We start from the raw sequence: 72089 nt of genomic DNA on the forward strand, positions 1-72089 counted from the left end.
CTCAGGAGACTGAAAAGATTTGGCACGGGTCCTCAAAAAGTTATACAGCTGCACCATCGAGAGCATCCTGACTAGTTGCATCACTGCCTGGTAAGGCAATTGCTCGGCATCTGACCACAAGGCGCTACAGAGGGTAGTGCGTACGTCCCAGTACATCAATGGGGCCAAGCTTCCTGCCATCCAGGACCTCTATACCAGGCAGTGTCAGAGGAAGGCCCTAAAAATTGTCAAAGACTCCAGCCACCCTAGTCAGAGGCAGTTCGCTCTGCTACGGCACGGCAAGCAGTACCGGAGTACCAAGTCTAGGTCCAAAATGCTCCTTAATAGCTTTACCCCCCCCCCCCCCCTCCACCCCAGCAATAAGACTGCTGAACAGTTAATCAAATGGCTTTTTTGTTCCACTGCTGCTACTTGCTGTTTATTATCTATTCATAGTCACTTTACCCCTTACTTAAAATGTACATATTACCTACTAACCCGTAACCCCACACAACCCGTACCCCCTGTATATAGCATCATGTTATTTTTTTTTACTTTCGTTTATTTAGTAAATATTTTCTTAACTCTTATTTAGTAAGCATTTCACAGTAAGATCTACACTGGTTGTTTTCGGCGCATGTGACTCATAACATTTTATTTTATTTTATTTGTTAAGCACATATTTATTCCTGTGCTTATTTAAGGTTGAATACTTATTGAAACAAGACATTTCAGATTTTCCTTTTTATTCTAAAAACATAATTCAACTTTGAAATGATGGGGTAATGTTGTGGCGAAATCTGCACGGAGCCTTCACCGTGCACTGCCACTTTAAGAGCGCATGAGCAGTAAGGAAGGAGAAAATAAAGAGAGCTCGTTCAGCTCTTTGGGGAGGAGCTCTTTGGTGGCGCGACAGTTTGATTGTGTGTGCTGTGCTGCAGAAGTTTTGTTTGTTTTCAGCGTGTGTAGTTTATAGAGTATTTAACTCAATCATCGGTGTAATCGCTCTAGGTCGTGGTTGTTTTCGTTTGGGACCACGCCCGTTATGGATCGCATGGATTAGTAGCAACATTGTTGCGAAGCTTTAACATACAAACCATCGGACAGTCAGACAGTACACCTGCACGCCTGAAGACCACAGCTAAGATCTCTCTTTTTCTCTTCCCTCTATCGTTCCAGTGCTTTACCCTGCAACAGACTCTATTTTTCCAATGCATTTCCTATTGAAGTTCATTAGAGCTGGACTATTATTGCCCTGCCAGAAGTATTTGGACATTTTAGTTATTGCTGGCAAGTTGTGTATTGTTATGTGAACTGTATTGAGGTGTACTAATGACATGTGGCTGAGAAGACTGTGGACATTTTTAAGGCCTTTGTTGTGTCGACACCCCCCACATTCATACCCTTTGCACTCATCCACTAGAAAATAATACAGATTATTGCAAATCCTATGTTGATGACTGGGTTCGTTCTTGTATGAAGTTGCTGTTGAATTGCTATGCCATTATTAGTATTAGTATTATTGTATGAGGTATTCTTGTTTGGGTTACCCCTGTGCTGTGATGTGGGTTTTATATGGTGTGTATTATTTTTTCTCTCCACTGGCTATCTGGTAAACAGGCTACACTCTAGGCAGTCTCTTCTGCTGATGTGTGTGGGTCTGGTAGTGGTTCTCTCTAGTCTACTCTTTTCCTTTCGGCATGGTTAATACCTGCCTGGCGCCCGAACAAAATCTTTCTTTACCCCTCTCTAATAAATACCGCTACAGAATTGGCGCCCGAACAGGGACTTGAAGAGAAACACCCATGACACCATCCACACAAGGTTGAATCATGTCTTTTGTTGGAACCCCATACTGTGTCAATGTGGACACACCTGATGGTAATCATGTTCGGGATTCTTTCATTGTGGAAGGACTTGATGAACTAATGGAGTTGGATAGCACTGACTCTAATCCCCAGGTTTCTGGCTCACCTATAACATCTCCACCATTACCCTCCCCTCAAACCCTTCCGGTTACCCTGTCCAGAGAGACTGGGAGAGGTGTCTCTGTGATCACTGGACAACTGGAACATCAATGGACACACACCAATCATAGTTTGACAATGCAGGAGAACGACATTCGCAAACTCAGTGAATGTGTGGAGGCTCATCAGACAGATGTGCAGCGGAGGTTGGATTACCTTCCCTGTCAAATGGAGGAAAACCAACAACAAATTGTTCAGAGACAGAAATATTTACAAGATTCTCTGAATCAGGATATTCAAGGAAAACTGCACCGGTTCAAAACACAAATGGAAACTAACCATCATCAAGTCATAATCTTTCTTGAGGAGGAACAAAAACAGAGAGCAGAAGAGTCAGCCTCTGTTGTGAAGGGAGTGTGTTCTTATCTGAAGGAAGTTATGGAGGACATGAAGAACTCTCTCACAGGGGAACTACGATTTTTGATTGAACAGACTCAAAAGGACACCGTTAATGAGATGGAAAAAGCACAGAAGGCCACAGACCTTCAACTGGAAGGGCTGCACCAGGAGGTAATGCAGTGCTTTTCCCTTCTGGACACATCTTCTGCACCTCCCTCAGGTTAGGTTTTACCTCTGCCACTGGCTTGGCCAGTAAGGTAATAGGAACAGGTAGTACTACAAAAACCCCTCTGAAGATACTGTTAAACAACAGAACTCCCGCTGCCACTGTCATGCCTCCTCTAGAGCGCTCCCTCCCTATCAAACTCCTTTTTCCCACTTTTGGCAGCCCAGAAGATGATGTTGATCCACTGTTTTTCTTATCTAAGTGTAATGATTTCCTTTCTATCCGGCCCCTTACTGACTTGGAGGTTCTTGCCACCCTCCGCAGTGTTCTCCATGGTACAGCAAGAGACTGGTGGGAGATAGCCCGTGAACATGTGTCAACCTGGGAGGAGTTTCAAAAAATATTCCTCTTAGCCTTCCTCTCAGAGGACTATGGGGATGAACTGGCGGAACGTGTTCGTAACAGAGTCCAGGGTGAAGCAGAGCCAATACGGGACTTTGCCTTCTCCTATCGAGTTCTATGTAGGAGATGGAAGGCTGACATTACTGAGCAGGAGATGGTCAAACTCCTTCTTAACATGGTTCCCCGCCTTGCTAGTCAACTTCGAGAACGTGTGCAAAATGTGGATGATCTGGTGCGTCTTGGGACTCAGTTTGAGAAGGACTGGAAGCACCACCTCCAAACTAAAAACCCCGTTCCCTCATCCCAGTATACCCATAACTCTCTTGGGGCTAAACCGTCTCAGATATTGGTACCCAAGATCCAGGACAAATGTCCAGTTGTGTGTTGGAGGTGTAAAGTTCAACATCCTCCAGATTCTTGCCCGCTCTATGTCCAGCGTCAGGATTCAGGAAAAGGTCAGAAAGGACCGAAGACTGAAAGTCTAGACAGGCGTGGTGGCTTGCATACAATTGGGTCAGCCTTAATGCCCACCATGAAGCCTTTAGACAGCACAGCTAGCGGTCTTATTCCTATTCCGCAACAACTATTGGTTCCTCTGACTGTTAGGAACTGGAGAGGGAAGGCCACAATCGACACAGGGGCATCTTACACCCTGATGCAAGAGGCCCTGTGGCAGAACATGGCATTACCTCATGAGGAGCTACGAACATGGGAGGAGGGACCATTGTACTTGGCCAATGGAGAACCTACCACTCCCTTGGGCTGGATTAGTATAATAATAAAGCTGCATGGTGAGACTATTAACCTTCCTGTGGCTATTCTTGCAGATTCAAGCCTTGCATTTGCTGTAGTCCTTGGCCTAGACTTCCTGTTCTTCATTGGACTGACCATCTCGATGTCCGAACCCTCCTATCGGCTGCACTCTGACTATTCTCAGCCTCATCCATTTCAACCTGGTAATGCACTGATTTCAGGTTGGAGCCTGCTACATTATGCAGAGTCCGGACAAGGTCAAGTCAGAGACAGAGAAAATATAAAGAGACAAAGACAAAAACATGTTCCACCAGTGAAGTCTGAGAACCCAACTATCACCCTGATTACCGCCTTCTATCCGAGAGCAAAAGCAAACCTGATGCTGATTTCTACATCAAACAAGCAGTGGAACAGGCATGTCTGTCGGATGATGAAAGGTGGCAGCTATCCCAGATGTTGGACGTGAACAGTGAGGTCTGTACTCTTACACTCGGCCGCACAACCGTCTTCAAACACAAAATCTATACCCGGCATGAGGTCCCCATTAAGCAGCGTCCCTACAGGCTGTCCCCCGCCAAACTGGCAATTCTCAATGAACAGCTCAAAAGCATGTTGGAGAATGGAATTGTGGAACCTTCTTTTTCCGGATGGGCTTCTCCGGTTGTTCTGATTCCTAAGAAAGATGGTGGATATCGATTCTGTGTGGACTACAGGAAGCCGAATGCCATAACAGAAAGCGATGCCTACCCTCTACCAAACATAAATGACATACTGGAATCTCTGGCAGGAGCATCCATCTTTAGTAATCTGGATCTGAACAGTGGCTATTGGCAGGTGTCAATGGATCACGCTAGTCAGGACAAGACTGCCTTTGTCACCCCTGCTGGTTTGTACTCCTTCAAAGTCATGCCTTTTGGTTTGAAGAATGCTCCAGCAACCTTCAAAAGGTTGATGGAGACTGTCCTGGGAGATCTGAGGGGTAGAAATTGTCTTGTTTATCTGGATGACATCATAATCTACTCCTCTGTTGCGGATCATCTGCAAGACATTCAGTCCGTCTTCGACAGACTAAAGGCTGCAGGTTTGACCTTGAACTTGAAGAAGTGTCGTTTCTGTCTGCCAGAACTCAAGTTCCTTGGTCATGTGGTTAATGCTGAAGGTATCCATGCAGATCCAGCCAAAGTTGCAGCCGTGCAGGAATTCCCAATTCCCACATCCCTCAAGGCTGTTCAGCGGTTTCTGGGTATGGCTGGATGGTACCACAGGTTTGTGCCTGACTTTTCAAAGGTAGCCGAACCCCTCAACCACCTTAAGAAGAAAGGTGTGAAATTCCAATGGACCCCTGCATGCCAAGGTGCATTTGAAGCACTCAAAAACACAGTCTAATTACTCCTCCAGTGCTTGGACATCCTAACCTGAATGCTCATTTCATTGTGTACACGGATGCAAGTCAAACAGGACTTGGAGCAGTCTTGGCTCAACAAACAGGACTTGGAACAGAAGAAGTTCTTGCCTATGCAAGTCGCACCCTTAATTCAGCCGAGAGGAATTATTCAACGACTGAAAGGGAGTGCCTCGCTGTGGTCTGGGCTTTGGAGAAATGGAGCTACTACTTGGAGGCAAAGATCTTCACCGTTGTCACAGACCATGCTGCTCTGCAGTGGGTTCTGGCATCAGGCAAGACCAACAGCCGTCTTATTCGCTGGTCTATCAGACTGCAGAAGTTTGACTTCATCATTGAGTACCGCAAAGGAAAACTGAACGTTGTACCAGATGCCCTTTCTCGGATTACAGAGACTGCCAATGTTTGTCCTCCCTTGTGCAGTACTTATACTACCGCTAAATGTCTGGATGATTCCTTTCCTCTGGATGATGAGAGTGTATGGAGAGCACAGCAGAAGGATGCTGCCATCATGGCGATCCACAAGAGTGTCTGAAGAAGACTCCAAGAGTCGCTTCAGTGATAAGTATAGCATAATTCAGGATAAAGTGTATCGAAAAACTCCAAGAGGAGATGGAATACACAGCACCCATTATCGCGTCTTCATTCCCTCTACATTGTGTGACCAGATAATCCAAGCTTATCATGCCAATCCCATGAGTGGCCATCTTGGAGTTTTTAAAACTTATCGAAGACTACAAGAGGTGGTTTACTGGCCAGGCATGTGGGTTGATACCCGGAAGTTTGTACAGCAGTGTGAAGTCTGCCAGAAATACAAACCAGACATTGGCAGACCTGCCGGGAAAATGCAGCAGACCGTGATGAACCATCCAAATGAAATGTTGGGAATTGACCTCATGGGACCTTTTCCTCCCAGCCGGGGGACACGGAATGAATTTTTATTGGTGGTAGTGGACTACTACACACACTGGGTGGAGTAGTTTCCCCTCCGCAAAGCCACTGCATCAGCCATTGCTCTAATTCTGCGAAGGGAGGTTTTTACCAGATTCGGAATTCCCAACCAAATCCTCTCTGACCGAGGTCCGCAGTTCATATCAGGAATATACAAAGAGCTCTGTACCTACTGGGGTGTAATTGCCAAGCTGACCACAGCCTACCATCCTCAGACCAACCTGACCGAGAGGGTAAACCGAACCCTGAAGGGGATGATTGCTTCATTCGTGGGGGATCAGCACACAAGGTGGGATCAGCATCTTCCAGAATTTCGCTTTGCACTGAACTCTGCCGTGCAGGAGACTTCTGGGGTCACTCCCGCCGAACTCCACCTGGGAAGACCACTAAAAGGTCCGATGGACAGGGTCTTGCAAAGTTTGAATGTTTCACCTGACTGCCCAGCGTTTGATGCCGTACAACACCACCACACCTTGCTAGCCAGAGTGGAGGCCAGCAAAACCAAAGCCAAACAACGACAGCTGAGAAACTATGACAAACATAGACGAGACGTGCGTTTTCCACCCCAGTCTCGTGTCTGGGTACGTTCACATCATCTGTCAAAGGCATCTAAGAAGTTCACTGCCAAGCTAGCTTCAAGATGGAAAGGTCCATACCGTGTAGTGCAGCAGTTGGGACCAGTGAACTACTTGGTCTGTTTGGAGGACACTGGGGAAGATGTCAGGACAGTGCATGTTGTTGACCTAAAGCCCTGTTACCCTACGGCAGAAGAGCTGGATCGCAGGCAAAAGCAACACCTGCAGGACCTCTTCGTGGAGGACTCTGATGAGGAGGACTTCCCTGGTTTTGTGTAGCAGGAACATGAACCTGTCAAAGCCTGCATCCTCTCTGTTTCTACAGGCATTGTTTTTTCATGGGGGGAGGAGTGTGGCGAAATCTGCACGGAGCCTTCACCGTGCACTGCCACTTTAAGAGCGCATGAGCAGTAAGGAAGGAGAAAATAAAGAGAGCTCGTTCAGCTCTTTGGGGAGGAGCTCTTTGGTGGCGCGACAGTTTGATTGTGTGTGCTGTGCTGCAGAAGTTTTGTTTGTTTTCAGCGTGTGTAGTTTATAGAGTATTTAACTCAATCATCGGTGTAATCGCTCTAGGTCGTGGTTGTTTTCGTTTGGGACCACGCCCGTTATGGATCGCATGGATTAGTAGCAACATTGTTGCGAAGCTTTAACATACAAACCATCGGACAGTCAGACAGTACACCTGCACGCCTGAAGACCACAGCTAAGATCTCTCTTTTTCTCTTCCCTCTATCGTTCCAGTGCTTTACCCTGCAACAGACTCTATTTTTCCAATGCATTTCCTATTGAAGTTCATTAGAGCTGGACTATTATTGCCCTGCCAGAAGTATTTGGACATTTTAGTTAAAAGGGAGGTTGCTGGCAAGTTGTGTATTGTTATGTGAACTGTATTGAGGTGTACTAATGACATGTGGCTGAGAAGACTGTGGACATTTTTAAGGCCTTTGTTGTGTCGATGAACACCCCCCACATTCATACCCTTTGCACTCATCCACTAGAAAATAATACAGATTATTGCAAATCCTATGTTGATGACTGGGTTCGTTCTTGTATGAAGTTGCTGTTGAATTGCTATGCCATTATTAGTATTAGTATTATTGTATGAGGTATTCTTGTTTGGGTTACCCCTGTGCTGTGATGTGGGTTTTATATGGTGTGTATTATTTTTTCTCTCCACTGGCTATCTGGTAAACAGGCTACACTCTAGGCAGTCTCTTCTGCTGATGTGTGTGGGTCTGGTAGTGGTTCTCTCTAGTCTACTCTTTTCCTTTCGGCATGGTTAATACCTGCCTGGCGCCCGAACAAAATCTTTCTTTACCCCTCTCTAATAAATACCGCTACAATGTGTGTAGGCCAGTTACAAAAAAAACTCTCAATGCAATCAAATTTTAGATTCAGGATGTAACCCAACAACATGTGGAAAAAGTCCAGGGGTATGAATACTTTCTGAAGGCACTGTTGATGGGAGGGCATACAGGCTGTCGACTATTAATGTGTAATTTGTCTAAATGAGTAATGGAAACACTTCAAACACTACATTTTTATTCGACACTAGGTTTTTGCAAAATAGTGTTTGAGCACTGCACAAGTTAATGGAAACCACTAATGATTGAAATGGCACCCACCCTGTATTCAAGAGCATGTGTCTCAAACAACAGTGGGCACAACACACACACCTCAGATGATGTAAAGTAGGGTCTAAGCTACAACATGTTTACTCATTATTTTTTCTTTATCTTAAAAAGGTTAATAAATACCAGTATTGTTATAATCCCCCCCCCCCCCCCCAATGTATTCATTATAAAATAATGACAATCCTGTTTGTAAGCTTTTAAATTACATCAAATGTTCTTTTCCAGTGATGAAGACATATGTCATGGTATGGTATGCAACATGGATACACTGTGCACCTTTATCTCCTGAATGTTTTGGCATTCAGGTCTAAAAAGTCCCTTCCTGACCACTTCTTCCATGGGCAAACATGTATGGTAAGTTTTGTTTACATCAGAAAAGGTATGTTGTCAAAAAGTGATTGAATTACCCTAAAGTTAATCCTGCGCTTCCTCCAATGCATATAAGTGTTCTGTGGGTTATTACACACAGACGTGAGCTGAGGAGAAATGTAGTTAGCTGAGGCAAGCGAGTGATAATGTTAGTTTGCCAACTTAAATGCCAAAGTAGTTAGCTAGCTAAAGTCAGCTGGCTATAGTTAATAACTTCTGTGTGTAATCATTTGGGCTATAGAAAACATACAAGCAACTATAATTTGCATCTATCAACTATAATTACAGCACAATTTTGAATACAGGTTGCACTCCAAAATTCCCAGTAAGGAAACAAGTTTGTTGCGTGGAGTGCATGCGGACAGTCTCCAGAGAAGGTAGTGATCACACAGGGAGAAGATCTGTTTGCGAGAGTCACCCACAAAGTTTTTTTATATTTTTTATACAGATCTACACGATTCACGTAGATGAATATCCCCAAAGAGTGACGAGTTTGCAATCCCTGAAAGCTATTCAGTCCTCAGTATTGCCATTTGGCAATTCTTACTGCTCTGATCACTACTGCTTTGTGGATCTCAAGGGATGATTTCAAATGAAAATATATTACCCATATAGTGCACTACTTTTGACCTGAGCTATGGGGCTGGGATCAGAACATTTGCACTGAGTGGGCATTTATAGGGTTTAATATGAGACACAACAGTGGTGAATCTTACTGTGTTGCTTTGACAATGTCCCAGCTGCTGCTGTCATCCATATGCGACCGTTTCTTGGGCTGCTGAGTGGGGTCTATCATCTGGTCAGCTCGTGGGCCAAATTGGCCATGGAAAGCAGGCATGAACCCGTGCGCCAAACCACCGCCGTGACCCCCGAATCCATGCACCGCAGGCCCATGCGAGTGACCCCCGTGGCCTTGGCAACCGTCATGGTTGTGAACCTGTCAAATACACAAAAAGAGAGAATGGGTACATTATCAACTATAGATGGAAATTCTCGATTTTGGTAAGTTTGCCTGACTTGCAAATAGATGGTACTATTTGACATTAAGGGTTGGCCTACTGCCTGAGGCATTTGAACTGAGCAGTCATGCAAGTTGAGCGTGCTCGGAGGTTGACCCATTGGGCAGGTGATAAAAAAAAAGACAAAATCATGAAAACAACCAAACTGCAAAGAATTCCAGTAGCCTGATCTTTCTGGTTTCTCCCCATTGTTTAAGTAAAAGACAGACAGACAATTTATGGCATTTAGGCAATTCTATGGTAATGGAATTGCACTGAGACTCAAATGTATGCCAAACAAAAAAAACATTGATTTCAAAGTTTAACAAACCATAAAAACTCCATGTACAAGGACTACTTTGAACAACTTACACTGAAGATTTAAAAAAAAAAACATTTACTGCAAGAACTGTGCAGCTGCAAAGTGTGCTAACAGAATTTTGGTAAAATCTCCCTCAGTTTTTTTTATTTATCTGTCCACGTTTTCCAAACATTCAGTTAAATCCACCGAATTAAGATGCAACAATGTTTGCAGAATGAAATGGGGCACCAGCTATGATTAATCTATTATTTTGGTTAACTACAGTAAGTGAAGTGGATTTACACCCAGTAACGGAATTGCGATAATAGAATTTAATCATGGGTCCCTGATCTGTACTCCACAGAAATGCATAATTATGGATATGAATGTCATTCTCTTCATGGTAATGTATCCTAAATAGGTTTACAAAAGGTATAAATATGCAATATCCTCCTTTGCATATGTGGGTATTATTCTACACACTGGCAATTATGTTAATGAGCTTTGCCCCCAAACAAGACCAAATAGGTTGGTCCAGCCAAATCTGAACCAATTATAGATGTTTATTTTTCACACGTTTGGACATCAAAGTACAGCACAGTTTAGCGCGCAGTACAGTAAAGCACAGTATAGTTCAGTAGTAGAGTATAGTACATTAATTTACTCAACTCATGTGCTCTACTGTGTACTATAGTATACTTTTCTTTAAAAAGGTGACTACGGGTCCTACTGGCAGCCAGTAAAAAGGCTGTCACTAGGAAATGGCTACAAAAAGACCCTCCCACAGTGACACAATGGATAGACATTGTAGAAGATATACACCACATGGAGCGTATGACCTTTGCTTTAAGAACTCAGCAGGAGAGGTCAAGAATACTGGGAAAAATGGGTTTCGTACTTGGAAAAGGTTGAATTCAAAGTTGTCAATGTAACGAATATGATGATATGATGATGAATGTATGAAGTGCACTGTAACTGCCAGATCTTTTTTTGTTGTTCTTTTATTTGATTTTATTTTGTTCTTTGTGTTCCTACAATAAAAAATAAGTATAAAAAAATACATTTAAAAAAGGTGACTAAGAAGCACTCATCATTTCAAATATAACATGTCATATTATACAGCATATAAACACTAAATAGGTCAGGAACCAGATAGGTAGCCTAAGAATTACTAAGGCTATATTTTATGGCCTATTTACATTATTTCAAGGCTATAGCCTACAGAGTGTGACACACTAGGCTGGCAGGAACATGATATTTTGGTAGGCAATTTATTTTTGTAATCATTTACTTATTAAACTTGCATTTGGAATTTCTTGTAAAAAATAATTCTTACATAATCATAATATGTTGTAGACAAAATAATGAAAAGGGCTTTGTGGTAGCTTCAATAATGACACAGACTTGAAGTTGAACAAGTCATTGCATGAATATATTTTTTTAATGCACGACTTGGCCTTAACTCGACCCATTCTTCCTGGGACTCGACTTGAGAGACGGACCTAGTGACTGGAAAAATAATTACAATGGCTGGGTATAATTTGTGTTTGCGTTCCAACAGGAATTTGTTGCCAACAAACAATGGTTGCCAACAAACAATGCATAAAAGGTTGTATAGCGGGATAATAAAATACCAGGTAGGGAGTGGGCTATTTAATTAAGTTTTTCACCCACCATGTTTACTCTGAAAGATGTCTGTCCTCACTCTGGTAGCCTATGGACAAACATGAACTTCTTTGGGATCAGTGTCCACAGGATGGTTAAGCTAACGTAGGCTAATGTGATTAGCATGTTGTAGTAAGTAACAAGAACATTTCCCAGGACATAGACATATCTGATATAGGCAGAAAGCTTAAATTCTTGTTAATCTAACTGCACTGACCAATTTACAGTAGCTATTACAGCGAAAGAATACCATGCTATTGTTTTAGGAGAGTGCACAATTTTGAACATGAACATGAAAAATGCAACAAATATAATGGTTCATTGGATCAGCCTAAAAAAATGTGTACATGCACTGCTGCCATCTAGTGGTCAAAACCTAAACGGCACCCAGCCTGGAATAATACATTATGGCCTTTCCTTGCATTTCAAAGATGGTACAAAAAAAACAACAGTTGTTTTTTCTTTGGATGATCCTTCACCAGATCTATTGTGTTATATTCTCCAACATTTCCACAAACTTTAAAGTGTTTCCTTTCAAATGGTACCAAGAAAATGCATATCATTGCTTCATGGCCTGAGATACCCAAATCTAACTGCCTGTATGTCATTTTAGGTGATTATTATTATTATTTTTTTTTAATGGGCGGATCCTTAAGAGGTTTTTACCAGCTACGTGGTGAGTTGATGCCTATTCGGCAGCTAGTTAACTAGGTGAATTGATCATGCTACTCTGTACTATATGCGTTGTTTGTTGGCAACCTTGTACTTTCCTACGTTTTTAGAAAAGATTCCCGTTTGAACGTTACACAAATTTTACCCATCCGTGACTTGATCCCATATCTGGGAAACAGCCACCAGTTGATAGACCTAGTTAAGCTAGTTACTGCAGCTTTGTTAGAAAGTTAACTACCTAATACAGTTTCCCAGTTCTACGATACACACATACCTAATCAACCTAGCTACAGTCGCTTTACTGAATAACGTCAGCTGCATAGACGATGACAGTTGTCTGAAATGTTGTTGGTAATCTAACATTACATACCTACTGATCAGTGCTAGTTTAGTTATTAGCTATCCATCTGCCTTGACATGCTTGACTGCTACCTCTTCTCAATGGCATTTCCCCAAACTTGCTGCCAATTCATGAAGCGTCCAACCTTAGGCTAACTAGCTACCTAGCTAGATATGATGGCTATTTTAGCACCGCTCTAATTAGAAAGCAAGTATTCCCTTCCTCTTCAATCAAGAATCACTGTAAAGTTAAACTTACGCCGTTATCTCCCTTCCAATCCATTGTACAGACAGAAATGTGACGAGAGGACAACGAAAATCGTTTAATTTTGCGCGAACTCCCTTCGGCCTCAACTTCCTTCTTCTTCTTCTTCCTCAGTGATTTTATATGGCGGTTGGCAACCAACTAAGGTGCATTACCTCCGCCAACTGGACTGGAGTGTGGCCAAGAGACAGTGAAGGTCATTCTTAGTTTAGTGGTGTAGTCATTGTGCGTTTCAATTGATATTGTTAATTCTGTCTATCTACTCCGATTTTAGAGCACTCTCAAACAGAGTAACTGATGAATTTACAATATGCCCGGTGGCAAAAAAAATACCTTTATTAAATTGTTGCCAGCAGCACAGTTAGTCACCAATGTTATGGATAACATGAAAACAGCCTAACCAGCTCTACTAGGTCGAGTAAAATAGTCAAGAGTGGGGGTGTTCTCTCATTTGTGTTTGTAAGTAACTAGCCAACGTTAGCCAGTTAGCTTGAGTGCTTGACTACAGTTGAACGCTTGCCAGAGCGTCCAGTGTACGCTCTGAATGCTCCGAGAGCGAAACGCTCTGAATTTATGAACCTATGAATCAACAATCTGACTGACAACGCTCTGGATTTACGAACGCCCAGAGCGCACTCTGGCACTCCAGATTGAATTTACGAACACACCCGAAATCGTAAAAAGTCTAGCTAGTAATTTGTTATGCTAGCAAAACGTTGCATAGCACCAGCATCAACTTCCGGTATACAAGCAAAGCTCTATAACTCTCAACTGGAATGATTGTGAGAGTGGATCGTTTACAGTATACTAAAATGAACGTATATAGTATATAGTCATTATGTAGTATGCAGTATGTTAATGAGTATTCGAACACAGTTTGAAACACAAGGCTAAATGGTATTTTGAAAGTGGTGGGGAAACATCCGGCTGGCTGGGAGGTGTGATCTTTGGATACAGTGGAACATGTTCTATTTCAGTGCCAAAAATATGTTAGAGAAAGGGAGCGATTGTTAGTAAATTTGAGGGGTATTGGGGTTGAAGAGCCAGGACTAAGTGAACTTTTGGGGGAATCTTCAGGGGATGTAGTACTTAATTATGTATTTAGGGAGATGAGATTATTGGGTAGGATTTTGACCTTAAGAATTATGTGAATAATCAAGTCAATAAACATTGGGTAGTTAGATAGCAGATAGTTAATATACTGCCTGGCAAGTTTGATGTATTAGTAACCAACTAATACCGGTACATACTGCTGTAATGCTATGCGGTTCGTAAGGATAGCGTAGCTAACAAATTGTCAGCCATTACTTTATTACATTGCTCAACATTTTCTTAACATTTGTCATAATTTGTATACGCTCTCGTTGGACTTCGACTCTATATTTTACACCATTTTGTCAAATTGGAAAACATTGTGGAGCCACACCCATTTTCAGAAGAATTGCATATTTATTTTGTATTTATTAGTACTTTTATTTAACTAGGCAAGCCAGTTAAGAACAAATTCTTATTTACAATGACGGGCTACATCGGCCAAACCCGGACGACGCTGGGCCAATTGTGCACCGCCCTATGGGGCTCCCAATCACGGCCGAATGTGATACAGCCTGGATGTAGTGATACAGCCTGGATGTAGTGATACAGCCTGGATGTAGTGATACAGCCTGGATGTAGTGATACAGCCTGGATGTAGTGATACAGCCTGGATGTAGTGATACAGCCTGGATGTAGTGATACAGCCTTTCAGTGCTCCCAGTGGTGCTATCTACATATCAGCAGCCTCCAAGGCCCAGGCCCAACCCCAGTAATTAGGGGGGTTGGGAAACACGCTATTTGTTCATAGATTGGCATTAGGAGGAGCAGGGACATTTTAGGGGGTCCATTTTGTGTGCTCTGATAGGGGCTCCACCTCTCCCAGTTGCTGCCATGATCACTCATGGTCCAGTTACCACTAAAATGCAATCTGCATAAACTAAGAGGCATCTGGATTCAATTCTCAAATCTAAGGATAAAAAAAATATTCAAAACACCACAACACTGATAGACTGGCTGGATATAATTACTGTTGGTTGACCAGGCAGAATTAAACAGAAAACCTCAAAGCCAAACAATAGAAGACGATTACTGTTTGAGATTTAATATGTGACTGGAGAGTTAATGAAGGGTGGGACACGGCTATTGTTCTGAACCGCAATACGATGCTTATCTTCAATGTCCACTGTAGAACTTCTTCTACACCTGCATTGCTTGCTGTTTGGGGTTTTAGGGTGGGTTTCTATACAGCACTTATATATCAGCTGATGTATGAAGGGCTATATAAATACATTTATTTTGATTTGATTTAGAACTGTAAACAGAAGCCAGCTTGTCCAATTCTTCTCAACTTTTTATTCCTGTTTGCTCCTTTAAAATACTTTGAGCTAATTCCTTAATAAGAATATGATACAAGGCAATGAAGGCACATACTATACTGAACAAAAACATGTAAGGTGTTGGTCCCATGTTTCATGAGCTGAAATAAAATATCATTGAATTCTTCCATACGCACACAAAGCTTATTTCTCTAACATGTTGTGCACAGATTGGTTTACATCCCTGTTAGTGAGAATTTCTCCTTTGCCAAGATAATTAATCCGCCTGACAGGTGTGGCATATCAAGAAGTTGATTAAACAGCATGATCATTACACAGGTGCCCCTTGTGCTGGGGACACTAAAATGTGCAGTTCTGTCACACAACACAATGCCACAGATGTCTCAAGGTTTGAGGGTGGGTGCAATTGGCATGCTGACTGCAGGAATATCCACCAGAGCTGTTGCCAGATAATTTAATGTTCAGTTCTATACCATAAGCCGCCTCCAATATCATCTTAGAGAATTTGGCAGTACCCCCAGCAGGCCTCACAACCGCAGACCATGGGTAACCACGCCAGTGTAGCGTGGTTCATTCTGTGTTGTGTACTTTTAATTAGGACGCTGACACAACTGGAGGTCTGCTAGTTGAATTATTTTTATTTGCCCTGCACACGAAGAGACAACACACAATGTTAGCTCTTGGCGCAGTCATAACTCTCAGGCATCTTGCTAGCCGAAGGTCAGGCAAAAGAGCGCGTCAAAAGGAAATAACAGGTGCTGCGTGCACACATTCAATGCACAACAGCACACCATACAATAAGTAAAATGATACAGAACATAATTCGGACAAAATAAAATACATAACTGCACACGAAGAGACAACACACAATGTCAGCCCTTGGCGCAGTCATAGCTCTCAGGCACCTGCGAAAGCACATGGACACTCACTCAAACACTGTCCCAAGCACTCACAAGTTACAATAGATACCCTAGTTAGCGAGCTTGGTGAAACTTGTTAACATAAATCTTTATCTTGTCCACATTGTAACAAACTTATGGTTGCATAACAGTACATTGTGTAACATTACCACGGTTTTATATTGAACAATTTTGGAGCCAATGACCACATACCTTGCTAGCCGAAGGTCCAGCAAAGAGACCAATAAGGGGGTACGAAAATACAGATGACCTGCGATGGGCCAAACCAAAATATACTAAACTTTTACAATCACATGTATGTACAATATTGATATGAAAAAGTGTTTGAACAACAAATAATAACATTAGCTATGCAGCTGTAATTCAATTTTTAAAAACATACTGAATTATTATTATCAAATTATTAACATCCCCTCTTGACCTGGCCTATTTGAATTGGTCCTTGTGTGCGACTTGGTGCATAATCTAAGGGAAAAATCTCACACTGCTACACCAGCCTAGGACCTCCACATACTGCTTCTTCACCTATGGGATCGTCTGAGACCAGCTACCCGGACAGCTGATGAAACTGTGTTTGCATAACCAAAGAATTTCAAATCAAATTGTATTGGTCACTTACACGTGTTTAGCAGATGTTATTGCGGGTGTAGTGAAATGTTTGTGCTTCTAGTTCCGACAGTGCAGCAATATCAAACAAGTAATATCTAACAATTTCACAACATATATACCCAATACATACAAATCTAAGTAAGGAATGGAATTAAGAATAAATATATGGATGTCAGAGCGTCATGGACTAAGAAACAGTACAATAGTATAGAATACAGTATATACACATGAGTAATGCAAGAAATGTAAACATTATTAAAGTGACATTATTAAAGTGACTAGTGTCCCATTTATTAAAGTGGCCATTGATTTCAAGTCTGTGTATGTAGGCAGTGCAGTTGTCGTACGAGGTAGTGATACAGCCCGACAGGATGCTCTCAATTGTGCATCTGTAAACGTTTGTGAGGGTTTTAGGTGACAAGCCACATTTCTTCAGCCTCCTGAGGCGCTGTTGCACCTTCTTCACCACACTGTCTGTGTAGGTGGACCGTTTCAGTTTGTCAGTGATGAACTTAAAACTTTCCACCGTCTCTACTGCTGTCCTGTTGATGTGGATAGGGAGGTGCTCCCTCTGCTGTTTCCTGAAGTCCACAATCATCTCCTTTGTTTTGTTGACATTGAGTGGGAGGTTATTTTCCTGACACCACACTCCCAGAACCCTCACCTCCTCCCTGTAGGCTGTCTCCCTGTCTCATCGTTGTTGGTAATCAAGCCTACTACTGTTGTGTCATCTGAAAACTTGATGATTGAGTTGGAGGCGTGCTTGGCCATGCAGTCATGGGTGAACAGGGAGTACAGGAGGGAGCTGAGTACGCACCCTTGTGGGGCCCCAGTGTTGAGGATCGGCAAATTGGAGGTGTTGTTTCCTACCTTCACCACCTGGGGGTGGCCCGTCAGGAAGTCCAGGGCCCAATTGCACAGGGCGGGGTTCAGACCCAGAACCTCGAGCTTAATGATGAGCTTGGGAGGTAAAATGGTGTTGAATGCTGAGCTATAGTCAATGAACATCATTCTTGCATAGGTATTCCTTTTGTCCAGATGGGATAGGGCAGTGGGATGGCGATTGCATCGTGTTCGGACCTATTGGGGCGGAAAGCAAATTGAAGTGGGTCTATGGTGACAGGTAAGATGAAGGTGATATGATCTTTGACTAGTCTTTCAAAGCACTTCATGATGACAGAGGTGAGTGCTACGGGGTGATAGTCCTTTAGTTGAGTTACCTTTGCATTATTGGGTACAGGAACAATGTTTGCCATCTTGAAGCTGTTGGGGACAACAGACTGGGATTAAGGAGAGATTGAATATGTCCATAAACACACCAGCCAGCTGGTCTGCGCATGCTCTGAGGATGCCGTCTGGGCCAGAAGCCTTGCGAGGTTTGACACGTTTAAAGGTCTTACTCATGTCCGTTACGGAGAAAGAGAGCCCATTTCTGCACAAACTCTCAGAAACCGTTTCAAGGAAGCCCATCTTTGTGCTCGTCATCCACACCAGGGGTCTTGACCTAACTCACCTTCGATGGCCACTGGTACACTGGAGAAGTGTGCTCTTCACGGATGAATCCCGGTTTCAACTGTATCGGCAGATGCCGTCATGTGGATGAGCGGTTTGCTGACGTCAACGTTGTAAACACAGTGCCCCATGGTGGCGGTGGGGTTATGGTATGGTCAGGCATAAACTACAGACAGCAAACACAATATGATTTTATTGATGGCAATTTCAATGCACAGAGATACCGTGACGTGATTCTGAGGCCCATTGTCCTGCCATTCATCCACCACCTCATGCATCACCTCATGTTTCAGCATGGTAATGCACAGCCCCATGTCGCAAGGGTCTGTACACAATTCCTGGAAGCTGAAAATGTCCCAGTTCTTCCATGGCCTGCATACTCAACAGACATGTCACCCATTGAGCATTTTCAGGATGCTCTGGATTGACGTGTTCCAGTTCCCGCCAATATCCAGCATCTTCGCGCAGCCATTGAAGAGGAGTGAGACAGCATTCCACAGACCACAATCAATAGCCTGACCAACTTTATGCAAAGGAAATGTCGCGCTGCATGAAACAAAAGATGCAAATGGTGGTCACAACATATACTGACTGGTTTTCTGATCCATGCCCATACCTTTTTTTAAAATATATATCTGTGACAAACAGATAAATACATATATTCGAAGTCATGTGAAATCTATAGATTAGAGCATAATGGATTTATTTCAAATGACTACCAAATGACTACCAATTTCAAATGACTACCTTATATGAACTGTAACTCAAATTGTTTAATGTTGCCTTTATATTTGTGTTCAGTGTAAATACTGCACTCTGACTAACAAAACTCATTTGCTAGATTCATAATAGTGTTGTTAGACAAAGCAATGAAAGTGAACTTCAAAATGTGATGTAGTCTTATTGGAATTTGCAGCTGTTGTTGGTAAGTAATGAATCTGCTAGCTTCTGACATGACTTACTGCATCTACAGTGCATTCTGAAAGTATTCAGACCACTTGACTTTTTTCACATTTTGTTACGTTACAGCTGTAAGAATATTTTCAGATAAATACACAACTCAGAGGACTTAAGGTCAAGAGGGAATTAATGATCAATGGAAATAGTTGTTTCATTGTAATGGGGAACTGAAGATTAATGGGTCAGGGACACGGGAGGAATTCTAGTCTGGGACTCAAAGCTACATGTGGCATGTTCTCATTGGTCTGAGTTGTCTATACATTAAGCCTGAAACGGGATACTTATTATTTGGCCATTGGCCCAGGTTTACTGCAAGGAATTCTAATAGGTCAACCATAGGCTAGGCTTGGGTATACAGTGGGGCAAAAAAGTATTTAGTCAGCCACCAATCGTGCAAGTTCTCCCACTTAAAAAGATGAGAGGCCTGTATTTTTCATCATAGGTACACTTCAACCATGACAGACAAAATGAGAAAAAAAATCCAGAAAATCACATTGTAGGATTTTTAATTAATTTATTTGCAAATTATGGTGGAAAATAAGTATTTGGTCACCTACAAACAAGCAAGATTTCTGGCTCTCACAGACCTGTAACTTCTTCTTTAAGAGGCTCCTCTGTCCTCCACTCGTTACCTGTATTAACGGCACCTGTTTGAACTTGTTATCAGTATAAAAGACACCTGTCCACAACCTCAAACAGTCACACTCCAAACTCCACTATGGCCAAGACCAAAGAGCTGTCAAAGGACACCAGAAACAAAATTGTAGACCTGCACCAGGCTGGGAAGACTGAATCTGCAATAGGTAAGCAGCTTGGTTTGAAGAAATCAACTGTGGGAGCAATTATTAGGAAATGGAAGACATACAAGACCACTGATAATCTCCCTCGATCTGGGGCTCCACGCAAGATCTCACCCCGTGGGGTCAAAATGATCACAAGAACGGTGAGCAAAAATCCCAGAACCACACGGGGGGACCTAGTGAATGACCTGCAGAGAGCTGGGACCAAAGTAACAAAGCCTACCATCAGCAACACACTATGCCGCCATGGACTCAAATCCTGCAGTGCCAGACGTGTCCCCCTGTTTAAGCCAGTACATGTCCAGGCCCATCTGAAGTTTGCTAGCCTGTTGAGACTCTAGGGGCAGTATTTTCATTTTTGGAAAAAAAACGTTCCCGTTTTAAGCAGGATATTTTGTCAGGACAAGATGCTAGAATATGCATATAATTGACAGCTTTGGATAGAAAACACTCTAACGTTTCCAAAACTGTAAAGATATTATCTGTGAGTATAAAAGAACTGATGTTGCAGGCGAAAGCCTGAGAAAAATCCAATCCGGAAGTGCCCCAGGTTTTGAAAACGCTGCGTGCCAATAAGTCCCCATTGACCTGTGAATGTGCTATGAACCAGCTTACACTTTCTACGTATTCCCCAAGGTGTCTACAGCATTGTGACGTAGTTTTATGCATTTATGTTGAAGAATGCCCGTAGGGGGCTACATTGCGCAAGTGGTCACATGATGCTCCCGGAGAGAAAATCTCGCATAAAGTACAGAGGTAGCCATTATTCCAATCGCTTCTACTGAGAAACCAATTGTCCCGGTGGATATATTATCGAATAGATATTTGAAAAACACCTTTAGGATTGATTCTAAACAACGTTTGCCATGTTTCTGTCGATATTATGGAGCTAATTTGGAATATTTTTCGGTGTTGTCGTGACCGCAATTTCCGGTCGATTTCCCAGCCAAACGTGAAGAACAAACGGAGCTATTTCGCATACAAAAATAATATTTTGGGAAAAAATGAACTTTGGCTATCTACCTGGGAGTCTCGTGAGTGAAAACATCCGAAGTTCATCAAAGGTAAACGATTTAATTTGATTGCTTTTCTGATTTTCGTGACAAGGTTGCCTGCTGCTAGCAAGGCATAATGCTATGCTAGGCTATCGATAAACGTACACAAATGCTTGTCTAGCTTTGTCTGTAAAGCATATTTTGAAAATCTGAGATGACAGGGTGATTAACAAAAGGCTAAGCTGTGTTCCAATATATTTCACTTGTGATTTTCATGAATGGGAATATTTTCTAGGAAGATTTATGTCCGTTGCGTTATGCTAATTAGTGTCAGATGATGACAACGGTCCCGTTCACGGGATGGGGTGTCACTAGAGGCAAGAGAGCATTTGGATGATCCAGAAGAAGATTGGGAGAATGTCATATGGTCAGATGAAACCAAAATATAACTTTTTGGTAAAAACTCAACTCGTCGTGTTTGGAGGACAAAGAATGCTGAGTTGCATCCAAAGAACCCCATACCTACTGTGAAGCATGGGGGTGGAAATATCATGCTTTGGAGCTGTTTTTCTGCAAAGGGACCAGGACGACTGATCCGTGTAAAGGAAAGAATGAATTGGGCCATGTATTGTGAGATTTTGAGTGAAAACCTCCTTCCATCAGAAAGGGCATTGAAGATGAAACGTGGCTGGGTCTTTCAGCATGACAATGATCCCAAACACACCGCCCGGGCAACGAAGGAGTGGCTTCGTAAGAAGCATTTCAAGGTCCTGGAGTGGCCTAGCCAGTCTCCAGATCTCAACCCCATAGAAAATCTTTGGGGGGAGTTGAAAGTCCGTGTTGCCCAGCAACAGCCCCAAAACATCACTGCTCTAGAGGAGATCTGCATGAAGGAATGGGCCAAAATACCAGCAACAGTGTGTGAAAACCTTGTGAAGACTTACAGAAAACATTTGACCTCTGTCATTGCCAACAAAAGGTATATAACAAAGTATTGAGATAAACTTTTGTTATTGACCAAATACTTATTTTCCACCATAATTTTCAAATAAATTCATAAAAATCCTACAATGTGATTTTCTAGATTTTTTTTCTCATTTTGTCTGTCATAGTTGAAGTGTACCTATGATGAAAATTACAGGCCTCTCTCATCTTTTTAAGTGGGAGAACTTGCATAATTGGTGGCTGACTAAATACTTTTTTTGCCCCACTGTAGACCGGCACCCCTTGTCTTACCAGAGGCCGCTGTTCTATCCTACCAAAAAAGCATAAAACCCGCCAGATCTATGTTATTAATGTCGTCATTCAGCCAAGACTCGGTGAAACATAAGATATTACCGTTTTTAATGTCCTGATGGTAGGATATACGTGATCATAGTTTGTCTATTTTATTATCGATTGATTGTATGTTGGCTAATAGGACCGATGGTAAAGGAAGTACGGGGTGAGTAATCTCTGTCCTGATATCTAGAAGCTCTTTTCGGTCATAAGACACGGTGGCAGAAACATTATGTACAAAATAAGTTGCAAAAAAAACATGCACAATTGGTTACGGGATCATAACGGCAGCCATCACATTCGGCGCCATTCTGTTGTGTGGTCCACTGTGTCCTCTATGAATCATTACTTAAATAGGAACAATTTACTGTAGCTAGGGACAGTTAGCTGCTTGCACATACAATAAATATTTGTACAATTTTCTACAAATTATTTTGCCACTGTAAATGCTCAAAAACATGATGGTTCTTATCACACTAAAAGCGATCTTGATGATTAAATTATTTGTGTTGCTCCTTCCTTCACAGGTCCTCTGCTTGCCATACTAGAGAGACACACTCTGTTTCCGTCCTCAACTTGCGGACCTGCCCTGAGGATGTTATACACCACTGTTGCGCCTTCAGTCATGTTGATTTCCGACTGGTTGTCTTTGGACTACATGCCATGGGCTGACTGACCTGAACAGAAATACAATGTTCATCACTTTCCTCATACTGGACTACTCTGATTAGTTATGAGGTCACAGGAAATAGACTCATTACTCATAAATCATTGCAGCTCACTTGACTGCATCTGACAGTGGATAGCAGAGCTCTCTGGTGTTTCACTGTGACAGGTTAAAGGAAATATTCATAGCCTGTTATACATTAAAAAGTATTAGTAAGTTTATGGTATGTGAGGATCGTAAAACATCTGTTAAAAAGATGCATTCAGTATTAGTTGATAGAGATGAATAACATTCATATAATTGTATTAACGTTAAAATCTGTCAAAGGGTAAGAATTGAGAGTACTGTGTAAACGTTATATTGATTACTTTATTTTGTGGTGCCTAAAAGTGTTAATCTGTGATCTACGAAATGCTCTTAATCTATGAGCCGGAGATCGATTGCTCTGGTCTCCACCCATATTTCTGGGAAAATCGCGGTCTTTTCTCATTACACTAAACGTTGAATTGAGAATACAACATCGTATCACGCTCGTGATTATTTCTCCCCTGTTTTCAGGTACTTTATTGATGATAAAATAGTAATTTAAATGTTATAACTCGCTAACATGTCAAGAGTGTTTAAGGTGTGTCTTAGTAACGTCTTGAGGAAGTTAGAGTTAAGTTTGAAGAGAGTAATATTAGCCCTGCTCGGTTGAAGTGAAGAATAGCATCGTACTCAGAGTAGCTGCCATTTTATGTCGATTGTGAATGAACATATACGTTGTTAATAAGATATTTTGCTGTGTTAGTTGTATAATGGGTTTTCTGTTGTTTTGTAATGTGTTACTTTTGTGAAATGATTACACTAAACGTTGAATTGAGAATACAACACCGTATCACGCTCGTGATTATTTCTCCCCTGTTTTCAGGGGCGTAACATCACCATTTAAAATTAAACAACAAAAATGTAAATGACCATTGTTTTACGCTTCGAAAACACCGACTGCGTTGTTGCATCCCTGCTGCATAACATTTTGCGCAGCTAGGCAATTATACTGATGCAGGTACCTTTTGCAAATAGTCGCATGCAGTTGGACACATGGAGGAGAGAATAATTTTCGCAGTATCCTCAAAACCGTGTCTTTTTGACACAACTGCTGACAGCTACAGGGACATAAACACAAAAAATGCTGCTTGGAGACAAGTGTCCACGATAGTAGGATTGCCAGGTCAGTTTAGTAGTGAGCTTGTGCTAGATGTGGCTAGTTAGCTAACCTAGCCAATGAGGTGTGTGTGAAAGAAATAGTCAAATAAATTATGCTAGTTACTACCCCTGATAACTTTACAAAATAATCATGTTTGAAAGAGTGAGAGTGTGTATGCTATATAAATAGTAATATAAATGGTAGATACTACTGTACCCCTGATAATTTGGTCAGATAACCGTGTGTGTCTGTGTACAGTAGGTGACATGTCAATGATGGCTATCTAATAACTATAGTTATGCTAGGTAATGGTTTGGCTTATCATGTTCATGTCTATGTAGAAGAAGGCTGTAGGAGGAAGTGGAGAGGACTCAGGGACAGGTATCAGAGAGAGAGAAGGGTAGAGAAAGAGAAGAAGAGGTCTGGGTCAGCAGCTTCAGGCCAGCAGCCTTGGCGCTTCTGCCACATTCTTTCTTTTCTGGATCCATTTATTGTGCCTAGGGCAACGAGTGGCAATTTTACAGCCAGACCCTCTACTACGTCATCCACAAGTGTTGTTGCCACCGGTGCATCAAGACCCTCAACGTCACCTACAAATGCGACCATCACCTCCACCGGTGGAGTGAGACCCTCTACAACATCATCCACGAGTATGACCACTACCGGTGCAGCCATGGAAGATGATGAAATGGAGGAAGCACCTCTGGATCTAGGACCACCTGAGATTATTATGAACCTCACGGAAGTGACCACCTCGTTGAACAGGATGTGGCCGTGGAGAGAAACAGAGAGAGAAACTAAGAGGAACAACGTCACACCAGGCGTCATCGGAGGTACCAGCCCCCAGATCCACTCAACTCATTTCAGCAGAGGCTCCTCCAAGCTGTCGAGAGGGATGCAGCCCAACCTGATGCTCACAGGAAGGAGGATGAAGAGACCCTCTTTGCCATGAGCCTGGTGCCAACACTGAAGAGGCTGCCTCAGCAAAGAAAAGCAGCAGTCAAGGTTAAAATGTATCAGCTGCTTTTCGAAGCCGAGTTCAATGGTAAGTTTTTTTTCTCTCCACATCACAGGTAGTGTCATAATTGTGCGACAGTGAAGTAAAGTAGGTCATTTTTACAGTATAGTCATGTAGGTTAATTGGTATTTCAGATCAAAGTATTAATATGAGGCAAATGTATAGCTGTTGTTTCTGGGTTAGAAAATATCCTAAAACAGTTGCTGTCGAAATATCTGCCTGTCATATTCATTTTTTGGTCTGAAATACAAATTCCATGAGTAAACAGCAAGTATTACCAACTTTACCACAATGTTCCTATATTTATGCCACTAACTACACTATGCAAGCAGTATTTAGTTAACATAAATCCCACCTTTTATGGTGTCATTATGTTAAGCTTGTATGTGTTGTTTTTCTCTTCCCTTTCAGAAATGGAGTCAATTTAGCTGACCAGCTCACAGGAAGGACAGGAAGAGGAGAAGAGTTGTCTGGTTGTTGTTTTGACCTCCCTCATTGTACCTTTCTTTTCACACACGTCAGTTCCGTTTAAATTCAGTCAATTCATAAAGTAATTTGTTTATAAAGTCTTAGGATAGCATTCATTATTAGTGTTACATAGATTTCTGAATTGAAACTCATACGGAGTTTTCACAGATGCTCTTGGTCTCTTACGAGACTATAGGTCAATATATTTCTTTAATTTAAAACCACTTGAAAACCAGGGTGTTGAAACTTTTTGTGAAGTTATGTTCCATCGACTGGTCCGTGACGTCCAGGGGTCATTTGTTTGTTTAGCTGTGTTATGGCTACATATTATTCCCTTTTTCTCAGAGACAGAGACACACACACATCTCTTCGTACCTCAGATCTCCAGTGCCCTGCCCTCTCTCTTTATGGCCATGTCTGAATTTCCTCTACTATGTCTAGGCTTTATGAGTAGTCCCTGTATCGGTCTGTATTGGAGCCAAGACAATTGGGGAAATTCCACCTCTCCAGGAACTCGGCAGCGATGGCCCTCCAGTCTTCCTCCTTGGGGACAGGCATGTTTTCACGAACCAGACAGTCCCAAATGGCTTGTGCCACAGAGGGGACAATGCCTGCCACCGTGGACCGTCCAACTCGGAAGCTGAATCCTATGGTCCTGTAGGAGTCCCCTGTCGCCAAGAATCTAAAATATAATTCAAAATAATGATCAATATTGTGTATAACTTGAATTCCACCCACATATTATATCTACTCATATAGCTACCTCATTACTGTTTATTATGCTTTACTAATTATATTGTAATACTCATCAACCATCATTAACAATGCCTTGAAACAGTACAATTCAGTCTATGACTATATCAATAAACTGTAGTCCAGGCCAACTCTACTCTTAGAAAGAATGGTACTATCTACTTAAAAGGGTTCTCTGGCTGTCCCCATAGGAGATCCCTTTTAGGTTCCAGGTAGTACCCCTTTTGGTTCCAAGTAGAACCCTATTGGGTTCCATGTATTAAGTATTATACCTGGAACCAAAAATGGTTATCCTATGGGGAAAGCAGAAGGACACTTTTTCTCTATAAGAATGTAATGAATGACTGTAACTGTCTTGAACAACAATGGGTCCTGGAGAAGACTAGCCTACCTTCATCAGGGCAGAAGGCGCCTTTCTTTTCATTTGGTAACATTGCATAATTGAAAAAGGATTATAAACCAACTTTGGGAAAAGTTATAGTCCCAATGAACATTCTGTAAAAGTACATCTGATGTCAAATAGGGACTATTAACTAGAGCCCTTTAGCGTTGCACATACAAACAATGTATAAAATATAAATCAATTATGATATCAAAGGCTTTAAAAATGTACTAGAATGTACCTTACCGGAGACAAATCGCCAGGCGTTCAACTGGGCTGATGGACTCCCGGTAGTTATCCATCCGGGTGATCCTGGCTCCAACCATCTGGAGCAGGTGATCGAACTGGCTTCGGTCCAGACGAAAGTAACTTCGGAATTCCTCTCAAAACAGTCGAAGCTCTTGAATTAGACAGTGGAACTCCCCTGCCTGCTTTCGGGACTTTAACCATCTCTGGACCCACGCAGACCTGCGCTTTCGACCGGCCCAACAGTGCGATCAAGACCACCTTCATCAACGTCGGTCTCATTGTTGAAAGAGCCTACTCTGCTATCTTGACTATTTATTATTGCATTTTGGAGGGAAATTTTTCCATATAAGTGGACTTTGTGTCTTGTAAGTGTTTGGACCGCTACCATGGAGTGTGTCTGAAAGTGGATGTGTCAACAGAAGTGGGTGTATGGAAAGAGAATCAGCTAATTGGGCAGATTTGTTGCCACTCAAGACTGTTTTATGTGTCTGGGCTGCACGACAAGTACATTGTTGACAACTATAGCATTTTAGCTAAGCTTTTTCCTAACCTGACACATTAATTATCCAAACATGCTACACATTTTAGCTAATGTTAACCCCTTTCCAAACCATAACCTCATTCTCCTAACCTGCCACGTTAATTCTCCTAACCTGCTATGTTAATTCTCCTAATCGGTTACATTCTTCTTTGAGATTTGGTTGGCCGATCGCATCAAACTTTTAGGTGCATGCACTGCCACCTGCTGTACTGGTGTGTGAGGCCATTCACGGCATAACTACATTTAATATATATATATATGGTAATACAAAATCGCCCATCCAAATATTAACCCTCTCAAAACAAATTCAACACCACCCCATTCCACTATTTAATTATATCTAGTCCTACTCCAGATCAATGGTCTGAGAGGACATAACACCACTAACACTACCCCCTGCAGCTGTTAAGAAGTAAATCCTCTCAATCCCAAGTACTTCTTTGCCGCTGCCACCACAACCACTATTTTCTGTGACTTTTGATCCATTTCTGCAGTACAATTGACAACCATGGCTATAGATGCTGAAAAGCCCACCTTACTGAAGCACATATTCTTCCCATCACTCTCTCTTGGTCTCTACCTACTCTCAGGATACCTCACCCTGTACCCATCTTCCACTACCACTCTTCACTGCTTTGGAATACAACACTTTCTATACTACTCTAGGCCGTTATTGTAAATAAGAATTTGTTCTTAACTGACTTGCCTAGTTAAATAAAAGCTAAATACATAACCCTGGCAACCTCAACCTACCTTTCTCTCACCGGACACCTCCGATCTTCAGCCCCATGGGCAGCCCTACAACTAACATCCATAACGTTTTCCACCGATACCACACATTCCATCATCTTATGCCCTCCTACACACTTTTCACATCTAGTCATCTCCCTCCTACACACTGCTGCAACATGCCCATAAACTTGACACCTAAAACACTAGTATTTTCGGGAAACAAAAGCTCTCACGGTATAACTGACACTTCCTACCCTGACCTTATCTGGCAAAGACTCTACATAAACACTCAGCATGACAAAGTCTTCTGTTTCCCCACACTCTCCACCAGATCTACGTCTCACCTAACTGTATCTGTCACAGACACCGGGAATATATTAAAAAAAAATGCGTTTAGAAGGACTGCCAGGGCGAATTGACTTATTGCACATCAAGGCAGGCTTTCCCTAACGGAAGAATTCAAATAAATTATAGAACGGGCAAATAGGATCTCACTATCTCGTGCTTGACTCTGCCCACCTCCTTGTTCTATGACTAATTTGATCCAATTTGAAACGACAGGCTCTATATTGGGTTAATTATACAAAAATATTTGCTCCAAATATGCAGTTACCCGTTATTTGAATCTGGAGCGAGAAAGGCGCACCCGGAATCACAACGCCTGAGTAGAGTTTCCACATCCGGTTTTCAGCGGAAAAGAAAGCTCGTTTACGCAGAACCACTGCATGTCTACGTTTTTTTGTAACTAAGATTTTAGCCAAATGTTTAGAATGATTTTCTAATTCCTCGATACGCAGCGTCGAACTCAAAACATTCAGTTTACATTTTCGGAATAAGCTAACCAGTTACCCACCTGGAAGTACTTTGTCGTAGGAACAACTTTTTTTTCTAATTCCAAACTATCGTATGGAAGGTTTAGGGGTACCTGCAAAATCAAGGTAGCTACAGTAATAGCTAACTAACGTTAGCTAGCTGAGCTACTCTATTTGATCTGAGCCATTAGTCTATGACAAACAATAGGCAGCCATGTACAGATAATTCATGCATTGCAATCAATGCACCCTTGCAAGTGTCATATTTGCCGTGAATATAGAATTCAATACATAGCTAGTTAGCAAGATGATTTGGCTACTTGGTGGTACTCACTATTCGTTTATGTTATGTGCCAAGTCTCATTGGATCTAACATTACTGCAGTGAGATGCAAGTTAAGATTATTCGGTAGCCTGAGGCTAGGGTGGACTCCCTTGGTCAGTTGGTATAGGCCTAACAATACACTTGGAATCAACTGTAGTTACACCACTATCTAATATTACAGAACGTATTTCCTCAGAATTTTCACTGTTGTAAAAGGGCTTTATAAAAATCAATTGGATTGATATTCTTAAGGAGATAGGCCTGGTCCGCTACTTGGACATTACTAGGTCTAACCAAACTATATTTAAGTTGACCCTGGGTGTCACCCAGATAACTAGTTTAGTTGGTGTGAGATGGATGTAGATATAAAGCCAGAGGAGGATAAGGTGGAGATATCCCCAGCTGTCATTTTGTCTGACTCTTTTGATGCAAGTTATTCATATGCCGAAAATGGATATGACACAGCAAAACAACGGCTTATTTGTAATCTGTTAGAAGATACAAAATCAAGTGATAGGGAGATTAAAATGAATTCAACAAAAGTTGGTACTCCACTTCAAACAGCAGTAAATGTGGGTGGTAAAGGTGTTGTTCGTGTTCACACAGAACAGGATAGACCAAGCACCCCTGTAGAGAATTTAATCAAAGAGGAGTCATGTTTTTACATGTCACCCAGTGATATTCAGATTGGAAAAGTATGTACCTTGTCTCGGTCTGTCCTGGTCAGCAACATTAAACAGGCAAATGTGATGCCCTTTGCAGAGGAAGTGGTGAAAAACTGCTACCCCTTGTGCAAAGAAATAGGTGTGGAATTTGATGTGAGATCCAAACCGGCATCCAAAACAAAACTTGACTCACAGTTACTGACAAATGGCGTAATGTATGAGGTTCATAAGTTTGCAAAAAATACAAAAAGGAGTTATATGTATACCGTCTATAATATTCTGAAATATAATTTTGATGTACGTTTTCAAAATCAGAAACGCTGTCAAAATGCCATACATATTGCATCTAAACTCAAACGAATGGCCAAACGGAAACATGTTGCAGATAAAGACTTTTCAAAAGAAGTGTTTATAATACCGCTTGTGACTAGACAATACAAGAAAAAAGAAGCTAATCCACCTGCAAGATTGTCAAAAAGACAATTGAATTTGAAAGGGATACAAGAGGCAGATGATACAGAGGAGAAGATGAACTCCCAGAAGATGGTTAACAAGACCGGTTTGAAATATCTGGTCGCTGATGCAAGGACTGTATGGTCTCTGCATGCTGAAGAGATCATCTCTATCGAAACAGATGAAACTGTCAAGCTTGGCCAAGATAATGGACCCACTGACTTCTGCTTAAAGGAGTCTGGCGTTCACTCTGGGGTCACAGAGCAAACCCCATGCCCAGAGAACTACCAAGTTGACATTTGCAGGAAAATGATCAATGAAATTGTTACGAGTGGTGAAATGCAACAGATGAGATGGATTTTTGTAACCTTTTCAAAGTGTTTTGGTGATGGGACTGGTTCCGAAAAGACATTTGAACAAATCCTCGCTGAATACAGATCAGACATCCTACCACTGATGGTTGAGAAACATTGTGGCTTTAGTTCCACTGAAAAGACAATGATGTGCCTTGTAAGTCAGCTCTTCTGTGGCTTACATTTGATTGATGGCTTTGCTCACCATGCAAAAACAAGTCTTCTACTTTGGGAAAATATGATTTTAGGAGATAAAGAAGTAGGAGTCCATAGCTCCCCTAACATTAGGACAACAGAGTTGGAGTCTGGAACAGTGCGTTTGGTGAATTCTGTGAGTATTGCTGTGCAAGAGCTTGGATGGGCAGAGGACGGTCAGCTTGTTCCGTTCGAAACCTTTTTGACCAGCAAAAAAGAATTTGATGAAGTTCCTTTGTCTCTATCCATTGGACACAGAATAGATGGTCTGTTTCATAATTCTGCTGGGGTGTATAGCATCCATGATGATTTGGTTGAGTTTACCTGTACGTACGGAGCTGAGAGTAGTTTGCTTGCGGCAGTTGTTGCTGATTTGGAGGTTCAACAGTTCAAGGCCGGATGCAGAGCTCTGGGTCTGGTTTCCAAGCTTATCATTGATCCTCTCTGGAGAGCCTTAACTTTGAAGGGAAACGTGTTGGAGATGGAAGAAAGATACCAAACCCTTGTTACCAAACTCAAGGATTGGCAGGAAGATGGGAGAGGCCTTGTTAAAGGAAATGCATGCTTGTTTGATGACATTGAGGTACCCAAGAACCTTGTGTTTGATAGGCTTACCATGTGGACCAACACAGACTTTTTTGAGTTGACTGTTCAGATTGTTGAGTTGATCCTAGCCAGTTTTCTGAAGGTATGTTCTATGATGCTTCCAGTCGATCCAGAGCTCCTGTCAAAGAAAAATGATCGATTCAGAAAGGATTTGGCAATATTAGATCAATTGCAAAAAGCTAAGTCAAATGCAGTCAGTATTGCCATTGAAGGCATGGACATGTGCAAGAAGAATCACACTTGGGAATGGCTGTCCTTTTTGGATGAACCAAAAATAGTGTCAATGAGGAAAACATTCCAGACAGTGTAGGCAAAGGAAGAAGAAAAGCTCTCTGCCACACCTGCAGAAGAATGAAAATTGTAAAGTAATAGACATGAAAGATATGTCTTTTAAAACATTTTTTTTATTGGCTTGGTACTTATCTATTTACTAGTAAACCACAGTACAGAACCTTTTAATAGCATGGCATCTTTCAAAAAAATGCATGAATGTGCTATTTTTCTAGCGCCTTAGCTTTTGTGTTCAAATAAACAGCAATGCAACCTCAGATGAGTTCAGACAAGTAGATTAAAAGTATACTATAGCTACTTACATTGTATACCTATTCTGTGGTATACTGTATAGCCTAAATAGGTTCAAACGTGGTGTCAGTAAATGTTGAATGTCGAATAACGCTTATCCATTTGGTACCACATGTGAATGGTTCCACGTGCTTACCTGTTTTTATATTGTTTGAAATCCAATGTAGAGTTTTTTCACGAAGTGTGCTGTCAGGAAAAGTGTAGAGGCTTTGTCACAATAGTTGAATTTGCAGATTCCCTTGGCCTTCTATTCGCTTTTGATGCCTGGTCTTGTTTATGAAAAAAAGAACATGATCATTTTGAGAGGAGACCAGTTGTTATTTTAGTGTTAGCTTCTTTCTGGACCATTTTTTTTGTTTGACCTTTGAATTGACTACTTGAATGGTCAACTTAAATATAAACAAGATGGAGAGCAAGGCTCTGAAAGTTGTCAACTTTTCCATTGTCAAAATGAGTCATGCTTTGTTTAATTTTTTTTAAATACATTTTTAAATCCTATTTTTGTTATCCATTTTTGAGAGCCTGTTTTATCTCTATTTTTGTTGGAGATCAAGATGTTTTCATTAGGACAAATGCACTGCAGTGCTTTTCTATCTGCTGCAACATTCAACGTTGCACATTTCTGTAGACTTCAGGAAGAACATGCTTTTATATATAAACATCAAATAATTTTCAAAAGGTGAGAGCTTCATTCACTTCGAAAACTATTCACTGTTTCAATTAAGTAGCTATTTAGTTTCTTCTGTTTTTTGTTTTGTTTACTATGACAATGCATTTTGTCTTTCTGCAGGCCGAGTTCCAGGTTTGTGATGTCCACCATGAGAGATTCTTATTGAAGTTGAACCAGTGACTGTGTGTACCAGTGTTTCCTCAGGAAATGTTGTTAGCTGTGGGGGAAAAATTAGCGGGGGTGGGGGGGGGGGGTTCTGGGGACCTGAAATACATGAAAAACTAAAATATGTACAACATTAAACAAGAGCCAACAGAGTGGTAGTTCAACAGGAAAAAGTGTTGGGCAACACTGGCCTATAATGTTCTCATCAAAAGATTGTCACACTCATGCCATACCTTGAATGCTTCAACTAGCACATGTTGCTTGAAAAAGAGGGCCACTCTTGCAGCACAGCAGCACCTGGCTCTTGCAAGAACTGCCTGGAGAGGAAGGTCAGGTTATAGGTGTTTATTCGGCATTACGAAATCCTCGTCGACCCACTGTGCTGTCAGACTCAGCATGCTCATGGGACTGACATCGCTGGTCCAAATGTAATTTGTGACGTTAATAGCAGTGACGCCCATAGCAAGTAGCTCATGGATGTGCGTTTCAACAATACTGTGTAACTCCAGTAGGGCAACATCTGAAAAATAGTGCCAACTTGGTAGTATGTACCGGTGCTCGAACCAGTTTGGTGAAAGTCTATATCATCCACGACAGAGAACGGTTGATTGTCAAGGGCAATGAATTCCATTATCTTGGCGTTTAATGGGTTTTGCCTTTGAGTTGTCTTGCTGAAATGTTCTTAGTCTTTCAATTGACTGCTTGACTTGAACATGTTTAGTTGTTGGAGGTGTGCGCTTAGTTTTGTTATGCTTTTGTTCTAAGTAGGGGGGTGATGCACTTTCAAATTAGTAATTCGGTTTGTGGTATAGAAAGATTTAACTTTCTCCCCCCCTCTGGAAATAAAATATATATATATATATATATTCACCTTTATTTAACCAGGTAGGCTAGTTGAGAACAACTTCTCATTTGCAAATGCGACCTGGCCAAGATAAAGCATAGCAGTGTGAACAGACAACAACACAGAGTTACACATGGAGTAAACAATAAACAAGTCAATAACATAGTAGGAAAAAAATAATCTATATACATTGTGTGCAAAAGGCATGAGGAGGTAGGCAATAAATAGGCCATAGGAGTGAATAATTACAATTTAGCAGATTAACACTGGAGTGATAAATGATCAGATGAACATGTGCAGGTAGAGATACTGGTGTGCAAAAGTGTAGAAAAGTAAATAAAATAAAAACAGTATGGGGATGAGGTAGGTAAATTGGGTGGGCTATATACCGATGGACTATGTACAGCTGCAGCGATCGGTTAGCTGCTCAGATAGCAGATGTTTAAAGTTGGTGAGGGAGATAAAAGTCTCCGTAAATAATAGCAGCACAAACGTTGCATATGGCCTTTTTGTTATCTTCCTTTGAAACTTCAAAATAGATCCACACAGCTGACATTATGGGCTTGGCTAGGAATGCTGTGTTGCATGTGTAATGCTGTATTTTTTGTGGCGTCATTACGTCATCTACATACGTTATATAGGTACCCACATCAGCTATGACATCGGTTTTGCACATTGGCGTTAAACTAGACATCGGGCTGATGTTGGCGTTTGTGGCTAATATTGGCCAATTCCGATATGCTTACCGATATACCGTGCATCCCTAGAAATAATAGAAAAGTGAAACATGTAATAATAGATACACAATGAGTAATGATAACATGGCTATATACAAGGGGTACCAGTACCGAGTTGATGTGCAGTGATATGAGGTATTTGAGGTATATACTGTATGTACATATAACTAGGAATAAAGTGACCGATAGTAAACAGTAGCAGCAGCGGATGTGATGAGTTAAAAAAAAAAGTTTGTTCAGGTAACTATTTAACTAACTATTTAGCTTATGGCTTGGGGGTAGAAGCTGTTCAGGGTCCTGTTGGCTTGGGTGGTTGGAATCTTTCTCTGACACCACCTGGTATAGAGGTCCTGGTATGGAGCTCGGCCCCAGTGATGTACTGGGCCATCTGCACTACCCTAGGGCTTTGCAGTGCCGTACCAAGCGGTGACGCAGCCAGTCATGCTGTTCTCAATGATCCGCCAAGACTGCAGGCAGTATTTTTTACCTCTACAGTGTAGAGTCAACCATGTGGTGAAATAAAACATTCCACATTGTTCCTCAGATTTATGCATCTGGTGGGGAGCTAGTTTCTGGATCAAAATATATGCAAGTAATGCTGTGACTTGGGATTTGATATCTTTTTACAATGATTAACACTGTCACTAGGCCGAAATAAAGTGGATATTCATATCCTCTCATGAGGAGGTCAATGAGGTATTGAGGTTGCAAGTTCAAATCCCCGAGCTGACAAGGTACAAATCTGTCGTTCTGCCCCTGAACAGGCAGTTAACCCACTGTTCCTAGGCCATCATTGAAAATAAGAATTTGTTCTTAACTGACTTGCCTAGTTAAATAAAGGTAAAATAAAAATAATTTTATTAATTTGCTTGATCTAATAATTTCATACATGTGTATTCACAGGTGATGCATGTGTTTCTCTTTCAACTTGATGCATGCTATTTGAATCTGGGTGTACAACAGCTCTTTTCAGGGTCCAGTTTGTGATCCCCAAAAATGTATTAGTAGTGACTTTCTTCTTGTGAGTTTCACTTATTTTTTTGTGCTGTCTACTAACTTTCCTGACGGTTTGAATATTCATGAAACATTATGATAATCTTTGGCTCTGCTCCTTATGTTTATTCACAGATCCTCTGCTTGAAACAATTACGGGATGTGAAGTCTGATTCTGTCCTCAACTTGTTGACCTGCTCTGAGGATGTTGGACACCACTGTTGCACCTTCAGCCATTACTTTTTTTCATGTCAGTCGATGGGCTGACTGACCTCAAGGCGCAGAAGGTGTTTTAAGGTTTGTCGTCGGACACAAACTATTCAGAGTCTGTTGTGAATGACAAAGATATCCAGTAATTTCTAATTATTTATAATGTATGACAATAGTAGTGAAACACTAGCACTACTCTAGAAATTATTAATGACATATTCTGTGGCGGTAGTCAGCCTAGAGGTTTGAGATGTGGATCAGTTACTGATGCGTGGCTAGTGTCATTTCCCAGCTGCCCTCTGTGTTGTGCCCTTTAGCTGGGCACATATTCCCCAAAATGTTCCATGGTGGTGTGCTGCGGCTGACCTGGTGCCGCTGCACGTGTGTTTTGTGGGGTTGGGAAAGGCTAAAGACAAAGTTCAATTTCTGTGAAAAAAGGACAAAGCATTATCCTGTTGTATTTTAGGTATAGGAGGAGGTCTGGTGCAGTGGGGTGTTCCAGGTCCGCAACACTTGAGGAGAAAACGTCTTAATCATGATGGTAAGGTAAGCTTGTGACTGTACGTGTCATATTCACTGTGTGGACCTCTATGAATCATTACTTAAATAGGAACAATATACTGTAGCTAGGGACAGTTAGCTGCTTGCACATACAATAAATATTTGTACAACTTTCTACAAATTATCTTGCCACTGTAAATGCTCAAAAACATGATGGTTCTTATCACGCTAAAAGCGATCTTGATGATTCAATTATTTGTGTTGCTCCTTCCTTCACAGGTCCTCTGCTTGCCATACTAGAGAGACACACTCTGTTTCCGTCCTCAACTTGCGGACCTGCCCTGAGGATGTTATACACCACTGTTGCGCCTTCAGTCATGTTGATTTCCGTCTGGTTGTCTTTGGACTACATGCCATGGGCTGACTGACCTGAACCTTTACCAGGACAGAAATACAATGTTCATCACTTTCCTCATATTGGACTACTCTGATTAGTTATGAGGTCACAGGAAATAGACTCATTACTCATAAATCATTGCAGCTCACTTGACTGCATCTGACTGTGGATAGCAGAGCTCTCTGGTGTTTCACCATTTGAAATTAAACAACAAAAATGTAAATGACCATTGTTTTACTCTTCTGACATATCGCAGCAGTAAGAGTAGTATCCTACCTGACTCATATAAACAACATCCTTGAGTGTTTCGTTGATTAATGTATCTTTATAAGATTGTATTCCTTTTTTACCTGTAAAAAACCTGTAGACATGCATGATCCTGTAAATATTTACAAGGAACATAAATCTCACTACTTGGTATTTTTATATGGGGATTGTGAAAAATATATTTAATGTAGTTTTGTATGGTAATTGTAAATCAAATTTGTTTTCATTGGACTAGTCCATAAGATTTTTGTTAGGATTTGTTTGTCTTCACCAACTGTTCTTAATTATGCAACCTTTTTTGTCCAATTATCTCCACGTAATACAGCCAGCTTTTCCATTCTTGGTTATCTGCCTCTGTAGCCTTTATCTAAAGTTTCATTTTTTGTATTACTTTGTTATTTTTATTGCTACTCTCTTCACATGGAGATGTTAGTTATGGGATGATGATTCCAATTTGTCAACAGGTGCTTGGATAGTTGGGATTAAATAAGTATTGTTACAGAAATACAAAATGTCAATATCGGTCCCACTTTAAACCAAGTACAAGTACTCCATTCACAAATCATCTATAAGTGTTTGTCATACTCTATGAAGGGTTACATACCCATTTCCACTGTAGAGTGAATTGCCAACTGTGACATAACTCAATATGTATGTTCACACACCATCTGTAGAGTATGACATATGGTTATAGACTATTTGTGAAGTGTTTATGAAGCCTTTATGAATGCTATTTAATGCCTTTATAAGTTGTACCTAAAATTATAAATACTAGTATTAATAGACTATTATTATATTTGTTTGGTGTATTAAGTGAGCTAGCACGTGTATTATGGCATTTAGGTGTTATGGATAATAGCTCTGGATGAGAGGTCGAGCCATAACAAAGTAAACACTGTTGCCTCCAGTACGATAGGTGGCGATATTGCACTGTTTATCTTGACTGCAAAGCAAAGAAGCAGATGCAAATGTCCAATCTGGAATATCATGGGTCATGTGCTGCATACGTGGAGTGTCTGAAAGTGGGCGTGTCAACAGAAGTGGGTGTATGGAAACCGAATCAGCTAATTGGGCAGATTTGTTGCCACTCGACCATTTTGTGTGTGGGCTGGACAAGTAGATTGTTGACAACCATAGCATTTTAGCTATCCTTAATAACCTCATTCTCCTAACCTGCCACGTTAATTATCCAAACATGCTACGCATTTTAGCTAAGCCTAACATCTTTCCTAACCTTAACCTCATTCTACTAACATGCCACGTTAATTATCCTAACCTGCTACCTTCTTCTTTGGAATTTGTTTGGCAGATCGCATCCACCTTTTAATTGCATACACTGCCAACTACTGTACTGGTGTGTGTGAGGCAATTTAAAGTCTAACTACATTACATTCTTTGATATGGTAATACAAAATTGTGAAAAAGGAAAATTTCCCTCCCAACTATTAACCCTCTCAAAAAAATACAAAAATAAAACACCACACCATTCCACTATTTAATTATATCTTGTCCCACACCAGACCTAATCCTGCATCTGTTAAGCAGTAAATCCTCTCAATCCCAAGTACTTCTCTGCCGCTGCCACCACAACCACTATTTTTTGTGACTTTTGATCCATTTCTGCAGTACAATTGACAGCCATGGCTATAAATGCTAAAAGCCCACCTTACTGAAGCACATATTCTTCCCATCACTCTCTCTTGGTCTCTGCCTACTCACAGGAATCCTCTCAGAATCCCTCACCCTGTTCCCATCTTCCACTACCACTCTCTTCACTGCTTTGGCATTCAACACTTTCTGTACTACTCTAGGCCATCATTGTAAATAAGAATTTGTTCTTAACTGACTTGCCTAGTTAAATAAAGGTTAAATACATAACCATGGCAACCTCAACCTGCCTTTCTCTCACCGGACACCTCCGATCTTCAGCCCCATGGGCAGCCCTACAACTAACATCCATAACGTTTTCCACCGATACCACACATTCCATCATCTTATGCCCTCCTACACACTTTTCACATCTAGGCATCTCCCTCCTACACACTGCTGCAACATGCCCATAAACTTGACACCTAAAACAATAGTATTTTTGGGAAACAAAAGCTTTCATGGGATAACTGACACTTCCTACCCTGACCTTATCTGGCAAAGACTCTACATAAACACTCAGCATGACAGACAAAGTCTTCTGTTTCCCCACACTCTCCACCAGATCTACGTCTCACCTAACTGTATGTGTCACAGACACCGGGAATCTTAAGTTTCAACTGCTCCTCCTTAACACTTAGTGCTGACCTGGTATCACTCCTTTCATCAGCGCCCTGCTCCGGAGAGCAAAGCAAGTCACAATTCTTGTCCCTAATTGCGTAATCCGGAGCACCCGCTCCTTCTGGGTGGAGGAAACACAAATCTACATGAGTCCACTCCTAGTTACCTTCAACAACTCAACAGTTCCCAACCTATCCTACACCACAGCTTGACGCCACATATGGATCAGCCAAAATGCAATGATCCATTGTCTCTACAAATCTCACTCCCACTGGGCCATAATCATCCTCATCATCTTCGGGACAAGGCCCGAACTCGGCGGTCCTCACCACAGGTACTTCATCCTCACTCTCGCCAGGTTCCATCTCTGAAATTCTTGGGCACGTATCCCCCTTTTTGCACTCGACACCAACCTTCCTCAACATACTGCTTCCCTCTACACTCAACTTCTTCGCAGCAGTCATCACTGCACCTGCCACAGTTAATTCATCCTCACTCTCGTCATGTTCAATTTCCTCCTCAAGCTCTTCAAAAAGTTCTGAGATCCTCCATTCTATATTCACTCAAAATATATTACACTTTTTGTCCTTTTTTTCTTGTCCACCATCATCTCCTTCACCAGATCTTCCAGAAGGCTTGTGCAATCCCCCACTGCATATTTATGCATAATATGTTCCACTTTTTTTCTTGTACACCATTTGACTGCGTGTCCAATACTGAACTAACTCTTCTTCTTTGGCAGCTGCTATGTTAGTTCTCTTAACCTGCTATATAAATATTAAACTGACCTCCGGTGCACCCTACGGCCGATCTAAGCAATAATGGAGCGCTGATGTTACACCCATCGCTGTTAATTTCCCCCTTCTTTTGCAACGCCGACTTTCAGACACACTCCGAGCACAAATAGAACAATGAGACAGATATTTCACCAGATGTATAAATGTTAAGCATCCGGGTGGCATTTCCACTCACTACCAAATTGGGTGATGAGAGGAAGCCCAGTAGCCGAGAAGTGGGAGAATGTGGACAGAGATTGATTTTGGCCTACATTCTGCCAATTTTCTAATTTAAGAAATATTTGGTCTACATACAGTTTTCTGTTTCCCAAATTATAATCTGTTACAAACAGAGTGGACTGCGTTTTGTAGACTTTACCCTTTGCCAAAGTTAAAAATAAAAATAAATAAAAATTATCGTTTTGTAGGACTGCGAGGGCGAATTGAGTTATTGCACACGCGCACATCAGGGTAGGCGTTCCCTAACGGAAAAATGCTAATAAATACTATAACGGTCCAATAGGATCTCACTATCTCGGACTCAGAGCATTCACATTTCCGGAATAAGCTAACCGTTACCCACCTGGAAGATGAAGTACTTTACTGTAGCACCAACTTTTTTCAAGTTCCAAACTGTCTTATGGAAGGCTAAGGGGGACCTGCAAAATCAAGGTAGCTACAGTAATAGCTAACTAACGTTAGCAAGCTTAGCGAGGCTATTTGATGTGAACCACTAGTCTATGACAAACAATAGGCTACTCTATGTACTAATAATTCATGTTCTGCAATCAATGCGCCCTTGCAAGTGGCATATTTGCCGTCAATATAGACCTCAATACATAGTTAGCTAGATGAGTTGGCTACTTGGTGGTACTCACAATACGCATTTGTTATGTGCCAAGTCTCATTGGATTTAACGTTACTGCAGTGAGATGCAAGTTAGGCTTGTCAGTTAGCCTGAGGTTAGTTTGATAAACTGTGGGGGTAATTCAGGACACAAAGCACCCATTAGGTGTTGTGGTGTAATAAACAGTCATTTTTACAAGCAGACAGAGAGGTAGAGTGTGTGGACTCCCTTGGTCAGTTGGTGTAGGCCAAACCTTAAACTTGGAATCATCTGTAGTTACACCACTATATCTAATATTACATAACCTATTTCCTCAGACTCACCATTTTCACTGTTATAAAAAGGACTTTATAAAAATCAATTGGATTGATATGCTTAAGGAGATAGGCCTGGTCAGCTACTTGGACATTTTCTAGGTCTAACCAAACTATATTTAAGTTGACCCTGGGTGTCACCCAGATAGCTAGTTTAGTCGGTGTGAGATGGATGTAGATATAAAGCCAGAGGAGGATGAGATGGAGATATCCCCAGCTGTCATTTTATCTGACTCTTTTAATGCAAGTTATTCATATGCCGAAAATTGGAATGACACAACAAAACAAAGCCTTATTTGTGCTCCGTTAGAAGATACAAAATCAAGTGATAGGGAGATTCAAATTAATTCAACAACAGTTGGTGCTCCAGCTGTAAATGTGGGTGGTAAAGGTGTTGTCCATGTTCACACAGAACAGGATAACCCAAGCACCCCTGTAGGGAATTTAATCAAAGATAAGCCATGTTTTTACATATCTCCCAATGATATTCAAATTGGAAAAGTATGTACCTTTTCTCAGTCGCAACATTTAGTTGCAGAAAGTGTTTCTTTGGGAGGACAAATCAACCCAACTGCACAGATATTTAGCAGCTTTCAAATACAGCCACTAAACAATGATCAAGTGCTGACTGATTATGTTAATCTCCCAAGTCAAAGTATTGCCAAACCATTTCTGATCATTTCACCTGCAATAGCAAGTGACAGTCATTTAACTCCAGTGCTGCAACCATGTCATATGAGGACTCACAGGCCTATTCTTCCAGCCTATTGTAAACCATTTACTTCAACCTCTATTCAAGAGGAAGACTACGACGTTAAAATTAAAAAAAGAGGGAAGAAAATGGTCAAGGCACAAAAAGGGAGAAAAGATGGAGATATGTGGCGACATCGTGTTAATTACTCAAAACATATTTCGCAAAGGTCGTCAGCTGGAAAAAAGTTGAAGGATCCATACTCCAACTGCAAGAAAATTGGATTGGATTTCAATGTTGGGTCTGGATCCAATCAGAAACTAGATGTGCAGTTGCTAACTAAAGGTGTGATGGTTGAGGTTTCTGATTTTGCTATAAGAAGTTAATAGAGCTCAGCAGCATGTTGTCTGTGACATTCTAGAGTACAACTTTGATCTTGGTTTGCAAAAGCATCAAAGGTATGATTTTGCGACACGTACTATGCACAAATTAAGAGAATTGATGAGAAAACGAAAAACTGTTCTAGGAAAACCTGAATTGGTAATGGAGGTGTTTACCCTTCCTGATCCCAACACGATAAAAGGTTAAAAATATGCCCTTTCAACTGCAAAGAATTATGACCGTGTGTCAGAAAATCTTGAACCTGCTGACACGCTCTTAATGGACAAATCTCATCTGGACATCGTATCCAGACTTACTCAGCATGTCAAGACAGACAACCTGTTAACTGAGAAAGATGTAACGCAGTGTGCTGGTGGAACGGCGTACAGCCTTGCAAGGGACCAAAACGGGCATCTAATGGCCTCTACAATATCAAAAACAATGAAGGACCCCTATCCCCTCTGTAAGAAAATAGGATTAGAACTTGATGTGAAATCCAATTTTGGGGCAAAAGAGAAACTTAATTTGGAATTATTGACCAAAGGTGTAATGATTGAACTTGGTAATTTTGCCAAAGATGTTTGTGGAACTTACAAGCAAATTGTCATTGATGTCCTAGAGCACAATTTTGATCTTGATTTGCCTATTGAGAAAACCAAGCTGTCTACCTATATTATTACAAATTTGAGACGAGTTGTTAAGAAAATGACATGCATGGCACATAGAAGGAAACCTCCATATTTAAAGGAATCATTCTCACTGGGGGTTGGCACAAGAAAGAAACCTGCAGTGATTTCCAGTAAAATGCAGGTCATTGACTCAATTGTGTGGAAATATCAAGGACTGAAAAATGTAACAGAAAGAAGATGATTAGATTTGAGAAGGAAAAAGGGAGAAAGAGCCACTTGCAAAGTAAGAGACACGAAGGCAGAGAAATTTCATAGAGGTAGACGAGTAGGCCTAGTTTCTCAGTCTGTGAAGAAACAGACCATCTCCAACGAGACTGGACTCACATTGTCAGCCGGAAAAACTAAGGTCCCTATCAGCAAAATTAAAAAGGGAAACGTGATGCCCTTTGCAGAGAAAGTGGTGAAAAACTGCTACCCCTTGTGCAAAGAAGTAGGTGTGGAACTTGATGTGAGATCCAAACCACCATCCAAAACAAAACTTGACTCACAGTTACTGACAAATGGCGTAATGTATGAGGTTCATAAGTTTGCAAAAAATACAAAAAAGGCTTATATGTATACTGTCTATGATATACTGGAATATAATTTTGATCTACATTTGCAAAATCAGAAACGCTGTCAATTTGCCATACATATTTCATCTAAACTGAAACGAATGGCTAAACGGAAACATGTCACAAATGAAGACTTTTCAAAAGAAGTGTTTATAATACCGCTTGTGACTAGACAATACAAGAAAATAGAAGCTACTCCACCTGCAAGATTGTCAAAAAGACAATTGGATTTGAAAAGGATACAAGAGGCAAATGATACAGAGGAGAAGATGAACTATCAGAAGATGGTTAACAAGACCGGTTTGAAATATCTGGTCGCTGATGCAAGGACTGCATGGTCTCTGCATGCTGAAGAGATCATCTCTATCGAAACAGATGAAACTGTCAAGCTTGGCCAAGATAATGGACCCACTGACTTCTGCTTAAAGGAGTCTGGCGTTCACTCTGGGGTCACAGAGCAAACCCCATGCCCAGAGAACTACCAAGTTTACATTTGCAGGAAAATGATCAATGAAATTGTTACGAGTGGTGAAATGCAACAGATGAGATGGATTTTTGTAACCTTTTCAAAGTGTTTTGGTGATGGGACTGGTTCCGAAAAGACATTTGAACAAATCCTCGCTGAATACAGATCAGACATCCTACCACTGATGGTTGAGAAACATTGTGGCTTTAGTTCCACTGAAAAGACAATGATGTGCCTTGTAAGTCAGCTCTTCTGTGGCTTACATTTGATTGATGGCTTTGCTCACCAGGCAAAAACAAGTCTTCTACTTTGGGAAAATATGATTTTAGGAGATAAGGAAGTAGGAGTCCATAGCTCCCCTAACATTGGGACAACAGAGTTGGAGTCTGGAACAGTGCGTTTGGTGAGTTCTGTGAGTGATGCTGTGCAAGAGCTTGGATGGGCAGAGGACGGTCAGCTTGTTCCGTTCAAAATCTTTTTGACCAGCAAAAAATAATTTGATGAAGTTCCTTTGTCTCTATCCATTGGACATAGAATTGATGGTCTGTTTCATAATTCTGCTGGGGTGTATAGCATCCATGATGATTTGGTTGAGTTTACCTGTACATACGGAGCTGAGAGTAGTTTGCTTGTGGCAGTTGTTGCTGATTTGGAGGTTCAACAGTTCAAGGCCGGATGCAGAGCTCTGGGTCTGGTTTCGAAGCTTATCATTGATCCTCTCTGGAGAGCCTTAACTTTGAAGGGAAACGTGTTGGAGATGGAAGAAAGATACCAAACCCTTGTTACCAAACTCAAGGAATGGCAGGAAGATGGGAGAGGCCTTGTTGAAGGAAATGCATGCTTGTTTGATGACATTGAGGTACCCAAGAACCTTGTGTTTGATAGGCTTACCATGTGGACCAACACAGACTTTTTTGAGTTGACTGTTCAGATTGTTGAGTTGATCCTAGCCAGTTTTCTGAAGGTATGTTCTATGATGCTTCCAGTCAATTTAGAGCTCTTGTCACAAAACAATGATCGATTCAGAAAGGATTTGGCAATATTAGATCAATTGCAAAAAGCTAAGTCAAATGCAGTCAGTATTGCCATTGAAGGCATGGACATGTGCAAGAAGAATCAGACTTGGGAATGGCTGTCCTTTTTGGATGAACCAAAAATAGTGTCAATGAGGAAAACATTCCAGACAGTGTAGGCAAAGGAAGAAGAAAAGCTCTCTGCCACACCTGCAGAAGAATGAAAATTGTAAAGGAATAGACATGACAGAGTGGATGAGTCTTTTATTTGTTTATTTATTTACTAATGAACCACAGTAGGACTATACAGGACAGAACCTTTTTTATAACAGGTTTAACTTTGTCCCTGTAACCTGGTGATGACATTGCCTATACAGCTCTTTCAAAAATGTTGCATGAACGTGATTTTCTTTCTAGCACCTTAACTTTTGTGTTCAGACTGGTGAAAGATAAACAGCAATGCAACCTCAGACAATAAGTAGATGCAAGTATAATATAGTTAGACTATATACCTATTTTGTGATATACTGTATAGCCTAATGATGTTCAAACGCGGTGTCAGTAAATATTGAACGTCAAATAACGCTTATCCATCATCCATGCTTCGTCTCAATGGTTGAATTTGCATATTTCCTTGGCCTTCTTTTGATGCCTGGTCTTGTTTTTGAAAAGACTAATTGAATGAAAAAAAATCTCATTTTGAAAGGAGACCAGTCATTATTTTAGTGTTATTAGCTTATTTCTGGACCATTTTTCCCCTCACTTTTTTGTATGACCATTGAATTGCCTTCTTGAATGGTCAACTTAAATAGAAACAAGATGGAGAGCAAGGCTCTGAAAGTTGTCAACTTTTCTACTGTTCAAAATGAATCATGCTTTATTTTTTTAAATACCTTTTTTTTTTAATCATATTTTGGTAATCCGTTTTTGAGAGCCTGTTTTATCTCTATATTTTTGTTGGAGATCAAGATGTTTTCATTAGGACAAATGCACTGCAGTGCTTTTCTATCTGCTGCAACATTCAACGTTGCACATTTCTGTAGACTTCAGGAAGAACATGCTTTTATATATAAATATCAAATAATTTGCAAAAGGTGAGAGCTTCATTCACTTCGAAAACTATTCACTATTTAATTTAAGTAGCTCTTTAGTTTATTCAATTGTTGTTTTTTACCATGACTATGCATTCTGTCTTTCTGCAGGCCGAGTTCCAGGTTTGTGATGTCCACCATGAGAGATTCTCATTAAAGTTGAACCAGTGACTGTGAGTACTGTATATTAGAGGTCTTCTCGGATCTTGAAATTTTTATCCAAACTGAATTGAATCTGTGAAATTCCCATCCGACACCGGACAGGACCCACAATTTGTTTGTGTGAAAATCAAAGCCCAATCTGATTCAGGTCCAAGGTGTACCAGATCCGACCCAAAATATATCCGAAATGAGGGAGAATCTGATCCAGGTCTGTATCGAACCCATATGTATCCGAAAAAAGAAAAAGAAAATGCTGTGCTTTATTGATACGCAAGCCAGCAGAATTGTTTTGACTTGTCTGTTAGGCAGTGAACTTTAACGTTTCACATGCATTTTCTGTTGTAGGCTAAACTAAAGTAATATAGCTTAATATTTTCATAAATGACATCCCCAATTTAAAATGTCAACACAATATGAAGGGAAGAGGTGTGTGTGGCGAAGACGCACTAGTCGGCTGTCTCTCCAGAATGCGGCTGTCTCCCGCTTTTTCGTACACATTCATTGTTTCATTGTGAATTGTTTGCCCTTTGTTTATTTGTATATTTTTTTCTTGAGCACACATAAAGTACCTCAAATCAAATCAAATTTTATTTGTCACATACACATGGTTAGCAGATGTTAATGCGAGTGTAGCGAAATGCTTGTGCTTCTAGTTCCGACAATGCAGTAATAACAAGTAATCTAACTAACAATTCCAAAACTACTGTCTTGTACACAGTGTAAGGGGATAAAGAATATGTACATAAGGATATATGAATGAGTGATGGTACAGAGCAGCATAGGCAAGATACAGTAGATGGTATCGAGTACAGTATGTACTCGAGTATGGGTCGGATACCTGGCCTGTACGCAAATGTAGGCCTATAAATATTCCCATATGGGGATGTCTGATAGTAATTCTGATTGTCTTAACTCACCACCACTTATGAGCTGCGGTGCTTCTGTGTTTTTTTCCGTCACCTCACACAAAGTCAACAGAGTGTTTTACATCCATTGCGAATGAGAATAGTTCCTCACTGTATTTCAAAAATCTTTCCAACACTCTCCTTCTCGATAGGCCTAAGTAACCACAGCACGTCTCAGTGTAAAATACAACAGATTGCTCATCCCAAATCTCCAGTAGAAATGTCATGAATTAGTGTACCTGAACACTTCTCCCTTGTGCAAATACAGCTGTGTCTGTTCGGAGCTCATTGGCGAGGGGAAACAGTGAGTTGAAACAATGTTTCCTGTAGCGAGTACTTAAGCCAGACAGAGTGAGAGGCAGACAAGCGGAGGAGAGAGATTAATGCAATTGACTGAACCAAATGCCATGCATTCATCTTCAAATATCATTTAGGATCTTTTCGGTATTTAATATATTTTCAGACATATCAGAGGTCTGTAGCCAACGAGCGTGATCTGACCCGGGATCCGAGGGTCAACTACACAATAACGGGTCGGATCCCAGGTAATTGGTTTGGGTATATCCGTAAAGACCTCTGCTGTGCATCCTGCCTCTTTTGGACAAAGCACCCCTTTTCAGATCTGTCTGAAGGTGATGGCCCTTACAAGTCTCCTATGGCAACATAAACAATGGAGTAATATGTCCATAGCTTAGGGCATTATGTCCCTAGCTTTTTGGTTAAGAAAGTTTTTATTAATATTACGTTGATTCTTTGAAAATAAAAGGGTAGGCTTTGTTTCATTAATAGGCTTTGTTTAAAAAATACTGGAATATCTTAGACTGTGGCTTTAGCTTTAACCCTATTGTAAGATAAAATCTTATGAAGCTCATTTTGTCCTTTTGTCCTCTAACATAGCGTGCTGAGATGTCTCCTGTGTTCGATTGTAGGCTTTCTTAGTTGTTCTTACAGTTAATACAAGTAACATGTTGATGGCGTTTGAATACGTTTGCTGTTTGCAATATACAAGGGGTACCAGTATTGAGTAGATGTGCAGGAGTATGAGGTAATGGAGGTATATACTGTATGTAATTTTTATTTATTTATTTAACTAGGCAAGTCAGTCAAGAACAAATTCTTATTTACAATGATGACGCTGGGCCAATTGTGCCCCGCCCTATGGGTTCCCAATCACGGCGGTTGTGATACAGCCTTGAATCAAACCAGGGTCTGTAATGACGTAATGGGTCCTGTTGGTTCCAGAATTAGTGCATCAGTACCACTTGCCGTGCGGTAGCGGAGAGAACAGTTTATGACTTGGGTGGCTAGAGTCTTTGACCATTTTTAGGGCCTTTCTCTTACACAGCCTGGTACAGAGGTCCTGGTAGGGAGCTCGGCCCCAGTGATGAACTGGGCCGCCCGCCTGAACTACCCTAGCGTTTAGCGGTCGGATGCCAAGCAGTGCCGTTCCAAGCGGTGATGCAGCCAGTCAAGATGTTCTCAATGGTGCAGCTGTATAACTTTTTTAGGATCTGAGGTCCCATGCCAAATCTTTTCAGCCTCCTGGGTGGGAAGAAGTGTTGTAGTACCCTCTTCACGACTGTGTTGGTGTGTTTGAACCATGATAAATCCTTAGTAATGTGGACACCGAGGAACTTGAAGCTCCCGACCTGCTCAACAGCTCTCACATATACTGTGATGTTATCTCTTGGTTTTATCTTCCCAATTTCAGCAAAACTTTGATGTGTGCCGTGTCCCTGTGCAGAGTCTCAGATGGGGAGCTGGACCTCGTGAAGACCAAGCTAGACTGGCAGGCCTGTGGATCTCTTGTTCTGGGCTACTCAGAGGTGCTGCCAGAACTGGACCTCGGCACTATCAATTCACAGACCACCACCTACAGCCCCTCCATACAAACCTGCACAGAGGACAAATTCTGGGGTGAGTATGTTTTAGTTTGTGTGTGTGTGTGTCCATCGATCCATTTTGTGCAGATAAGTATTGTCCGATCAATTATTGACCACTCATTCTATTCCTCTCTTCCTGTGTTGTAGCGTCAGTCACAATGTCATCACTGATGCTCTGACTGAAACTAGCCTACACCAACTGGTCTTTGCCAACTGTTCCACTAACCTACCATATAGTGTGCATTGGAGTGCTTGCCTGTGATTGAGAAAGCGTGCGATGTAGGTAGGTAGTGAGTGAAGACAGGGAGAGGGGCGGTCTCTTTAACTTGATGTAACTGTTGGAGGAGGGTGATCTGTTTGGTAATGATGAATAATGTACTTTCTCTACAGCCTCTTCAACAACAGACTTGCGAACAGAACATCCTTCCTGACACACAAGACAAGAGTTCTGAGGTCTTGTAAAGAGGGATGAGCGGACTGCCAATAGATTAAACTGATTCATTACTTTGATCAGTCCTACTTTCAACACTTCGTACTAAAAATGTACTCTGATTGCCCACTTAAGCTTGCAATGGATTTCAGTGGAGTTAAACATGACACATGCAGTGTCACTGTTTCGGGGCTACGAGAAGGGGCTACGAGAAGGGGTCGATTTGGAATTCAGCACTGTCCATGGGTTGACCGACCTGAACCTTTTTTTTTTTTCTTAAATGTTTTATTTTTGTTTTTCACAATACAGCTGGAAATGTAAAGATTGAAACATAGTAGGGGCATAGACAGAGGGTGGCAGAGGTGGGGCCCAATCTCTGTTGCCAGGGGGCCCAATCCCTGTTGCCAGGGGGCATATCTGGTACAGAGTCGGGGAGCTTAGACCACTACACTAGACTCCGTCACGACTGACCTGTACTTTTTACCAGAACAGAAATACTATGTTCATCAGATTCTCCTCACTGTAAAACTCAGAAAGGTTGTGAGGTCACAGGGAAAAGACTGATCTGAGGGACCACAAACTCACAAAACAGTGTAGCTCACCGGACTGGAAAACACAGTTCTTGGTGGTCCCAATGTCTGACATGAAACAAAAATGAAAACACAACAGGAAATTGCTCTCTACTTCCTACCACAATCTTATATATTACATACTTAGAATATGAATGTGATTATTCATACACTCATATTAGGCCTATTTCTCTTTGGTTGGGGTGTTCAATGGTTAAGTGGACTAGCTACCACTATGGCATTTTGATGTTATGGCGTCAGCTCTGGCTGGCTGAGAAGACAAGTAAATGGGCTAATAGTTGGCAGGGCAATTTTAGTTTTTCCAACTTTGTATTACCGTATCAAATAATTTAATGAAGGTAGAAAAATTACTTTATATTGGTGTTATGCATGTTGTTCAAGCGTGTAACTGCCCTCTCATTCGCTAGAATGGTCCCACCTGATCTCGCCTCCTCCCGACTTCCTTCCATCTTTGAAGACATGTATTTTCATTGTTAGAGTGGCCACTTGAGTATCTTATCTATATAATTGTCATGACTGTCACTCCTTGGTGAGGATCAAAGGTGCCGGATCAGCTAGGCCAATGGCTGACAGATAGCCAAACTCTCTCCTGGGGGAGTTGGCCCGGTTTTATGATTTAACGACTGGATTGTAAATACCTGGCAGAAACTCTCCCTATGGCTCTGCAGTATTGAATGTCTGAGTGTTACAGAGAGACTCTTGCTAAAAACTTTAACATCCAAAGATTGGACATTAGAACATTAGTTTTGAAATCCAAACGCTTGGAATGGTTGGTGGGTTTATTATTTTGTGATATCATTAAGGATGGAGTAACATTGTAACTTTAAGAGCTTTCACAATGTATTGATCAGATTTGCATCTAAATGTTGTATAAAATAAATGATTAAGTATAAGAATAGTGTTGTGAAGATAAAATGTGATTTTAGCCTTCTAAATGAGAATTGTTTTTCGTATAAACATTTGCTAAGTCAGTAACCACGTCCTCGTGAGCACAGACTTCGTGTCAGCATGATGGAACACCCCTTTTTACCTAAGCATAAAAGGACTCGTAAGGAAATTAACATTAGACCAAAAATGCCGGGTTGCTGCCGGTGTGTAAAGTGGTCCTAGCTGTACCCTGAATAATCAACCATTGAGACCAGTCTACGTGCAGCGTGAGCTGAATATGTTACCAATGGTTAAATCTCTACAGTTGGGTAATTTAAAGTAGTCTATGTAGAACAAAAGAACAGTTTCCTATCACCACTGTGTGATTCACCTCTGATGGATCCATTCTAACGAACACTCCAGAACAAAAGAAGCCTACAACTACTAAAGAAATTGTGACCTCTGGTGGACCACCAGAGACTTACATCGAGCCACCACATTGAACTATCGAGTTCAACAGAGAGACGACAGAGAAAGACATCTACGCGTAAATGTGTATTGCATTCCTTTTCTGAATGAGCGGTTGTTAGGGTACTAAATATCCATATTTACAGTGAGTGTTTTTCAACTGTATGTGCGATAAGTCCACTCTCTTTGTCTCTCCCGCTCCTTATCTTTCCCCACCCCCTTTCCATTGTGTAACAAGCTGTCATATCGGGTTAGTCCACTAGGGACTGTGTTTCATTGCATTATGTTAGTAATAAATCATCTACACTGTGTGTGTGTATTTCTGTGTGATTATTTAGTGAGTTGGTAGATAAATAAGCCAATTTGTGTATCGCTGAATCATCACTTAGGCTAGGGTTCGTGCAGATTTACGAGGTCAACGACGTTCAGAAGGAGACTGAGGTAATAATACATGAATAAGTGACTGTTATAGGATAAATTCCTATCTATAGATTGAGATTAATTCAGGAGATAATAAATCGTTAAATACGTTTTCCCGTGGTGCCCCAAGTTACTAATGAGTTGTTACATGATTAATTTAATCACATAATAATTCAACATAATTGATTTGATTAAAAACAGTCATCACATTAATGATAGTCACGTTACACCATAATAGATACTCCCAACTTCCCACTTGTTTTTTGTTTTCTTCTGTTGGCTAACATGCTGACTAGACCAGGCATGCGCGTGCCATCGTGCGCGTGTTGATTTTGTCCCGACGCAATCAGGACACGCAGGTTGAAATATCAAAACGAACTCTGAACCAACTGTATTAATTTGGGGACAGGTCAAAATGCATGAAACATTCATGGCCATTTAGCTAGCTAGCTGATTTGTCCTGGGATATAAACTTTGGGTTGTTATTTTATCTGAAATGCACAAGGTCCTCTACTCCGACAATTAATCCACAGATAAAAGGGTGAACCTAGTTGGTTTCTAGTAATCTCTCCCTTCAGTCTTCTTCTTTGGATTTTATATAGCCGTTTGCAACCAACTTTATGGTGCATTACCACCACCAACTGGACTGGAATGTGGACCTCATTTCATCTTTCAATCACCCACATGGCGTATATGCTCCTAAAACCCAATGAGGAGGCGGGACTTGCAGCGATTCATGCGTCAAAAAATAGAACCAAGTTATATTTTAGACAAGACGCTCATTGAAGCGCGCAAGCAGTTTGGATGAAATGATTGAATAACGTATGTGTACATTTATTTTGCAACGCTCGCGCACGTAATGCGAGCGGTGTGGTCAGCATGTAAGCATTCTCAAGCGTCTCGAGACCGAGGGAGCAGTATAATATATTTTACGTTTAGAATGCATCAGATGAATCTTGTCGCAGTCTGAATTTTCTAAATTAAAATTTGAAACTGTTGGAGGCTGATGGGACTTGCAACATCAAGGTAGTTAACTGTAACTGGGTTTCTGTACAGCACTTTGAGATATCAGCTGATGTACGAAGGGCTATATAAATAAATTTGATTTAACAAAATAACTTGGCTGACGCTAGCAAGTTCATATTTTTTATATACAGTACTAGTCAAAAGTTTGGACACACATACTCATTCAATGGTTTTTCTTTATTTTTACTATTTTCTACATTGTAGAATAATAGTGAAGACATCAAAACTATGAAATCATGTTTTCACCAAAAAAGTGTAAAACAAATCCAAATACATTTTATATTTGAGATTCTTCAGTAGCCACCCTTTGCCTTGATGACAGCTTTGCACACTCTTGGCATTCTCTCTACCAGCTTCATGAGGTAGAACCCCTGGAATGCATTTCAATTAACAGGTGTGCCTTGTTAAAAGTTAATTTGTGGATTTTTTTTCCTTCTTAATGCGTTTGAGGCAATCAGTTGTGTTGTGACTAGGTAGGGTTGGTACACAGAAGATCAAGTCTATATTATGGCAAGAACAGCTCAAATAAGCAAAGAGAAACGACAGTCCATCATTACTTTAAGACATGAAGGTCAGTCAATCTTGAAAGTTTCAAGAACTTTGAAAGTTTCTTCAAGTGCAGTCGCAAAAACCATGAAGCGCCATGATGGAACTGGCTCTCATGAGGACCGCCACAGGAAAGGAAGACCCAGAGTTACTTCTGTTGCAGAGGATAAGTTCATTAGAGTTACCAGCCTCAGAAATTGCAGCCCAAATAAATGCTTCACTGGGTTCAAGTAACAGACACATTTCAGGCCTTACTGGTCGAATTGCTGCAAAGAAACCACTACTATAGGACACCAATAAGAATGTCATGACTCTCTCCTTGGAGAGGATCAAAAGGACCCATCGGCTAGGCAAATGTTAGAAGATAGCCAGAACCCCCTCTCTTGGGGGAGTTGGGACGGTTTTATGACTTAACGACCAGTCGTAAACTTTCTCTCTCTTGCCCCTGCAGTATGGAGAAGTTAAAAATCCCTTTGTTACAACAGAGAGAGACTGCCAAAACTTCAAACATCAAACAATCAACATTGGGACAATATATTTCAAAATCCAAATATTGGGAATTATGACAGATGGAATATAGAAAATTAATGTCTATTTTGTGATGTCATTAAAATGATCAGAAAGACGTTATGACGGAAACATTGTAACTTTAAAAGCTTTCACAATATATATATATCAGATTTACATCTAAATGTTGTAAAACTTATGGTTAAATATGAAATTCTTTGTGAAAAGATAGAAATGTGATTTTAGCCTTCTAAATGAGAATTGTTTTTCTTGCAAACTTGTGCCAGTCAGTAGCTATGCCCAAGTGAGCTCAGAGTTTGTGTCAAGATGATGGAACCGCCTTTCAGGCTGTAGTGCTTTCAAGGACTCGTAACAAAATGTACATTAGACCAAGCAGGCCGCTGATTCATCACTTAGGCTGGGATTATGAAACACTCAGAATGAGACTGATATGAGGAAATGATTGATTGATGACTGGTATGATATCAATATATTCTTGAGTTAATTCAGGAAACATAATTACTAATGAATTCATTGTTACATTATTAATTTAATTGAGTTATAAATAAACATAGGAGGTAATTATTCAATGAATAGCAGTCATCATATTATTGATAGTCACGTCACAACAAGAAGACTTGCTTGGTCCAAGAAACACAAGCAATGGACATTAGCCTGGTGTATACAGTGCCTTGAGAAAATATCCATAGAAAGTAAACATATCCAGGTGTTAGAATGGCCAAGTCAAAGTCCAGACCTGAATCCAATCGAGAATCTGTGGAAAGAACTGAAAACTGCTGTTCACAAATGCTCTCCATCCAACCTCACTGAGCTCGAGCTGTTTTGCAAGGAGGAATGGGAAAAAATGTCAGTCTCTCGATGTGCAAAACTGATAGAGACATACCCCAAGCGACTTACAGCTGTAATCGCAGCAAAAGGTGGCGCTACAAAGTATTAACTTAAGGGGGCTGAATAATTTTGCACGCCCAATTTTTCAGTTTTTGATTTGTTAAAAAAGTTTGAAATATCCAATAAATGTTGTTCCACTTTATGATTGTGTCCCACTTGTTGTTGATTCTTCACAAAAAATACAGTTTTATATCTTTATGTTTGAAGCCTGAAATGTGGCAAAAGGTCGCAAAGTTCAAGTGGCCGAATACTTTCGCAAGGCACTGTATCTGTCCTTTGGTCTGATGAGTTCAAATTAGAGATTTTTGGTTCCAACTGCCATGTCCTTGTGAGATGCAGAGTAGGTGAACGGATGACCTCTGCATGTGTGGTTCCCACTGTGAAGCATGGAGGAGGAGGTGTGAGGGTGCTTTGCTGGTGACACTGTCATGATTTATTTAGATTTCAAGGCACACTTAACCAGCACGACTACCACAGCATTCTGCAGCGATACGCCATCCCATCTGGTTTGCTGTTAGTAGGACGATCATTTGTTTTTCAACAGGACAATGACCCAACACACCTCCAGGCTGTGTACGGGCTATTTGATCAAGAAGGAGAGTAATAGAGTGCTGCATCAGATGACCGGGCCTCCACAATCACCCAACCTCAACCCAATTGAGATGGTTTGGGATGAGTTGGACCGCAGAGTGAAGGAAAAGCATACAACAAATGCTCAGCCTATGTGAGAACTCCTTCAAGACTGTTGAAAAAGCATTCCAGGTGAAGCTGATTGACAGAATGCCAAGAGTGTGCAAAGCTGTCATCAAGGAAAAGGGTGGCACACAGACACCTGTCATATGAATAGAAATCATAGATAAAATGTATCGATGCTCATCGGCCATTGGACATAAACATTACACAAGTTGGAAATCACAAATTCAACAATGAGTGGTTTGGAAGGAATCAGTGGCTCCTGCCTGCTATTCAGTGGAGGGGGTGCCCGGTCCAAGTCTGGGTTTCTTTTTCCAAACTTAAGATAAACATTAGGATAAACATTCACACGCAACACCATAGGCCAGAAAATGTTGAATACACACTGGTCATGCTGTCAATCCAGCATGACTTCTGCCCCATTCAAAACAACTGGAAATCTCAGACTTCAGTGAGTTCAAGACAACTGGTGATTCAGAAAACCACGAGCTCCGACTGGGAAAATAGGTTTTGAATGGTCATCCAACTCGGAATTTGCCCACAAGAAGGACCGCCGCACCATCTTTCTGTTCAAGTGAGCACCGCACAACAAGGTGACTCCAGAAATGTATTGTATGCCGCTGCAGAAATAATGTAATATGCCAGGGAGATATGTATTCTGTAGCTAAGAAAGTAATACTTAGTGTGTGTAGTAAGCTGTTAGTAGCCCATGTGCCTCACCCTAATTGTGGTCCCTTTCCCCCTCATAACTTAGCCTAATGTTCTGACTTGGTGGTGTGCATGCAGCCTATAGCCTGTTTTAGAGAATCGGCATCAAATATTGTAAGAGCTTTCATTGCCTGCTTATATGCCCTCTTTATTTATCCTACGGTTTTGACTTGGTGCACAGGGAAAATACTGTAAGAACGGCCAATGTTCGGAATTTTGTTGCTGTACATTTCAAAAGTGCTAACTAAACAAATAGTTATATTGACTACGTCGTCCTAGCTCGCTCATTAATGTCTTTAGTGAAACTACGGATCGCCTCTTATCCGCTCATCGTTCCCTTATGCCATAGTTTGTACATCTCAATTGTCAGTAGAAACCACATTTATTTAAGCAAGGCAGTCATTTCAGCTAAGCTTTTTAAAAAGGCAGTAAATGAGGCTGAATGAACTTTTTCACCGCCAGATAAGGCTCCACTGATGGCCAGGTGTAGCAGTGGTAAGGATTCACTCCATGGTGCTGAAAAGAAAGCTCTGCTGTTGGGACAGCTTTATGTAGGCCATAACAGTTTGTGGGCAGCGTTTCTCACCATTATAGTGCATTTAATCTATTGTTTAGTGTTGTGGCTTTACTGGCATACATCTAAACAAAAATTGGGAGTTTGTCCCCCAAGATTTACATGCAAAGATCACCACTACAATTTATGTACTGTTTAGTGTTGTGTAGTGGCTTTGCTGGCATGCATCTAAAAAAATATATGTAGAGTTTGCCCCACCAAGATTTACATGCTAAAATCACCACTGCTGTCCCAATAATTACAGATGGACAGCAATTTGCTTGCTAAATTTAAGTGCCAGACTGATTAGCTTTTTATTAGACAATTGACACTAACAGATGTAACAGTCTAAACAGTGCAATGTGCACTCCACGGGAGAGGCTATACAGACACAAAGGTGAACAAATCAATGACTTATGTGGCTCTGCTGAGAGACGAAAAGGAACCGAACAATTAATAATGAGCCCTGCAACAAATATCCTTTGAGTGCAGATAGAAAAGTGGTCCCCAAAGGTGGAGAAACTCCCCCTGTACTCCCAAATCGACAGACAGTAAATCATAACAAAAAAAAAGAATGACTGTTGATAAAGACAGTTGTCAGATGCCCTGAGTGATATATCATAGGAGCTCATGGCTCTATTCAGTCCGTATCGCGGAAGTGCAGCGTTAGTGTGATTGAAATTTAAAGTCAATATCCCCATGTTAGCAGAGACTGCATGGCGGCTCAATCAGAAATGACCTTTACATTTCTATCACGCAATCTGTAAGTCTTCAGCGATACAGACTGAATAGTGCCCTAAGGGAGCTAGAAATGTATTGACCTGCTTTGTGCCATATAGCTGAGAAACAGCCATGGGTTTTCGTGTTTACATTTTCTGGTTGACACCAAAGCACCAACAGCTGCTTAATGGTTGCCACCAAGGCAAACATCTGTCCAAATGTCTTTACATCAAATGACAGCCTACTCCTACCGAGGCGCATTTTCAAGATGCTAGAGCGCTCCTCATGTCGCTTACGACTCTGTGTGTGTATGTGTCACTGCAAGTCAGATGATGATAGATGAGCGAGCAGACAGTAAGGTAGGCTACAAAATAGCCAATTAGAAACATTGCTTGTAGCTTGGATACTTAGCGCACTCGTTAGCTAGCTAGTCAACTATTTAGCTATTCAATTATTTGGTCAAACAGTAAAGCAAAAGATTCATAATTCCTCTAATGGAAGTGTCTGCCCTGCCCATTTCCTGTTTCACTTGGGCCTGCTGCAGTGATAATGAGCGAGCCACTTTTTGCACCCTTTCCCACTGCGCTCCTGTAGAAAACAAACGTGTTCTGATCCTAGCTTTAAGAAAAACACATATATCCTTAGTAATACTTGTCACAGTTGAAGAGAGTATGTTCTCACCTTTGTGCAGGTGTAAAAAAAAATATTTCTCAGCTGTCTATTTTACAACCAAGATATTGATATGGATTTGAGCATTGGCCATTGCAAGTGCGCCGGCCATCTGATTACAACGGCCTCATTGGGTATTAGGCTATGGCAGCAACGTTATTTTAGGACATTAGTCATTACTTTACTGTTAGATTCAAACATTGCTACTGCAAGTGAAAATTATATTTAGGAGGTAGGGATCTAGCTAATGTGTTTTGAGTTTCCACTTCTCCAACTGGTGAATTAGCACCAAATATTAGTCTATGATATTAGTCAAAAGAACATAAATAGGACAGCACTCAGGTACATAAACCTACATTTAAATGTTTATTGCTGCACGAACGTTCTGATATGAGCCCTTCTTCAGTGTGCAAGGCAATGGCATTTCAGAGCAAAAACCGTAGAGCTCTGAGACAGGATTGTGTCGAGGCACAGATTTGGGGAAGGGTCCCAAAAAATGTCTGCAGCATTGAAGGTCCCCAAGAACATAGTGGCCTCCATCATTCTTAAATGGAAGAAGTTCGGAGCCACCAAGACTCATCCTAGAGCTGGCCCAGCCAGAGCCCGAACTTGAACCCGATCAAACATCTCTGGAGAGACTTGAAAAGAGCTGTTTGTAACAGGGTTGGTTATGTTTCCACTTGCCTCTAAAGAAAGATGTATTCAATGTTCAAGCATTCTTATTGGTTGGTTCAACTCTCATGACAACAAGGCGTGTTGTGAGTGGCCCCGCATGCAGATAGGGGGAGATTGCGAATGTTAGGTCTCCACAGTATGAAAATGTGATGCAAGGGGTAGATCACTTTCTGAATACTGTTTTCTATTTTACAATGTGTACAAGTTTGCTGTACATTACTGATTTATACATGTGTGGGTATATGGTACCTGTTAGGGATTGAGGGTCTTTCTGGGATGTGCTTTGGCATATGATTGCTGTAAATAAGTGTGTTAGCTAGCATACACTGATGTAATGGTCACATATACCCCCTGCTAACAGTTGTTTTCATGCTACAGATTTTACCATCGACAGCCATCAACATCGTTAAGCCCTGCACAACTAACGTGCTGTTTCCTATTTAACAACATAAATAAATAGTGCTCAACTGGGACCACTGGCTGGGATGATTTATTTGGACAAAACACAACGCAAGGAGAGTACGATTTACATCTGTTACATGTGCAGCAACGCTCCCCATCCAACCTGACAGAGCTTGAGAGGATATGCAGATAGGAATGGGAGAAACTCCCCAAATACAGGTGTGCCAAGCTTGTAGTGTCATACCCAAGAAGACTCGAGGCTGTAATCGCTGCCAAAGGTGGTTCAACAAGGTACAGAGTAAAGTTTGTGAAAAATGTATAAAAACCTGTGTTTGCTTTGTCATTATGGGGTATTGTGTATAGATTGATGAGGGGGAAACTACTATTTTATACATTTTAGAATAAGGCTGTAATGTAACAAAATGTGGAAAAAGTCAAGGGGTCTGAATACTTTCCGAATGTACTGTATCTCTCTTTGGAGAAGTCATTTATCCCCATATCCTCCCCTATATGGCGCCTTCACCAATTCAATACCCATATAAAGTAAGGCACTTAGTTCATGATTATGGCTCTTGAAATGCCTCGCAACAGGTGATTTTTTCCTCATGGTCGCGAAAGGAGCTCTTATGCTCACATATCCTTGTCGTAACTCCACATTTGGTCTTATCCACATAATAAAAGTGACAGGAACACTTAAGGAGATATACAACATATTTTGTGTTACATGTTGGGGATGGATAAGAAAGTTCCCTCTGATCATGGCATAACAGTGGACACAGTCGTGACAAGGGAAACTGCGATCAGGAACGATACACATAAAATGTGATGCTTTTTTCCTTAGGCCAATATGAGTCAACTAAACAATCCCTTAAAATTGAGGGTCTCTTATAGCAAAACCTCAGAGGGGATACAGACGCTTTACCAAAGCTGGGGTCACTGTGTGATATGTGCCAATGTCAATTAACCACCTCCTTGATCGACCTTGAAATAGAACTGTAGGTGGACACCTGTCACACCCTGACCTTAGAGATCCTGTTTATGTCTCTATTTTGGTTTGGTCAGGGTGTGAGTTGGGGTGGGTACTCTATATTCTATTATTTGTATCTCTATGTTTTGGCCGGGTAGGGTTCTCAATCAGGGACAGCGGTCTATCGTTGTCTCTGATTGAGAACCATACTTAGGTAGCCCTTTTTCCCACCTGTCTTTGTGGGAAGTTGACTTTGTTTATGGCACGTAGCCTTTAGCTTCACGGTTTGTTTTTGTAGCGTTTATTGTTTTGTTCGGTGTTATTTTTTATAATAAAAAGAAAATGTACGCTCACCATGCTGCACCTTGGTCCTCTTCCTTCAACAGCCGTGACAACACCAAAGTTGCTGAGAGAGGAGAGGGATTCCTTTGATGTGGTTGCAATAATGCATTCCGCTTGTCTTACTCTCTAAAGGCAATTGTCCAATAATGACTCTTTATTCCCTCTTGTTAAGAATCGTTCACAGAAATCTTTGGCATGTACATTGAATGAGAAATCAGTCACAAATGTGCCTAATGCGAAAGGAGTTGGCTATGGTAAAAAAAAATAATGTATGATAACTGTTGAAATGAAGAAAGGTATTTCAATCCGGTTCTTTTCTATACACCTCAGTGTGCAAGCAATTGCCATCTTTCCAAAAAGGAAACATGTTCTTTATGGGATACTAACATAATTTAATGGCTGGCATTAATGAATTCATGTATGTAAAAAATTCCTCCAATTTAAGATCGTTACCTGACCAAATGAAAAAAAGATGTCATCGATTTCATAAAACACTTTGATTAACTTAGAATAGGAGATTATTACCGTATAAAAAATGTCCAACTCAAATTTCCCCGTTCGGTACGAGTACATAAATACATTTGCATAATTGGGCACAACTGACAATCCCATAGCAGTTCCTTGAACCTGAAGATAATGGTCTTCAAACGTTTCTTCAGGTTCAAGGAACTGCTTTGGGATTGCCGGTTGTGCCCAATTATGCAAATGTTTCATGGGCTCGTACCGAATGTTTGTGCGGCAATACAAATGTACGTTTATTTACCTATTTCTGATCTTTGGATTATACACACACACACACACACGAGGATCCAGCACCAGATTTAAGTTTAAGGTGGAGTCCAGCATGATGTTTGTCCTTTCTATATTAGGTGATTAGCCTACTCATTGGAATATCAGCAGGTTTGTGGGGCACGCAGACCTCAAAATTGGTATGAAATTTCATTTCAAGTGGCATGAAAAAGGTCTTATAAAATCAAAAATTATACTCAATGGAACCTGAAAATACAGAGATACAATCCATGCTGCTGGAGGTCCTCAAGATGGCCACCACCATTCCAACGCTTGTTCGTTGTCGGTAGTCATGCGCTGTCATCCATTGTGGGCACCCAACCCACGGAACAGCAGTGGTAGCCAGAGGGAGAGAGAAAAAGATGGATGAAGGAGGGATCCATTCTGATTAGAAGTATTCGACCACATGCTTAGAGGGATCGATTGCCATTTATCTGTGTGGTAGAGAACGTTGTCGACTCTGGTCCACCTCTGGCTCCTGGTATCTATGCTGACTGGGTGTCTTCTCCCTCCAGCAGCAGGCCTAGACTGGGGCTGAAAGCTCCTTTTTGTGGGAGCTCTTTAAATCAAATCTGGCCCAGTTGTGGCATGCCTGGGCCAACTCCCATCTCCAAGGAGCACAGCCAAGGGGGAGGAGTCTGCAATGAATCAATTAGAAAACACAAGGGAGAAACACAGCAAGCCATAGATCGTGTAAAATTAGAATGAGGTGAAAAATAAAAGCAAAATGGTGCACACTGCTGTTCATGCTCCCAGATGATTTTGAAGTTATAACATTTTGAGCCTTAGGTCTCATCCATCCGTTGTAACAATAAAATAATCTGGGCGCATGAGGAAAATTAAGGAATACAAAATATATTAAATAAAAGGTCACTGCCAAAGAAATCATACTAAATTAGAATGAGGCACACAAAATATATTAAATAAAAGGTCACTGCCAAAGAAATCATACTAAATTAGAATGAGGCACACAAAATATATTAAATAAAAAAGGTCACTGCAACTCAAAACGCATATTAAAAAAAAGAAAAAAGGTCTGGTCTCCAAATGGGGGAAAACCTATGGAAGGCAACAGTGTTTGCATAAGCATTTACAGTATAAGGTGGTGAAGATCTAAGATTAATATTGTTAACAAGAAATTATGAAATAATATACTTTACAAAAATATAATTGCAAAATGCAACAATTTCAACGATTTTACAGATTTACAGTTCATATAAGGAATTAATTAGGCCCTAATCTATGGATTAGGGCACTTAGCCCTCATGGGCTAAGTGGGCAACCATGGTTGGGCAGGGGCATAGGCCCACCCATTTGGATTCCAGGCCCAGCCAATCAGAATTAGTTTTCCCCCACAAAAGAGCTTTATTACAGACCGAAATACTTCTGTTTCAACAGCTGTCTGGGTGGTTTGTCTCAGAAGATCCCGCAGGGGAAGAAGCCAGATGTGGAGGTCCTGGGCTGGCATGGTTACACGTGGTCTGTGGTTATGAGGCCGGTTGGACTTCCTGCTAAACTCTCAAAAATTACATTGGAGGCAGCTTATAGGAGAGAAATAAACATTCAATACTCTGGCAACAACTCTGGTGGACATTCCTGCAGTCAGAATGCCAATTGCACGCTCCCTCAAAACTTGAGACATCTGCGGTATTGTGTTGTGTGACAAAACTGCACATTTTAGTGTGGCCTTGTGTCCCCAGCACAAGCTGCACACATGTAATGACCATCCTGTTAGTCAGCTTCTTGATATGCCACAACAATCAAGTGGAGGGACTACCTAGGCAAAGGAGAAATGCTCACTAACAGGGATATAAATAAATGAGTGCACAGCATTTGAAATAAGCTTTGTGTGTGTATGGAAAAATTCAGGGATCTTTTTTTCCAGCTCATGAAACATGTTGCGATTATATTTTGTCAGTATAAATAATTTAAAATCATAGTAGCTACGAGGTCTACTCTTTATTTTTCGACATATACTGTTCATTTGCACCACACAAACCTCTTTCCAGATTGATCTTTTTGCACATAATCTGATGTTGTGTTCTTCAAATGCATAAAAAATACACAGCAAATGTTTTTATTTTGGGTTTTTTCAAGCATGCCTTTTTATTAGGGCATTGACCAGAATCATTGCACCTATACAGTTTCTGTCCCGTTTAAAACCGCATGTCACAGTTCAAGGTACCCTTCTGACTGGATATGCGTATGTTTTTCAGCTTTTGTACCCTTCTGACTGAAACATTGTTCAAATTCAAATCTAAACAATATTGCTGAAACATGCAATGCACTGAGCAGTGAACAGATTTGTCCCTGTGTGTGTCCTCTTGAGTTCTCAAATCTTCTTTCATGGAGAAGTACTTGCCGCAGCAGTGTGCGTCATCATGTGTTTCTTCAGGGTTACATTGAGCCTAAAGCATTCACCACATTCATGACATCGATACGGTTTCTCTCCTGTGTGAGTCCTTAAGTGCTCTGTCAGTTTTTCCTTTCGGTTAAAGCACTTCCCACAATCTTGGCATTGATGCGGTTTCTCACCTGCATGAACTTGCATGTGGCGATTAAGATTTATAACACCTAGTCCACACACAGGGCACTTGCATGATTTCCCCCCTGTGTGACTCGCCATATGCGATCTCAGGTTCCCCTGCAGTTTGTAGCATTTGCCACATTGCTTACAGCTGTATGGTTTTGTTCCAGTGTGGGATCTCATATGGTCTGTCAGGTGCTCCTTCCGTGTGTAGCATTTCCCACATACATTGCATTGAAATGGCCTCTCTCCTGTATGGAGCTTCTTGTGACGACTTAAGTGAGATAGAAATGTAAAGCATCTGGCACAGAAAGGGCACTTGTATGGTTTCTCCCCTGTGTGTATCCTCAGATGATCTATTAGTCTTGTGTTTAGAGCGAAGCATTTACCACAATAATGGCAGCAGTACGGTTTCTCCCGTGTGTGTGTTAACATATGCACGTGCAGGCAATACTTGCGGTTAAAGCATTTACCACAGTCTTTGCACTCAAATGGTTTCTCACCTGTGTGAGTTCTCTTGTGCGTTTTCAAATGACATGGTCTGTCATAGGTTGCTGTGCATTCAGTACAACTGTAGGACCTCTTCCTTGTGTGATCCCTCAATGGCTCAATCAGCTCACTGGTTGTCTTGACCTCAGCGCAGATGTAAGAGCTTTGTCCTTTCTTTAACCGTGTCCTCTTGATTTTTAGAGGCTTTAACTGTGTGAGGGGAGCATAACTGGTTGATTCTGATATTCCGTCATCCTCTTCATCAGGTTTTGTTTGGATCTGTTCTGCTGCAATTGTGGATAGGGAGTCCCTCTTGCTGTTTTTCCCAGTTAGGTGTGAGCCCTGATCACTGTCACTTTCCACACAGGGAATGAAGAACTCTGTGTCCTCTTGATCACTCCAAACCTGCTCAGAGTGCTGCTGGTCAGAGGGAACCTCATCTTCAGAGACAGTGAGAGTGAGCTGCAGGGGGTCTGGAAGGAAAGACAGGAATTAACTTTCAAGAAAAATCTACACATTTCAATAAATAATCTACTCTTAACATGATTTATTAGCTAATGTTAGCATCGCTCACATAGCGTAGATATGACTGATGATGTAGGAGCCAAATAGTTAATTCAATCATTTTATGGTTCAAATCAATAATGAATTTCTGTTTTATGTTTAAATGCCACTAAACGGTTAAAAGGCCTATAGGCTCCAAGGCCAATTGGGAGTGACAGGAATGGCAGCCACACAGTCTTTTGACCGCGAGTCCATGCAACCATGCCATCAAATCACATTTTTCAAATCAAATTGTACTTATCACATGCTTCGTAGACAACAGGTGTAGACTAACAATGCTTACGGATCCATTTCCAACAATGCAGAGTTAAAGATTAGATTTTTTTAAAAGATACACAGTTGAAGTCAGAAGTTTATATACACTCTGAATCGGAGGAGGATGGACAAAAAATGTATGGCTTGTTTTCGGGTTTCAATCTTCAATAGTTTAAATCATTTAAATGACAGTAATAAATAAAAAATACGTCAATTAATTCCAAATGGATATCTAAAACACAATCCAGACTCTAAAATCAAATATGTTTGGGTCAGTATCAATGCGTGACATCACGTCCGTAACACAGCCTGCACCCACCCGCATTGTGTAAGATCGATTCATATGTAAAAACTTTGCCGGCTTTAAATCTTCAATAGCTCGTCCACAAAGCGTGCCATGACAATGATATACTCTGAATCAAGGGAGGATGGACAACCCCCCAAAGTGTGTTGTTGCCCCCCCCTTAAAAAAAGTGCTTCTAATTTTCAATAGCTTATACAATTTAAACTAACATAATAATAAATAAAAACATCAGTTAATTCTAAATGGATAGCAAAATTACACTCCAGACTAACATCAAACAAGTTTGAGTCAGTATCAATGCGTGACGTGATGTCATGTCCATAAGACAGCCTACACACGCAAATTGTATTATGGTGTGGATTGTTCTCCATCAACTCTGTTTCAGAATATAGTCATGGCATACTTGGTTCAATAGCTGTTGATGAGAGAACCGAATATCCAATATAAAACCAATTTTACCTCAGTCCTATACACTCCTTAAGAGTACATTCTTGGGCTAACTTCCACCAGGGTTGCCATGTTCGCAGTTTTGCCCCCAGTAGCCTTTCACTTTATATGCTATTGTAGGCTACCATTTGATACAATACATATGTTGAAATCAAATCAAATTGTATTGGTAAAATTTACATACACATGGTTAGCAGATGTTAATGCGAGTGTAGCGAAATACTTGTGCTTCTAGTTCCGACTATATGCAGTAATATCTAACAAGTAATCTAACAAATTCACAACTACCTAATACACACAAATACACACAAATGTAAAGAGATGAATAGAATATGTACAGTTGAAGTCGGAAGTTTACATACACTTAGGTTGGAGTCATTAAAACTTGTTTTTCAACCACTCCACAAACGTATTGTTAACAAACTATAGTCAGTTAGGACATCTACTTTGTACATGACAAGTAATTTTTCAAACAATTGTTTACAGACAGATTATTTCACTTATAATTCACTGTATCACAATTACAATGGGTTAGAAGTTTACATACACTAAGTTGACTGTGCCTTTAAACAGCTTGGAAAATTCCAGAAAATGACTTGGCTTTAGAAGCTTCTGATAGGCTAATTGACATAATTTGAGTCAATTGGAGGTGTACTTGTGGATGTATTTCAAGGCTTACCTTCAAAGATAGTGCCTCTTTACTTGACATCATTGGAAAATCTAAAGAAATCAGCCAAGACCTCAGAAAAGAATTGTACACCTCCACAAGACTGGTTCATCCTTGGGAGCAATTTCCAAACGCCTGAAGGTGCCACGTTCATCTGTACAAACAATAGTACGCAAGTATAAACACCATGGGACCACGCAGCCGTCATACCGCTCAGGAAGGAGACGCGTTCTGTCTCCTAGAGATTAACGTACTTTGGTGCGAAAAGTGAAAATCAATCCCAGGACAACAAGCAAAGGACCTTGTGAAGATGCTGGAGGAAACCGGTAGAAAATAATCAATTTCCACAGTAAAACAAGTCCTATATCGACATAACCTGAAAAGCCACAGCTCCAAAACCACCATAAAAAAAGCCAGACTACAGTTTGCACATGGGGACAAAGATCGTACTTTTTGGAGAAATGTCCTTTGGCCTGATGAAACAAAAATAGAACTGTTTGGCCATAATGTCCATCGTTATGTTTGAAGGAAAAAGGGGGAGGCTTGCAAACCGAAGAACACCATCCCAACCATGAAGCACGGGGGTGGCAGCATCATGTTGTGGGGGTGATTTGCTGCTGGAGGGACTGGTGCCCTTCACAAAATAGATGGCATCATGAGGAGGGGAAAACTATGTGGACATTTCAAGACATCAGTTAAAGCTTGGTCTCAAATGGGTCTTCCAAATGGACAATGACCCCAAGCATACTTCCAAAGTTGTGGCAAAATGGCTTAAGGATAACAAAGTCAAGGTATTGGAGTGGCCATCACAAAGCCCTGACCTCAACCCCATAGAACATTTAAAGGCAATGCTACCAAATACTAATTGAGTGTATGTAAACTTCTGACCCAATGGGAAAGTGATAAAAGAAATAAAAGCTGAAATAAATCAATCATTATCTTTACTATTATTCTGACATTTCACATTCTTAAAATAAAGTGGTGATCCTAACCGACCTAAAACAGGGAATTTTAACTAGGAATAAATGTCAGGAATTGTGAAAAACTGAGATTAAATGTATTTGGCTAAGGTGTATGTCAATTTCCGACTTCAACTGTACATATAAATATATGGATGAGCGATGGCGTGTGTCATAGGCAAGATGCAGTAGATGGTATAGAATATAGTATATACAGTGGGGCAAAAACGTATTTCGTCAGCCACCAATTGTGCAAGTTCTCCCACTTAAAAAGATGAGAGGCCTGTAATTTTTATTATAGGTATACTTCAACTATGACAGACAAAATGAGAAGAAAAAATCCAGAAAATCACATTGTAGAATTTTTTATGAATTTATTTGCAAATTATGGTGGAAAATAAGTATTTGGTCACCTACAAACTACACCTACAAACAGATTTCTGGCTCTCACAGACCTGTAACTTCTTCTTTAAGAGGCTCCTCTGTCCTCCACTCGTTACCTGTATTAATGGCACCTGTTTGAACTTGTTATCAGTATAAAAGACACCTGTCCACAACCTCAAACAGTCACACTCCAAACTCCACTATGGCCAAGACCAAAGAGCTGTCAAAGGACACCAGAAACAAAATTGTAGACCTGCACCAGGCTGGGAAGACTGAATCTGCAATAGGTAAGCAGCTTGGTTTGAAGAAATCAACTGTGGGAGCAATTATTAGGAAATGGAAGACATACAAGACCACTGATGAGCTCCCTCGATCTGGGGCTTCACGCAAGATCTCACCCCGTGGGGTCAAAATGATCACAAGAACGGTGAGCAAAAATCCCAGAACCACACGGGGGGACCTAGTGAATGACCTGCAGAGAGCTGGGACCAAAGTAACAAAGCCTACCATCAGTAACACACTACGCCGCCAGGGACTCAAATCCTGCAGTGCCAGACATGTCCCCCTGCTTAAGCCAGTACATGTCCAGGCCCGTCTGAAGTTTGCTAGCCTGTTGAGACTCTAGGGGCAGTATTTTCATTTTTGGAAAAAAAACGTTCCCGTTTTAAACAGGATATTTTGTCAGGACAAGATTCTAGAAAATGCATATAATTGACAGCTTTGGATAGAAAACACTCTAACGTTTCCAAAACTGTAAAGATATTGTCTGTGAGTATAACAGAACTGATGTTGCAGGCGAAAGCTTGAGAAAAATCCAATCCGGAAGTGCCCCAGGTTTTGAAAGCGCTGCGTGCCAATGAGTCCCCATTGATCTGTGAATGTGCTATGAACCAGTTTACGCTTTCTACGTATTCCCCAAGGTGTCTACAGCATTGTTACGTAGTTTTACACATTTATGTTGAAGAATGCCCGTAGGGGCTACATTGCGCAAGTGGTCACATGATGCTCCCGGAGAGAAAATCTTGTGTAAAGTACAGAGGTAGATATTATTCCAATCGCTTCTACTGAGAAACCAATTGTCCAGGTGGATATATTATCGAATAGATATTTGAAAAACACCTTGAGGATTGATTCTAAACAACGTTTGCCATGTTTCTGTCGATATTATGGAGCTAATTTGGAATATTTTTCGGCGTTGTCGACCGCAATTTCCGGTCGATTTCTCAGCCAAACGTGAAGAACAAACGGAGCTATTTCGCCTACAAAAATAATATTTTGGGAAAAAATGAACTTTGGCTATCTACCTGGGAGTCTAGTGAGTGACAACATCCAAAGTTCATCAAAGGTAAACGATTTAATTTGATTGCTTTTCTGATTTTCGTGACAAGGTTGCCTGCTGCTAGCAAGGCATAATGCTATGCTAGGCTATCGATAAACATACACAAATGCTTGTCTAGCTTTGGCTGTAAAGCATATTTTGAAAATCTGAGATGACAGGGTGATTAACAAAAGGCTAAGCGGTGTTCCAATATATTTCACTTGTGATTTTCATGAATAGGAATATTTTCTAGGAAGATTTATGTCCGTTGCGTTATGCTAATTAGTGTCCCGTTCACGGGATGGGGTGTCACTAGAGTCTAGAGAGCATTTGGATGATCCAGAAGAAGATTGGGAGAATGTCATATGGTCAGATGAAACCAAAATATAACTTTTTGGTAAAAACTCAACTCGTCGTGTTTGGAGGACAAAGAATGCTGAGTTGCATCCAAAGAACACCATACCTACTGTGAAGCATGGGGGTGGAAACATCATGCTTTGGGGCTGTTTTTCTGCAAAGGGACCAGGACAACTGATCCGTGTAAAGGAAAGAATGAATGGGGCCATGTGTCGTGAAATTTTGAGTGAAAACCTCCTTCCATCAGCAAGGGCATTGAAGATGAAACGTGGCTGGGTCTTTCAGCATGACAATGATCCCAAACACACCGCCCGGGCAACGAAGGAGTGGCTTCGTAAGAAGCATTTCAAGGTCCTGGAGTGGCCTAGCCAGTCTCCAGATCTCAACCCCATAGAAAATCTTTGGAGGGAGTTGAAAGTCTGTGTTGCCCAGCAACAGCCCCAAAACATCACTGCTCTAGAGGAGATCTGCATGGAGGAATGGGCCAAAATACCAGCAACAATGTGTGAAAACCTTGTGAAGACTTACAGAAAACATTTGACCTCTGTCATTGCCAACTAAGGGTATATAACAAAGTATTGAGATAAACTTTTGTTATTGACCAAATACTTATTTTCCACCATAATTTGCAAATAAATTCATAAAAAATGCTACAATGTGATTTTCTGGATTTTTTTTCTCATTTTGTCTGTCATAGTTGAAGTGTACCTATGATGAAAATTACAGGCCTCTCTCATCTTTTTAAGTGGGAGAACTTGCACAATTGGTGGCTGACTAAATACTTTTTTGCCCCACTGTACATATGAGATGAGTAATGTAGGATATGTAAACATGATTAAAGTGGCGTTATTTAAAGTGACTAGTGATACCTTTATTAAGTCCCTTAATTTAAGTGGCCAGAGATTTGAGTCTGTATGTAGGCAGCAGCCTCTCTGTGCTAGTGATGGCTGTTAAGCAGTCTGATGGCCTTTGAGATAGAAGCTGTTTTTCAGTCTCTCGTTCCCAGCTTTGCTGCACCTGTACTGACCTCGCCTTCTGGATGATAGTGGGGTGAACAGGCAGTGGCTCGGGTGGTTGTTGTCCTTGATCTTTTTGTCCTTCCTGTGACATCGGGTGCTGTATGTGTCCTGGAGGGCAGGTAGTTTGCCCCCGGTGATGCGTTGTGCAGACCACACCACTCTCTAGAAAGCCCTGCAGTGAAGGGCGGTGCAATTGCCGTACCAGGCGTTGATACAGCCCGACAGGATGCTCTCGATTGTGCATCTGTAAAAGTTTGTGAGTGTTTTAGATGACAAGACACATTTCTTCAGCTACCTGAGGTTGAAGAGGCGCTGTGGCACCTTCGTCACCACGCTGTCTGTGTGGGTGAACCATTTCAGTTTGTCCGTGATGTGTATGCCGAGGAACTTAAAACTTTCCACCTTCACCTACTGTCCCATCGATGTGGATAGGGGGGTGCTCCCTCTGCTGTTTCCTGTAGTCCACGATCATCTCCTTTATTTTGTTGACGTTGAGTGGGAGGTTATTTTCCTGACACCACATTCCGAGGGTCCTCACCTCCTCCCAGTAGGCCGTCACGTCGTTGTTGGTAATCAGGCCTACCACCGTAGTGTCGTCTGCAAACTTGATGATTGAGTTGGAAGCGTGCATTGCCACGCAGTCATGGGTGAACAGGGAGTACAGAAGATGGCTGAGAACGCACCCTTGTGGGGCCCCAGAATTGAGGATCAGCGGGGTGGAGATGTTGTTTCCTACCTTCACCACCTTGGGGAGGCCCGTCAGAAACTCCAGGACCCAGTTGCATAGGGCGGGGTCGATACCCAGGGTCTCGAGCTTAATGACAAGTTTGGAAGGGTACTATGGTGTTAAATGCTGAGCTGTAGCCAATGAACAGTATTCTTGTCCAGATGGGATAGGGCAGTGTGCAGTGTGATTGCATCGTCAGTGGACCTATTGGGACGGTAGGCAAATTGGAGTGGGTCGGGTAGGGTGGGGGTGATATGATCCTTGACTAGTCTCTCAAAGCACTTCATGATGACAGAAGTGAGTGCAATGGGGCAATAGTAATTTAGTTCAGTTACCTTAGCTTTCTTGGGAACAGGAACAATGGTGGCCATCTTGAAGCATGTGGGGACAACAGACTGGGATAGGAATTGGTTGAACATGTCCGTAAACACACCAGCCAGCTGGTCTGCGCATGCTCTAAGGATGCGGCTAGGGATGCCGCCTGAGCCGGCAGCCTTGCGAGGGTTAACATGTTTAAATGTTTTACTCACGTTGGCCGCAGAGAAGGAGAGCCCATAGGCTTTGGTAGCAGGCCGTGTCAGTGGCACTGTATTGTCCTCAAAGAGAGCAAAGAAGTTGTTTAATTTGTCTGGGAGCAAGACGTTGATGTCCCCGACGGGGCTGGTTTTCTTTTTGTAATCCGTGATTGACTGTAGGCC

The 72089-nt window shown here is 41.2% G+C and overlaps 2 protein-coding genes, 2 long non-coding RNA genes and 1 pseudogene across 4 annotated transcripts in view; 3 read left to right on the top strand and 2 right to left on the bottom strand.

The window, feature by feature from the left end:
- The window catches only part of LOC139411293 (putative palmitoyltransferase ZDHHC13), a 29638-nt gene extending 16682 nt beyond the window's left edge, over positions 1 to 12956 (bottom strand). Inside the window, exons 1-2 of the mRNA XM_071157410.1 lie at positions 12832 to 12956; positions 9314 to 9534 (exon numbers count right to left, since the gene is read on the bottom strand). Of these exons, the coding sequence (XP_071013511.1) occupies positions 9314 to 9534; positions 12832 to 12855 (245 nt within the window). The 5' untranslated portion in view covers positions 12856 to 12956. The remainder of the gene's footprint in view (positions 1 to 9313; positions 9535 to 12831) is intronic.
- Positions 12957 to 24030: 11074 nt separating this feature from the next.
- LOC139412132 (transcription factor Adf-1-like) lies at positions 24031 to 25846 on the top strand (annotated as a pseudogene).
- A 3124-nt stretch (positions 25847 to 28970) lies between these two features.
- LOC139412133 (uncharacterized) lies at positions 28971 to 37842 on the top strand. The gene is made up of 4 exons (XR_011634671.1): positions 28971 to 32948; positions 35814 to 35975; positions 36355 to 36429; positions 36669 to 37842. It is a non-coding gene; the product is annotated as an uncharacterized lncRNA (long non-coding RNA).
- Positions 37843 to 44077: 6235 nt separating this feature from the next.
- Positions 44078 to 51009, top strand: LOC139411294 (uncharacterized). Its single transcript, XR_011634592.1, has 4 exons — positions 44078 to 46146; positions 46255 to 46316; positions 48955 to 49127; positions 49484 to 51009. It is a non-coding gene; the product is annotated as an uncharacterized lncRNA (long non-coding RNA).
- Positions 51010 to 63495: 12486 nt separating this feature from the next.
- The window catches only part of LOC139412134 (zinc finger protein 723-like), an 11523-nt gene continuing 2929 nt past the window's right edge, over positions 63496 to 72089 (bottom strand). Inside the window, exon 2 of the mRNA XM_071158944.1 lies at positions 63496 to 64863. Coding sequence (XP_071015045.1) covers positions 63719 to 64863 — 1145 coding nt within the window. The 3' untranslated portion in view covers positions 63496 to 63718. The remainder of the gene's footprint in view (positions 64864 to 72089) is intronic.

Source organism: Oncorhynchus clarkii, chromosome 6, assembly GCF_045791955.1.
Source record: "Oncorhynchus clarkii lewisi isolate Uvic-CL-2024 chromosome 6, UVic_Ocla_1.0, whole genome shotgun sequence".
Taxonomy (NCBI): Eukaryota; Metazoa; Chordata; class Actinopteri; order Salmoniformes; family Salmonidae; genus Oncorhynchus; species Oncorhynchus clarkii.